Here is a 72089-nt window from a genome sequence, read left to right as displayed (position 1 = left end):
TATGGTGACCGGCTAGTAATGGGCTCCGAGGTACCAAGATGGCCGCCGATGGATATGGCGGAGGTACACAAAGCGGTAACCTGGATACGAAGGCCTATAAAAACTCCGGGAGTACGTAACATAGGACCGCCCCCAGATGACGTCGCACTGCTGAAACGCGAAGAGCGGCATCCAGCGTCATACGTCACTTCCGGTGTGGTGGTTCTGGCCGGTGGAACGCGGAAGCGCCGCGCGGCCGAACACCAGAGACACATTGAGCAAAAGCTGACGGTGAACTTCTCATACTGTGAGTCGCTACACTTTATTCTTTATTGAATTACTGTACTACGCCATGGAAGCCTCTTTTGGTTTTGTACACTGACTCCCTAGATGCGAGCACTACTACTCCGGTGAAACATCCAAACACCGCAGGCATCACAGTAAGGGGAGAAGTAACCAACCCGGCTGAGTGTGGAGGAAGGGAGAGGACTTGGTAAGTGCTTGACCTCCGGTACAAAGCACTTTTTTCTCCCAGCACGCGCCATTAATAGCGCAACTCACTCACCACTTTACTTTACTACCACTGGTTTACCAACCACGGAGGCCAGTCTTCCCCGCAAGGGGATATCACAATAAAAGGTTTTTCAAGTATTATTTAAATTTATTCACCCGATTTTTTTGCACTTGGCACTTTCTCACCGACCACAGGCTGATGGTCGCATTTCTAGTATATACTCAATAAATGGTACAATTCACCTAAACAACATATACTGTGGATTGCACTACTGTATGCACTGTTTGCACACCATATTATCTCATTTATAGCACGCAGCACCTTATATATTGTATAAAAAAGTTTTTTCTTGCACATAATTTGCTTTTATATGATCACAGTGCACTTTCATATTGGGACCACATACACCATTGATTTTGTTGTACAAGGTGGTAGCGCCCCATACCAACACCCCCTGACCCATATAATGGGTTAGTAATGTACCTGGGAGGCGAGTTGTAGATGGCTTTTTAAGTTGTTAGTATATTGAATTGAATTCCTTAGTTGAAGCCAGTGGAAGGATTGGCAGAGAAGGGTAACAGACGCTGAGCAGTTTGTAAAGGTGGATGAGCCTGACAGCAGCTTTCAGCAGCATTTATGGTGGACTAAAGAGGGATAGCCTATTTAAAAGTAATCCAAAGAGGAGGGAGTTGCAGTAGTCAAGAGAGATGACCAGGAAGTAAATAAGAAGCTTTGTGTTGTCATTGGATAGGAAGGGGTGTATCTCAAATATGTTGTGGAGTTTGAGACGGCAAGCTATGGACAGTAGGGAAGCAATAAACTGACCCAGGACGAAGGTGTAGATAGAAAATTGAAGAGGTCCAAGAATCGAAACCTGTGGGGAACTGATGGGGAAATGAAGCAAAGTTGTAGGTGACACTGAAGGTGCAGTGGGATAGGTAGGATGAGAGCCAGTGAAAAAAACAGTCACCAAGACCAAAGGAGTAATGTTTTTTTTAGGAAGAGGGGTGGTCCACTGTGTCAAAGGCAGCAGAGAAGTTTAGGAGGAATAGTGGTCCAGGAAGCATTTTCAGGGATGCTATATTTTGTTCACAGCACACTGGGTAACTCTGCTTGCAATGCGGAAGGATGCCGGACAGGGCTCAGTGCTGCAGCTTGTAGTGACGCCATGTCTCTATACAGGCAGTGATGATGATGATAGATTTGTCAGCTTTACCCCCTCCTCCTCCTACATGCTCTCCTCTGCTGAATTACCCCTAAGTACCCCCTAAGCGCTCAAGAGGCTATTCAATGCTAATTCAAGAGGCTAAAAAGTGCCATGCAGTTCTTCAGTTGGTGTGTCTAGGGGACAAGAACCACACCGGAGCAGAGATTCTTGCAGCTCTGCAGGGGCAGGCCCATAGGTGGTTCATGCCATGCTAGTTGGAGCCAGAAATGGTGATGTGCGGTAATGGAACAAACCACCTGTCCACACTTAGACAGGGAAAGTTGACACATGTGCCATGCCTGGCACATGTCCTCAATTTGGTGGTGCAGGGTTTCCTAAATAGGTACCCAGGGCTGGAAGATCTGCTAAAACAGGCCAAAAGAGTCTGTAGCCATTTCAGGTGGTCATACACAGCCATTGCTCAGTTGGCTGAAATTCAGGGGGAATTACACCTGCCCATAAACCACCTGATTTGTGACATGCCCACCAGGTGGAACTCAACTTTGGCAATGCTGCAGCTGCTGCACATGCAGCAGAGGGCTGTCAACGAGTACCTGTGTGAGTATGGTACAACGACAGCCTAAGGCCGGCTTGGCTCGGCTTTTTTTCCCAAGCTAATGGCTGCAGATAAAGGATGCATACACTGTACATTTGAGGAGGCCACAAGGATGGTAAGCCGTGACAATGCATGTATCAGTGACACAATCCCTGTTGTATTCCTGCTAGAGCAGACTCTGCATGGAATTATGAACAGCGCACTCGAAGCAGAGTAGCAGATGGAAGAGGAGGAGTTCCTTTCCTCTCAAGGCACTGTTTTATGCAGACACCATTCGTTCTACACCATGGAACACATAAGAGGAGAGGGAGAAGGAGGAAGATTCTGGCAGTTGACATACGTCAACCCTCAATAGATGGTTTTCCATCCCCAGAACCCTTGGGAGTAGTGTGTGGCTGGGAGGAGGGAGTTCCAGATACTGTATTCTTGCGGTGCATTGGCTCCCTCATGCTTCAAAGCCTGCGAAAGGACCCAAGAATATGTGGCATACGTTACAGGGGGAAAGTCTCAGAACTCATCCTGTCCCCACATCCCTGTCATGGTTCTTGCCGTGTATTGCAGGCGGTCAGGCGTGGCCGCCGTTGAATGCCTGACATGGGATTTGAACCTGTGTGCTTTGACGTTCTGTCCTGTTGTCCTGCTTCTGAGCCACACTTCAGCTCATATGGATCCAGTCTTGTTAATCTGGTATTGCTTGCAGCACTAGGGGGCTGGACTTCACCTGAGTATACTCTTGTCTCTCATTGTCCACCTGAAGCTAATTGCTCAATTAAGCAAGCTATAAAACACTGCCTCTCGGTTAGAGCAGTGTCAGTTCATTGCTGATATTTGTTCCAGATTGTTCCTATTTGACAGACTTTGTTCCTATGTTCCTGTTTCCTGAGCGTGTGTCCCAGACTGACACCGGCTTCCATCCTTACCTTCGCTCCATGTTGTTCCTGTGACTTTATATTGCTCTAATCGCCTGATCCTTATCCGGACTCGTGTATTCCAATGACTGCAGTTATTCCTGGACTTCCTTTCCCATTGTATTCCTGCCGGTCCTGCTTATTTGAGCACCTTCCCTGCCAAGCCCCCGTGCACAGATTCACAGGCCAGGTGGCTTTCTTACCTGGTCACCTTGGACTGTGGATATCTGTAAGGGTGAGCGTACATCTCTGCGTTACAGACTCCAACAAAGGTAAGCTCCGTGACAATCACAATGGGTGCAGAAGATGAAACCTCTTGAAGACACTTTAAGAGGAGTTTATTTAATGCTTTTCCTGACTCTGGTGGGGTACAGTGTCTTGAAAAACATAGTTTTGAGGCTTCTGTTGGTCAAGAGAGGAGCGGTGGCGAAGGGGGCTGCCTAAGTGATGCATTTCACAATTTTTTTAGTCCTCGCCACCCAGGGCTCTCAGCTTCCACATTTCATCGGCAGCATCTGCTTCATATGGTGGATGACTATCTAGGGGCAAAAACAGAAATGGGGAGCTTTCAAGTTGACGATCCACTGGGTTACTGGGTCATGAGAATAGACCACTGGCCAGAACTTGCCCAGTATGCAATTGAGCTGCTGGGCTGCCCTGAATCCAGCGTGCTTTCCAAATGAGCATTAAGTGCTACTGGAGGTTTTGTTACTGATAATAGTACGTGTCTGTCCACAGGCTCCGCTGACCATCTGACACTTATCAAAATTAATCAGCCCTGGATTACCAGCAGCTATGAAGCCCCTGATGCCGATGTCACTGATTAAGTGTTTTTGGAATGTGGAATCTCTGCAAGACTTCTAGGCTGCCTAGTGTTGTGGGTGTTGATTTCATCTGGAAGAATTGTTTTGGCGTAGGTTTCATGGGCACAATTAACACCCAAAGACCAATTTTTCTGCATCTGTTTGACAGGTGCATATCATTTAAATTTTTGACAGCAAGGCCGATTCTTGCTTTCATCAAGAGTAACTCTATAGGGTTACAGTGTGAAGGTGCCACAGACACCCAAAAAACAATTTTTCTGCACCTGTTTAACAGGTGCGTATCATTTACAGTTTTGACAGCAAGGCCAATACTTGCTTTCACCAAGAGTACCTCTATAGGGTTACAAATAAAATGAGGTAGCCATCCCCTTGAGTACAATGTATCATTCAGTACCATGAGTACATATATTAAAGGAGTTGTAAAGTCAGAAGTTTATCTTAATGCATTCTATGCTCACCAATGCCTCAGACTCTCTCTCTTGATTGGCTGAGACACAGCAGCGGCACCATTGGCTCCAGCTGCTGCCAATCAAACTTAGTTAGCCAACAGGAGAACAAGGGGCGGGGCCAAATGGCAGCTCCATGTTTAAATGGATACAGGGGGCTGCAGCTCGGCTCGAGTGCCCCTATAGCAAGCTGCTTGGTGTGGGGGCACTCAACAGGAGGAAGGGGCCAGAAGCTTCAGCCAAGGACCCGAGAAGAGGAGGATCTGGGCTGTCCTGTGCAAAACCACTGCACAGAGCAGGTAAGTATAACATGTTTGTTATTTTAATAGAAAAAATCACTTTAAGTAAGAGGAATTACATCTGAACAGCCAAGGTAATATGTAAGATCAGAATAATCTGAACAGTCTTTGTAGGGGATATAGTGGGTTAGTGAGTCTGTCACAATGATATTAGTGCATCTGCAGTCCCCAGAAAAAAAGAGAGAAGTACAAAGAACTTATAATTGACCTGTTTAAGTTTCTTAAGATGGGTTACTTATTGAAACACAGCCAATAGAATGAATGAGAGAGATGGCATGAGCTTTTTTTTTTAAAAGCATGACTGCAACTCAATGTTCTGCATCTAATCACACCAAAGCTGATGAGAAGAGATTTGACTGGTAAATAAAGGTCAATATTAGAACAGATAAAACAGCAATTTAACTCTATGTGCAGCAGAGCAAATTGTGATATCCTGCAGTGCAATAAAATGTACTGTATGCCTGCATCATTTTATCGCAACACACACTAACACAGAAAACACATGGAACTGCTGATTGGAAGTTACCACAATGCATAAGTTTTGAGACCAACCTCTGGAGTTTTAGCGCAAGTTGCTTATTTACAGTTTTTCATACATTTAATTTTCAACATTTCCCAAACAGGCAGAATTTAAAAATGTAAAATTATTTGTTATTTATTAACAGTTGTATCTTTTTAGATTTAGTTGGAAATTAAAATATATTATGTTTATGTGCACTAATAATGATTTTGGAACATTTTAAGCAAAAATATCATTTAAATATACATTTACAGAACTATCACTGGACCTACAAAGTCAGTAGCATGATATTTTTATGTCACTCCTCTGCTTTCAGAAAAGGTATGGCTTTGGGGGTCTTTTAAAAACTCTAAAAGTTTTAAGTAAAAAAAACAAAATTAAAAAAAAAAACAATGGTCTGGCAATCTGAGTTTAAAAGTGAAGCACAGGGCCTGGCAGTGAAAGTGTTATTGGATATGTGCAATTTAAAGTAAAGGGCACTTATACTTTTTGTCAATATGCCCTGATCTAACCAATCCCACCCCCTCCAGGTTTAGACCAAACTTTGGCATACCGCTGAACACCCACTATTGTTTTTGTAAAGAAGAATTACTTAAACATGAACACTGTGTGCAGATGTAAATCTTGTCTCAAATTAAATGGAGACATAAGTTACTTTAATGTTTAAGTCATTTTAACAAAAGGTCTCCAAATAGCAAATTTGATAATTAATCTGCACTCTGTTGCCCATATGTATTTTTTTCTCCATGATTTCTAAATTATCTGACAATATCATGTTACCATGCCCTCAATGAAATAGAGTTTGACTAGGCACCTATTTGGTCCAATAAGTGAGAAACGATATGATATTGCTACCCAGCTAAGTGCAACATTACTTTGCCATGTGTATTTTAAAAAGCCTTCATTAAAAATCATCACAGAAAATAACAGTGTACTTATATCAAAGTTTTATTTCCCTTAAAGCAATTCCTGTCAGACTTTGTTTTTAGAACAAAGAACAAAGCCTTTTCTTTTCAAATATTCAAAACATGAGACTTTCATACAAAATATGGGTTTTGAAAATATGGGTTATATTGATGTACTAGTGTATGATATGGACTATAATGGGGGAATATAATGGATTAGACACTACCTTGAGCGGTGTCATATATCCAAGAGCCATCCAGTCTAAAACGGGAGAACCGAAGCCGGTCCAGGGATTGCCTGACCCGGGGCTGAGGCATGGATCACAACCGGCAAACACAAGGGCAACAAGGAGGAAAGGACCAGAAATGAAGTAAAAATGAACCAATGAAAAGGCTCCAAGGATGTAATTCCAGGAAGTGATGGTAAAGGCACTTAGGGAGCATATACAGTCTGAAAATATATTTGTATAAAGAAAAATACATTAAGTCAATCTAAAGAATGATTATACTGAGAAAAACAATCTAAAAAAAAAATGTCTATAAATTATAAAATATATAAAGTCAGACGAATGAGCCCAGAAAAAAGTGCCTATAAGTAACTACCAAAAATCTTACATCCAAAGAGAGTAATAAGTGCATATAGTTAAAGCAATAAACCAAAGAAAAAAGTCTAGGAATGAAACCCCGAGAGTGATGTGTGCAAGAAGAGTGATATAGGTACATATTGGGAGTGTCCATCAAAAAACATGTCCAAAAAGCAAAAATGAGGTGCAATTGGTCCAAGCAGTATGCCATATAAAAAAAAAAAGAAAAGAAAATATAAAGTGCCAGACGTCTTTATGGGTCTTGCTTTGTGCACTGGTCCAAATCATTTGGCAGAGGGAGGATTATGGTGTGGGGTTGTTTTTTAGGGGTTGGGCTTGGCCCCTTAGTTCCACTGAAGGGAACTCTTAAGGCGTCAGCATACCAATACACTTAATTCACAGCTTTACCTTATACTTACTTGAGCCCAATCTCAATGTAGCAGTGTGCCTGAAAGCAGCGGCTCTCTCCGCTATCTCCCTCCTCATAGGCTCAAGACAGCTTGCTATGGGGGCACTCAGCGGGGAGCTAGGAACACTGGCAGGGCACCTAAGAAGAGGCAGATAGGGGCTACTCTGATGAGCAACATTGCTTGTGAAAGCTGGGTAGTTACAAGTACTTTTTACTGAGAGACCAGGGGTCTATTATACCCCTGATCTCTCCTCTACCCTTCAAAGCACCTGATCAAGCTGAGATCAGTTTATTTGGCTGCATCACTAACCAATAACGGCTAGTAAACCAACAACCAAAGCCAGAAGTGACAACATCTTTGTAGCTTTCAGTTTCTTATGACAGAACGTTGAAGGAGAAATAGAAGTTCCTCTCACTCTTCCTTCTGATGGAAGTGGGAGGTGGTGGAGAAGACCCCCCTTCCACACCCCGTGGTTGAGCAGCTGTAGAGCCACCTGTATCTGCAGGAAACCCCATTGCCTGCTCTAAAAAATTATATCAGGATCATAGCTGCAGTATTTTGACACATTCATCACCTGCTGCATCTTTACCAACAAACGACAGCCAGAAGCTGTCATGTTTGTCCAAACTGAATGCCCTAAAGCTGGGTACACACTAGCCGAATGTCGGGAGACATTTCCTGATTTAAAAAAAATGGAAGACATTCAGGCCGTGTGTATGTCAGTCTGTCCGACACAAGCCGGCCGTTTGGTCGGCTTGTGTCAGAGGAGCATGCTGGAAAACCAGCATCCAACCGATTCCTGATCAACGCTCTCAGCCAATGGCAGAGCTCTAAGAGGGACGTTTGTTTGCTTTCTAATATTTTGCCAATCTGTCTATCCTCCTCTTTTTTCCCCTCCTTACAAATACCCGGCTCTATTGTGTCTTTAAGTACCCTAAACACGGACTATGTACTAACCTGAGACAGACTTGTGAATCCATCTTTGGGGCTGTATAACTACCTCAACTGATGTATTATCCATATATTCATGCAAATGTAGAACCAAGGTATATGCTATGACAAACTGCTATTTAAAGGGGAATAATGGGAGTTTATACATACACAAAGAGATAAATTACATTAAAATTTTACCTTGTAGGCTTTTGGGCCCTTTAGGGAGTACTATTACCCCTAAACAAGTGGATTGATGCAGTCCTAAATCCAAATATGTAAGTATCACATATCAAACATTTTGTTTCATTGAATGTCAATGAAAGCATTTACTATATGCCGCCCTTGAAATCCTCATAGCAGATTTGTGTGTCCCCACATCTGGCAAATGAGCCATACTGCGGCTGTGCTTGAGTTACCGCTTGACCTCGTGAGCATTGTGATCTCGACATTCCATTGCAAGTTAGTGTTTTTTGGAAAAAAAATGATGTAAATTTACATATAACAATGAACTTTGATATATGAATGTCCTTATTTGAATAGATTGTTTAATGACTTGCCGACTTGCCGCAGTACATATACTGCGGTAAGTCAGCTCTAATGCGCAAAACGACATACCATTACCTAATTTCGCGCATAATGTAATCAGGGTTCAAACAACACATGTGAGATATTGCCGTTATCATTAGAACGAGAGCAATAATCTAGCCCTAGACCTCCTTTGTAACTCTAAACTTGTAACCTGTATACATTTTTAAGCGTCGCCTATGGAGATTTTTAAGTACCAAAATTTGTCGCCATTCCATGAGTGTGCGCAATTTTGAAGCATGACATGTTAGGCGTAACATTATCTTTCACATTATAGAAAGATATTGGGCTAACTTTACTGTTTTCTTATTTTTTTTTTATTCATAAAAGTGTATTTTTTCCAAAAAAATTGCATTTGTAAGCAAATACGGTGTGACAAGTATTGCAACAATCTCCATGTTATTCTCTAGGGTCTCTGCTTAAAAAAATATATAATATTTAGGGGTGCTAAGTAATTTTCTAGCTAAAAATACTAATTATAACTTGAAAACAACAACTGTCAGAAATAGGCCTGGTCCTTAATTGGTTAAGAATAACATATTGTCTACAAATGCATATTTTGTTTTTTATAAGTGGCACATGACTTTTTTTGTTATACAGATAGATATTTGTTGCAAGTTCCACATTATCAAATAGGGCTGGGCTACAGGTCAAATTAGAATGTTTCTGAACTATAGAGCATGTTTCATGACTGTAACACGCTTGCTGAATGATAATGTTAGAAGTTACTGCTATTTCTTGCAAGTTATGCATATATCTTCGGGTAATGTGTGTGTAAAAAGTCAACATAACAGAGTGTACTGTATAGCTCAGTTATTCACTTTGCTAAAAAAGTAAAAATAAAAAAAAATTGGTTCTTACACAAGGATTTTAGGTAAAATGTTTAACAGCAGGTTGATTCTCAAGCCAATTTGGCCAGTTGATTTTGCTTCTACATCTACAAGCTCTGACCAATGCCAGTCTGAAACATTTTTGCTTATTTTGCTGACCATAAAAACATGCATACACATTAATAATTTAGGTTTTCTCTTTTAAGTGAACACTCTCTTAAAATGAAAAAAAAATGCTGTCTTACGTCCAGGCCACTTTTTGCGATTCGGCACTGTGCAAATTTAATTGACAATTGCGCGGTCGTGCGACATCGTACCCAAACGAAATTTACATCCTTTTTTTCCCACAAACAGAGCTTTGTTTTGGTGGTATTTGATCACCTCTGCGCTTTTTACTTTTTGCGCTAAAAAACAAAAAAAGAGCGTAGATTTTGAAAAAATAACAATATTTTTCAAATTTTTTTAATATGAAATTCCCCCCCAAAAAAATTTAAAAATCAACATTTTTTAAAAATTTTTGGCCAATTTGTTTTCTGCTACCTATGTTTGGTAAAAAAATCACAATAAGCGTATTTTGATTGGTTTGCGCAAAAGTTATTGCGTTTACTAACTAAGGGAAAGATTTCTGTCAATTTTGGTGTTTTTTTTTTTTTTTTAACGAGTAATGGTGGCGATCTGCAATTTTTTTTTTTTTGCGGGACTGCGACATTGCGGTGGACAGATCGGACCCTTGACTGACATTTTTGACACTTTTGGGGGTACCAGTGACATTACTACAGTAATCAGTGCTATATATATGCACTGTTACTGAAAAAATGACACTGGCAGGGAAGGGGTTAATTTTATTGGAGAGGGAGGGGTTAATTTATGCCTGGTGCTTACTGACGGGTGTGGGGGGAGGTGACTGAGTGACACAGGGACAGATCGCAGGTTCAGCTATGCTGCACCCTGCAATCCGACCCTGTCTGTCACTTAGGAGATCCGCACGCTTTGTTTACACAAGCGGGCAGATCTCCAATCTCGATTCCCCCAACGATCGGGGAAGAGCAGCGGCGATCGCTGCCGCTCCTCCTCTGGCCCGACTCCCGCTGTAACTGAATACAGCGGGAGCAAGGGGACTAGTCTACGTCGCTGGATGGGAACAAGCCACTGTGCCGCAGTAGAGGCACAGTGAGCGGGGGGTAAAGTGGTTAACACAGGTTTGGTGAACATGACTGAAGTTCAGGGCCAAAATGTTGAACCTCACCGAAGTTAATAGAAGCTGACTCCAAGAAATCAGTAGTGACTATTTTCTTAGTAGGCAAGGGCTTGCCAAACAAATTGGAAGCTGTGTAGCAACTGGGGGACATGTACCAATGAAAATAAAAATGTAAATATATCTTTGATTGGAGAGAGGATATTTTTGGGCAGCTTAAAGATCAACATTGAAAATACAGAAATCCTTCAAATTAAATGCTTCGATGATGCTTTAAAACTGTATTTGGTTTCAGATAATTTTATGATTCTCAGTGGCCCTGTATTGTGGCATAAAATAAATTGCATATGTAATAATTTTGTGTAGTGTTGAGCGAACACGGACTGTATTATTCGTGTTCGTACCGAATAATTGGATTTTTTTTACCCGAACACGGACACGGACACTTTACTGTATGTTCGGGTAAAAATCCGTGTTCGGTCGTTTTATTTCCGGGTTTTGCATGCTTTGGCGCTCTTTTCATGGCGGGCTTTCAACAGCCAATCAACAATCGTTTAACTGGTGTGCCTTAAGCCATCCCAGCCATGCCTGCAAATGTCTTAGTAGCTGTGATTGGCCGTCTGAAGCATGTGACCAAGTCTTTATAAGTTCGAGGCAGCCGCCGCAGCAGCGTCATTCTGCTGCTTAGCTAAGGGACAGAGCACACATCAATGTGCTGGCTGCTGATTAGGGAAAGATAGGCAGGAAAAAACCATTTGTGTCCGGATAGAATTGAGGGACAGGTCGGAGTGTTTAGGCAGGGCGAGTTGTAGGCATTTTAGGGATAGAGTCTGCTGAATTATAGGGTCAGTGTCTTCTACAAACTACAATCGATATTGCTGTGTGGGGGGTGGGGTGAATCTGCACTCAATCCTGATCTACGATCTCTTCTCAATCCTGTTAGGGACAGAGTCTGCTGAATTTTAGGGAAACTGTGTTCTACAAACTACAATCGATATTGCTGTGTGGTGTGGGATTGGAGATAGGCAGGTGTCAGTGATCCACATCCATTTTTCTGTGTGTGAGCTGCAGTGAACACAATCTTTTTGGGCTGCAGTGAACACAATCTTTTTGGGCTGCAGTGAACACAATCTTTTTGGGCTGCAGTGAACACAATCTTTTTGGGCTGCAGTGAACACAATCTTTTTGGGGTGCAGTGAACAAAATCTTTTTGGGGTGCAGTGAACACAATCCTTTTTGGTGTGCAGTGAACACAATCTTTGTGGGGTGCAGTGAACAAAATCCTTTGTGGGGTGCAGTGAACACAATCTTTTTGGGGTGCAGTGAACAAAATCCTTTTTGGGGTGCAGTGAACAACATCCTTTTTGGGGTGCAGTGAACACAATCTTTTTGGGGTGCAGTGAACAAAATCCTTTGTGGGGTGCAGTGAACACAATCTTTTTGGGGTGCAGTGAACACAATCTTTTTGGGGTGGAGTGAACAACATCCTTTTTGGGGTGCAGTGAACAACATCCTTTTTGGGGTGCAGTGAACAACATCCTTTTTGGGGTGCAGTGAACACAATCTTTTTGGGGTGCAGTGAACACAATCTTTGTGGGGTACAGTGAACAGAATCTTTGTGGGGTGCAGTGAACACAATCTTTGGGGGGTACAGTGAACACAATCTTTTTGGGGTGCAGTGAACACAATCTTTGTGGGGTGCAGTGAACACAATCTTTTTGGGGTGGAGTGAACAAAATCATTTTTGGGGTGCAGTGAACAACATCCTTTTTGGGGTGCAGTGATAAAAATCCTTTTTGGGGTGCAGTGAACACAATCTTTTTGGGGTGCAGTGAACAAAATCCTTTGTGGGGTGCAGTGAACAGAATCTTTGTGGGGTGCAGTGAACACAATCTTTGGGGGGGTACAGTGAACACAATCTTTTTGGGGTGCAGTGAACACAATCTTTGTGGGGTACAGTGAACAGAACCTTTGTGGGGTGCAGTGAACACAATCTTTGGGGGGTACAGTGAACACAATCTTTTTGGGGTGCAGTGAACACAATCTTTGGGGGGTACAGTGAACACAATCTTTTTGGGGTGCAGTGAACACAATCTTTGTGGGGTGCAGTGAACACAATCTTTGGGGGGGTACAGTGAACACAATCTTTTTGGGGTGCAGTGAACAACATCCTTTTAGGGTGCAGTGAACACAATCTTTGTGGGGTGCAGTGAACAACATCCTTTTAGGGTGCAGTGAACACAATCTTTGTGGGGTACAGTGAACAGAATCTTTGTGGGGTGCAGTGAACACAATCTTTGGGGGGTACAGTGAACACAATCTTTGTGAGGTGCAGTGAACACAATCTTTGTGGGGTGCAGTGAACACAATCATTGTGGGGTGCAGTGAACTCAATCTTTGTGGGGTACAGTGAACACAATCTCATACTTCTGAAGATTTGAGGGTGCTGCCTGTTCCATACTCCCCCTACTCCTCATCTAGCCTTTTAGGGGTACAAACAATAGTAATTGGGGCCTAGTGTGGTTGTGTACGTGTGATATACATACACTTTTTTTGGATCATATTTTCTATTCCGCTATTTAATCAAAAACCTTTGGGGATCAGTTAAATTGGGGGATAGTCTGTGTTGGTACGTGTGAGAGAGATCCACCTTTCCAAGTTGTTGGGGTTCATCTCATACTTCTGAAGGTTTGAGGGTGCTGCCTGTTCCATACTCCCCCTACTCCTAGCCTTTTAGGGGTACAAACAATAGTAATTGGGGCCTAGTGTGGTTGTGTACGTGTGATATACATACACTTTTTTTGGATCATATTTTCTATTCCGCTATTTAATCAAAAACCTTTGGGGATCAGTTAAATTGGGGGATAGTCTGTGTTGGTACGTGTGAGAGAGATCCACCTTTCCAAGTTGTTGGGGTTCATCTCATACTTCTGAAGGTTTGAGGGTGCTGCCTGTTCCATACCCCCCCTACTCCTCATCTAGCCTTTTAGGGGTACAAACAATAGTAATTGGGGCCTAGTGTGGTTGTGTACGTGTGATATACATACACTTTTTTTGGATCATATTTTCTATTCCGCTATTTAATCAAAAACCTTTGGGGATCAGTTAAATTGGGGGATAGTCTGTGTTGGTACGTGTGAGAGAGATCCACCTTTCCAAGTTGTTGGGGTTCATCTCATACTTCTGAAGGTTTGAGGGTGCTGCCTGTTCCATACTCCCCCTACTCCTCATCTAGCCTTTTAGGGGTACAAACAATAGTAATTGGGGCCCAGTGTGGTTGTGTACGTGTGATATACATACACTTTTTTTGGATCATATTTTCTATTCCGCTATTTAATCAAAAACCTTTGGGGATCAGTTAAATTGGGGGATAGTCTGTGTTGGTACGTGTGAGAGAGATCCACCTTTCCAAGTTGTTGGGGTTCATCTCATACTTCTGAAGGTTTGAGGGTGCTGCCTGTTCCATACTCCCCCTACTCCTCATCTAGCCTTTTAGGGGTACAAACAATAGTAATTGGGGCCCAGTGTGGTTGTGTACGTGTGATATACATACACTTTTTTTGGATCATATTTTCTATTCCGCTATTTAATCAAAAACCTTTGGGGATCAGTTAAATTGGGGGATAGTCTGTGTTGGTACGTGTGAGAGAGATCCACCTTTCCAAGTTGTTGGGGTTCATCTCATACTTCTGAAGGTTTGAGGGTGCTGCCTGTTCCATACCCCCCCTACTCCTCATCTAGCCTTTTAGGGGTACAAACAATAGTAATTGGGGCCTAGTGTGGTTGTGTACGTGTGATATACATACACTTTTTTTGGATCATATTTTCTATTCCGCTATTTAATCAAAAACCTTTGGGGATCAGTTAAATTGGGGGATAGTCTGTGTTGGTACGTGTGAGAGAGATCCACCTTTCCAAGTTGTTGGGGTTCATCTCATACTTCTGAAGGTTTGAGGGTGCTGCCTGTTCCATACCCCCCCTACTCCTCATCTAGCCTTTTAGGGGTACAAACAATAGTAATTGGGGCCTAGTGCGGTTGTGTACGTGTGATATACATACACTTTTTTTGGATCATATTTTCTATTCCGCTATTTAATCAAAAACCTTTGGGGATCAGTTAAATTGGGGGATAGTCTGTGTTGGTACGTGTGAGAGAGATCCACCTTTCCAAGTTGTTGGGGTTCATCTCATACTTCTGAAGGTTTGAGGGTGCTGCCTGTTCCATACTCCCCCTACTCCTCATCTAGCCTTTTAGGGGTACAAACAATAGTAATTGGGGCCCAGTGTGGTTGTGTACGTGTGATATACATACACTTTTTTTGGATCATATTTTCTATTCCACTATTTAATCAAAAACCTTTGGGGATCAGTTAAATTGGGGGATAGTCTGTGTTGGTACGTGTGAGAGAGATCCACCTTTCCAAGTTGTTGGGGTTCATCTCATACTTCTGAAGGTTTGAGGGTGCTGCCTGTTCCATACTCCCCCTACTCCTCATCTAGCCTTTTAGGGGTACAAACAATAGTAATTGGGGCCTAGTGTGGTTGTGTACGTGTGATATACATACACTTTTTTTGGATCATATTTTCTATTCCGCTATTTAATCAAAAACCTTTGGGGATCAGTTAAATTGGGGGATAGTCTGTGTTGGTACGTGTGAGAGAGATCCACCTTTCCAAGTTGTTGGGGTTCATCTCATACTTCTGAAGGTTTGAGGGTGCTGCCTGTTCCATACTCCCCCTACTCCTCATCTAGCCTTTTAGGGGTACAAACAATAGTAATTGGGGCCTAGTGTGGTTGTGTACGTGTGATATACATACACTTTTTTTGGATCATATTTTCTATTCCGCTATTTAATCAAAAACCTTTGGGGATCAGTTAAATTGGGGGATAGTCTGTGTTGGTACGTGTGAGAGAGATCCACCTTTCCAAGTTGTTGGGGTTCATCTCATACTTCTGAAGGTTTGAGGGTGCTGCCTGTTCCATACCCCCCCTACTCCTCATCTAGCCTTTTAGGGGTACAAACAATAGTAATTGGGGCCTAGTGTGGTTGTGTACGTGTGATATACATACACTTTTTTTGGATCATATTTTCTATTCCGCTATTTAATCAAAAACCTTTGGGGATCAGTTAAATTGGGGGATAGTCTGTGTTGGTACGTGTGAGAGAGATCCACCTTTCCAAGTTTTTGGGGTTCATCTCATACTTCTGAAGATTTGAGGGTGCTGCCTGTTCCATACTCCTCCTCCTACTGCTCAACCATCCTTTTAGGGGTACAAACAATAGTAGTTGGGGCCTAGTGTGGTGGTGTACGTGCGAGATACATACACTTTCTTTTTGATCATATTTTCTATTCCGCTATTCAATTAAAACCTTTGGGGATCAATTCAATTGCGAGATAGTCTGTGTCGGTACGTGTGAGATCCACCTTTCCAAGTTGTTGGGGTTCATCTCATACTTCTGAAGATTTGAGGGTGCTGCCTGTTCCATACTCCTGCTCCTACTGCTCAACCATCCTTTTAGGGGTACAAACAATAGTAATTGGGGCCTAGTGTGGTTGTGTACGTGCGAGATACATACACTTTTTTTGATCATATTTCCTATTCCGCTATTCAATAAAAACCTTTGAGGATCAATTGAATTGCGGGATAGTCTGTGTCGGTACGTGTGAGATCCACCTTTCCAAGTTTTTGGGGTTCATCTCATACTTCTGAAGATTTGAGGGTGCTGTCTGTTCCATACTCCTCCTACTCCTCATCCATCCTTTTAGGGGTAGAAACAATAGTAATTGGGGCCTAGTGTGGTTTTGTACGTGCGAGATACATACACTTTTTTGGATCATATTTCCTATTCCGCTATTCAATAAAAACCTTTCTAGGGCAAGATCTTAAATTACAGAAATATGAGGAGACCGTCAAATAAGGGCCGTGGCCTGGGTCGTGGTGCTGCTGGTAGAGCTCCTGTTGCAAGGAGAGGACGTGGTCGATCTGTGCCAGCTACACGCACAAGTGAAACACCTTCCTCAAGTGTGAGTAGGCGACAGAACCTGCATCAGTATTTGGTAGGGCATCAAACGCCCCTAGAAGTGATGAGGCCAGAACAAGTTGAGGCGATAGTAGATTGGTTTGCTGCTGACAGTGCCTCCAGTTCCTTCACATTGTCTCCCACCCAGTCTACTGCAGAAAGGTCAGAGTTGGCACCTGCAGCCAATGTCCAACCGTCTTTCACCTCACCCCCTTGCAAATCAGGCCAGCAGTCTGAGCCCCAAGCCATACAGCAGTCTCTTCTTTTTGAGGACTCTGTCAGCAGGGTTTCCCAGGGCCATCCACCTAGCCCTGCCCCAGAAGTGGAAGAGATTGAGTGCAGCGATGCCCAACCACTTATTTCTCAAGATGAGTACATGCAAGGATCATCGCAGCACGTCTCCGATGATGACGAAACGCAGGTGCCAACTGCTGCGGCGTTCAGCATTGTGGAGACCGACAAGGAGGGCAGGGGTGAAGACTGGGTGGAAGATGATGTGGAGGACGATGAGGTCCTCGACCCCACATGGAATGAACGTCATGCAGGTGACCTGAGTAGTTTGGAGGAAGAGGCGGTGGTCGCACAGAGCCACCAGCACAGCAGAAGAGGGAGCAGGGTGCAGAAGCGGAGCGGCCGTGCCCTAGACACTACGCCCCCTACTGCCCAACGCAGCAAGGGAACGAGCGCACCAAAGTCAGCTCAAAGGAGTTCTCTAGCGTGGAAGTTCTTTAGAAAATGTGCTGATGACAGGACACGAGTGGTTTGCACCCTGTGCAATCAGAGCTTGAAGCGAGGCATAAACCTTCTCAACCTGAGCACAACCTGCATGATCAGGCATCTAAGTGCAAAGCACGAGCTGCAGTGGAGTACACACCTTCAAAACCAAGAAACGTCTCTGGCTCATCCTGCTTCCTCTTCTGCTGCAGTCTCGGCCGCTCCAGCCACATCTGTAGTGATACCGGCACCTGCCACCCCGCAAACAGACGATCTGTCAGCAACACCACCACCTGGGTCACCAACAACCATCTCCACAATGTCCCGTGGAAGCGTTCAGCTTTCCATCTCCCAAACACTTGAGAGGAAGAGGAAGTACCCCCCTACCCACCCGCGATCCCTGGCCCTGAATGCCAGCATTTCAAAATTATTGGCCTTTGAAATGCTGTCATTCCGTCTGGTGGAGACGCACAGTTTTAAAAACCTTATGTCGGTGGCTGTCCCACAGTACGTCGTGCCCAGCCGCCACTACTTTTCCAGGCAAGCCATCCCTTCCCTGCACAACCAAGTGGGGGAAAATATCAGGTGTGCACTGCGCAACGCCATCTGTGCCAAGGTCCACCTAACTACGGATACGTGGACCAGTAAGCACGGTCAGGGGCGTTATATCTCCCTAACGGCACACTGGGTAAATGCAGTGGCGGATGGGCCTGAGGCGGATAGCAATTTGGCGCATGTCCTTCCACCACCGAGGATTGCAGGGCGCTTCAGTTTGCCTCCTGTTCCTAACTCCTCCTACTCCGCTTCCTCATCCTCTACCGCCTCCTCATCCGGACAGCGTAACACCTTCACCACCAACTTCAGCACGGCCAGGGGTAAACGACAGCAGGCAGTTTTACAACTTGCCTGTTTGGGGGACAAACCACACACCGCGCAGGAGTTGTGGAGGAGCATGGAACAGCAGACAAATGAGTGGTTGCTGCCAGCGAGCCTCAAGCCCGGCCTGGTGGTGTGCGATAACGGGCGAAATCTCATAGCAGCTCTGGGCCTAGCCGGTTTGACGCACATCCCTTGCCTGGCGCATGTGCTGAATTTGGTGGTGCAGAGGTTCCTTAAAAACTACCCCGATATGTCAGAGCTGCTGCAGAAAGTGCGGGCCGTTTGTGCGCACTTTCGGCGTTCTCACCCTGCTGCTGCTCGCCTGGCAGCGCTGCAGCGTAACTTCGGCCTTCCCGCTCACCGCCTCATATGTGACGTGCCCACAAGGTGGAACTCCACCTTGCACATGCTGGAAAGACTGTGCGAGCAGCAGCAGGCCATAGTGGAGTTTCAGCTGCAGCACGCACACGTGAGTCGCTCTGCGGAACAGCACCACTTCACCACCAATAACTGGGCCTCCATGCGAGACCTGTGTGCCTTGTTGCGCTGTTTTGAGTACTCCACCAACATGGCCAGTGGCAATGACGCCGTTCTCAGCTTAACTATCCCACTTCTATGCCTCCTTGAAAAAACAATTCGGGCGATGATGGAAGAGGATGTGGCACAGGATGAGGAGGAGGAGGAGGATGAAGAGGTAACATTTCCAAGGCTTTCAGGGCAGTCATTCGCAAGGGGCTCCGAGGGTGGGTTCCTGCACACGCAAACGCCAGGGACGCAATTGTCCAGCAGGGGCACAGTTCTGGAGGATGAGGAGGATGAGGAGGAGGAGGAGCTGGAGGAGGAGATGGAACCATGTTCACAGCAGGGTGGCACCCAGGCCAGCTCATGGCCATCACTGGTGCGTGGCTGGGGGGATACAGAGGACACGGACGATACACCTCCCACAGAGGACAGCCTTTCGTTGCCTCTGGGCAGCCTGGCACACATGAGCGATTACATGCTGCAGTGTCTCCACAACGACCGCCGAGTTGCCCACATTCTAACTTGTGCTGATTACTGGGTGGCCACGCTGCTGGATCCCCGTTACAAGGACAACGTACCGTCCTTAATTCACTCACTGGAGCGCGATCGCAAGATGCGCGAGTACAAGCACACGCTGGTAGACGCCATGCTGCTGGCATTCCCATCTGACAGCGGGGCCACAGTGGAAGCACAAGGCAGAGGAGGAGGAGGTCGCCAACGCAACCAGGGCACCGCCAGCACCTCAGAAGGCAGGGTTAGCATGGCCGAAATGTGGAAAAGCTTTGTCAGCACGCCACAACAAACAGCAGCACCAGCAGCTCATATGGAACGTCTTAGCAGGAGGCAGCATTTTACCAACATGGTGGAGCAGTATGTGTGCACACGCCTACATGTAGTGAATGACGGGTCTGCCCCCTTCAACTTCTGGGTCTCCAAATTGGGCACATGGCCTGAGCTTGCCCTTTACGCCTTGGAGGTGCTGGCGTGCCCTGCAGCCAGTGTATTATCTGAACGGGTATTTAGCACGGCTGGGGGCGTTATAACAGACAAGCGCAGCCGCCTGTCCAGAGACAATGTGGACAAGCTCACGTTCATTAAAATGAACCAGGCATGGATCCCACGGGACTTTTCCGTACCTTATGCAGAATAGCAATGGATACCGACCTTACCCACCCATTGTTCCATTTTTGCTCTTTCTCACTCTTTTGGGGTGTACCCTCATTTAAAATTTTTGAAAAGAAGCAGTGTTGGCTACCTCGTCCTCCTCCTCAGGGCCAGATTAATGTAGGGGCTATTGGAGCTGCAGCTCCAGGCCCCTACCTTTTATATAGGCCCCGGGTTGGCCATATTCACTGTTACCGCTCTTCTGTCACTTGTAAACACAGAAGTCTGGCTTCTATGCTCGCTTCCCCAGGCAGCACCCTCAGAACCTCCCCACACAGCGTGAAGGCCGGACAAGGAGGGACAGTTGGCGATGCATGGATGTGTTTATGGGCTTCAGAGACAGCATCCCATGTTGAATTAGGCATGCATGGCTGCACCCTTCCTCCTCTGGGTGCATGGCAAGGCACGGCCCTTAAGGCCCTTCAAAATCCTCAGCACCAAGCCCATGATGCTGTTAATCCGGCCCTGGTCCTCCTCCACCGCCGCTTCCACCTACACCGCCCATAGGTGTGCGCAGCCTATTGCATTAAGGTGTGCACCCCAAAGTTGAAATACACATGCATGTGTTTGCCAGCAGGGAGAGTAATGTATCGGGGCCATGTACCTGTAGGCAAGGAGAAATAGAGCAGAGCAGGTCCCAGGGAGATCTTTCCCATCTCCTCACTGGCAATGCTATGTGCCCTAGGTGATTAGGGTGTGCCCAGGCACACCCAGCACACCCTGTGCGCACGCCTATGTCACCGCCACATCCACCACCACCTCAACCTCCCTCCTACTCCATATGGGCCTCGTCCTTCAGAGATGAAGAAGAACATTGTTTTATTTTTCTGTTTTTTTTTGTTGTTTTAAGTTATTTCCCTATCCACATTTGTTTGCAGAGCACTTGCCATGCTCTTAATTACGTTTTGCTGCCATTTGCAGCACTCTAGCCCTTTCCTTTGGTGTTTTAGAGCCATTTTAGTGCCTTAAAGTTCGGGTCCCCATTGACTTCAATGGGGTTCGGTGTCCGGGAAAAGTTCGGTAAAAGTCCGGGACACGGACCCGGACTTTTTTTTAAAGTTCGGCCGAACCCGTCGAACACGGACATCTAGGTGTCCGCTCAACCCTAATTTTGTGTATTTTGCATTATTTTTTGGCCTACATACAGCAGCAGCAATGTATTATCATTGCTTTCGAAAGGAAAAAGGATGTATTAGGTAGTTCAAAGATAAAGGTGTAGTAGTGATAGACCATACTTGAGCACTGGAAGTAGCAGAGACAAGCTAAAATCTATTACAGGGTTTACACTTAAGAAAAAAAAAAAAAAAAAAAAAACTACAGCGAATGCTTTAAATGTCATAAAAATTGCCAATCAGTTTCAAAACAAATCACATAGAATAGCTTGCCATCTTTTCAGTACAGCACTGTATTGTGCATGAAGTTTAACAAAATGTCAACCAAAGTACGCCAAAACCTTTAAAACTGTAAACCCATACTCTAGAGAGGAAAAAGTTGTTAAGGCCAACCAAAATACAATACATAGTTACATAGTTTGTCAGGTTGAAAAAAGACACAAGTCCATCCGGTTCAACCAAAAAAAAAAAAACAGTATTGAAAACCCAACCATACAATCCCATATACACAATACTATACCCGCTGTTGATCCAGAGGAAGGCGTGCAGTGCCAAGTTTAAGAGACTACAGCCAGACATATGTCACAGTAGCTGGGGAATATGTAAGCGGTTTGACTGAGGCCTAGATTGCCACATAAGAGGGAGAGATAACCCAATTTTTATTTTGAAGAAAAATATTTCAAAGACATCAGCCATAAATATTATATAGACTCACTGCACATTATACAAGCATTATTATCCACTATGTTAGAGGAAGATATGAGCCGTATTTTATTCTGAAAAAACAAATCAGTTTATTATGTTCCAGTCAAGAGCCATAAATATTTCAAGGACATGCTGCATGCAAGTGTTTTTCCTGAGCTACACTGGAAGGCAGAGAGACTTTGCAGGTGTTATACAATATTTAGCTAAATTAGAGAAAACCTTTCCAGAGCCATGGGAAAGAAAAACAAAACAAATTTTTTGAGCACTGTGTACTCCTTTTTAGCTAAGATGCTATCTAGGTCAGAGGGAGAGCGCATGGAGATTTAATCTTGATTAAACAATTGTTTAAACAGTGTGGGTTATTTTTTTAGTGAATACCAAAAATGAGTATTAAGTCCCGGTTCACACTACCGCGACTTGTCAGACGACTTGGCCGCCTGACAAGTCGCGGTCCATTCAGTGCTATGGGAACCGTTCTAATAGGAGCGACTCAAGTCGCTCCGATTTAGAAAATAGTTCCTGCACTACTTTTGACAGAAGTCGGAGCGACTTGCATTGACTTCCATTATGTAAAGTCCGTGCAAGTCGCGGTGCACGGCGACTTCACTAGTCACCCCCAAAGTCGGAACGCCATAGTGTGAACCGAAACTTACTGTATTTGTAGCAGATAGTACTTTTTTGATAGTTTATTATTTCAGAGAAAGAGAGCAGGTAGATTTCATGCCCAAAAAATATAAAAGTTATTGTCTACTTTCAATGATTGAAGAGCAAATACTGTACAATTTTCTTGCACACCTTTAAAGTATATTTTAAATAGGGCACAATTTCTATGGTAGAGAGAAAGCACTTAGAAACAGGAAATAAATGCATGTATTTTTTAGACACACGTTAAGTTTGAATTACTGAAGGCAAATATACTGTGCACTAACTGAAGCATAGTAAACTGTGTTGTTTACTATGGTTCAGTTTGTTAATGAATGGGAAGCCGCTCAACACAGAGCATTTCCCATTCATTCAGCTGAATATGTGTCCTCAATTCCTTTTTCTGTCTCAAAAGTGAGACATCAGGGGTTTGTTTAAACCCCTAAAATTTCACCAAAGCCCCCAAAGGGCTCTTTAAAAAAATTGTAAAAAAAAAAGGATAAAAATGATCATTGTAAAAAATAATAAAAAATAAAATAATAAAAATAAAAAGCTACTGGCACTGTTCACTGCCCTACTGACACTGTCCGCTGCCCTACTGACACCAACCTCTCCCCTACTTACTGTCCACTGCTTTTCTGACACCAACTTCTCCCCTACTGACACTGTCCTACTGACAGCAAACTCTCCCTTACTGACACCGTTCACTGCCCTACTGACACCAACCTCTCCCCAACTTAACTGTCCACTCCCCTACTGACACCAACCTCTCTCATACTGACACCGTCCACTGATACAGCCCACTGCCCTAATGATATCAAGCTCTCCCTTACTGACACCATCCACTGCCCTACTGACACCGTCCACTGCTCTAGTGACTGACACAATCCACTGCCTTACTAATGGCAACCTCTGCCCTACTTGACACAGTCCATTGCTCTACTGACACCATCCAAAGCCCTACTAACACCAATTTCTTCCTTACTGACACTGTCCACTGCCTTACTGACACCAACCTCTCCCCTACTGACACTGTCCACTGCCCTGCTAACACCAGCCTCTCCCCTACTGACACCAAACTCTCCCTTACTGACACTGTCCACTGCCCTACTGCCACCAACCTCTCTCCTACTGATACTGTCTACTACCCTACTGACACCAACCTCTCCCCTACTGAGACCAAACTCTCCCTTACTGACACCGTCTATTGCTCTGTTGACACTGTCCACTGCTCTACTGATACTGGCCCCTGTCCTCCTGACATCAACTTCTGCTCTACTGATACCGCCCACTGATGTACTGACACTGTGCTCTACTGACACCGTCCATTGCTCTACTGACACCATCCACTGATCTACTGCCACCGTCCACTGCTCTACTGACACCACCCACTGCTCTACTGATACCATCCACTGCCCCACTGACACCAATCTCTCCCCCTACTGACACCAAGTTCTGCCCTACTGACACTGTCCAGTGCCGTACAGACACTGTCAACACACTATCCACTGCCCTACTGACATTGTCCACACACCTTGTCATGTCCCTTATAACCATGTACCTTTAAGCCCCTCCATCTTTTAATGCAATTTGGCCACATCCTCTGTTCACTGTGGGGCACTACACACACCATATTGCTGCTCTCCTAGGAGCACCCAAAAGTGTCCCAGGTCTTTTACAATTCTATAACGTATACTACAAAAAAAATAAAAATTGACTTGTGCCACTAAAGTGTTCAGAATTGACTTGAATAAAAGGGGACAACCCTAACCTTTATGGGGAAATTTAAAATCTTTATGTAGAGATTTCAAGCCTTGCCCCCACGGCCAAATGGGAGGGGCACAGCCGGGAAGGAAGAAGAACACAGAGAAGCAGGCCTTAATAAAGATCGCTTCTTGGCTCACCTCTTCTTCCACTACAGAAGTAAGGCTTTAAATTCCCATTACCAAAATTTGTATTATTATTGCCATCCATGGCTTATCTACGCTATTATTACACTTCCCTCTCTGAGCAGGGGGCTTGAAGTGATTGGATAGAGAACATCCCGGGGGGGGGGGATAAGTCTTTGCCTTGGGTGAAAAAATGTCTAACTTTGCCAATGACTGCAAGTGCACTTCAAGTTAATTTGCTGTAGATCTGAGTGGAAGCTCTGAAATGGCTGGAAGCTCTGCTGATTTCTATTATCCAATTATGTACAAGCAAAAATGCAGTTTTTTATTTTTCTTGAATGTGATTGAGTATTCTTTGCACAGTGAAGCTTTACCTCATTTACTAAGCTCGTTAACAAATGCACTTGCAGTGCACAGTATATTTTTCTTTAGTAAATCAACCCCATTACATCTGAAAATGAAAAATAGTGTCTTAAATAATAAACTGACTAGGTCAAAATGTAACAGTTTAGCAATTTCTGAGTTACTCAGCAGACATATTGCATCGATAGATAAAAAGAAATGTGTCTTGATTCAGTGACTGAAGAGGGAAAAAATGAATAGTGTAGCACCCCAGTTATTAAACTTTTTTAGACAGCCACAATGTCTTTGGGATTTAGCAGAGATATTGCATCTGGAAAGAAAAAAGTTATGTGTATTTGTTTTTGCTGTTGTAAGAAAAATACTTTACAGATTTGTAGCATACCTTTTAAGTCTTTATTAGATAGGCTGCTATCTCTGAGAAAGAGAGTAAGCACAAAAATATATATTTTTTAGGGGACTACAGATAGAAAAATGTTACAGGCTTCCACCACAGAACCTAAAACTTAATGAACATGCTGAAATTTCTGAGAAGCTTGGGATTGTGGGGATTATGTGTATGAAATAAAGAAAAAATAGTGTCTTTATTCATAGACAAGGAGGGAACATTTTTACAGTTCTCACCACTTATTTTAAGCACTTGTGAACAGGCCACAATTTCTTATGGATTGAGCAGACATATTGCATCTGAGATGATAAAAAATAATGTCTATTTGAGTCCCTGGCAATGGCTCAATGGGAAAACACCCTACAAATACAGATTCCCCCTCTTCTCTGGCATCGAGTGATTTTCAATCCTTCTTCTATATTCTCCAAAAACACCTCCCACTGGGAAACACTAATGACAATTTTGTACTCTTGGTATTACACCCCTGTAAAGCTAGCCCTCGTGTTTCCAACTCAATCCCAGAAATGTTTGAGAAACTGTTTTATAGACGGTCACTTTTTTCACATCTGGTGGGAATGTCCATCCATTACCTCATTCTAGAGGAGCGCTTCAACCCTTTTACAAGATGTTACCAATGTGTCCAATGCACTTACCCCACAAATCGCTTTCTTCGGACTAGGCCTTTCAAATTGGCCCTCAAAATTTCATTCCATAATCACACGCGTACTGATAGCTGCCCGACTTTCCATTGCCTGGCTATGGAAACAAACACATCCTCCCACCTTAGGTATGACCATTAACATCCTCAATGAACACCTGGGTATGGAATATCTCTTTGCCAAAACTCATTTGAAAATTGACAAATTTCAGAACCAATGGCAGTACTGGCTTCTGGATCCCAGAGCTGATTGTCACCCTTAAACTACTTTTCCATGACATAATATAACAAAGGTCCCCCTTTTGGGACTAATCAACTTATAACTCCCCCTGGAACAAATAGAGCCATTCAGGAAAATGCTCCTTATACCACATCATTCTGATTTACATCCTTTAGCATTACTCTGCTTCCCCTCCACTCCCCCCCCCCTCCCTATTATTCCCTAAGATACCCCCTATGCGTACACTATTCTAAATTGCTGACTATTCCCTCATATAGTCGATATCTACATGTTCACCACACATGCTCTTCCTTTGTTTCTACATGTATGTTTTATTATAACACATGTTGCAGTATGAAGTGGGCCTTCCCCCCTTCATTTACCTTTCTCTTCCTCTGTCAAGTGTTCAACTTTTACTCATATTACTCAATAAAGATTATTGAAAGCAAAAAAAAAAACGTCCATTTGTTTAAAATTTAAAAGAAAAATGTTGCACAAATATGAAGCACACCTTTGAAGCCTTTTTTGGATAGGCCACAATTTCTAAGGGAGAGAGCAAGCACATTACACGTCGAATTAAAAAATTAGCGTCTTGTTTTGGAGAATAAAGATTGGAAAACATTAAAGATTTGCACCACTGAATGAGCAGGTATATTGCATATGAAAATGTAAAAAAATAAATATTTGTGCTAAATTGAAAATAGAAAACATAAATTACTTTTTTGTCCAAAGCTTTGACACCTTTGAGACAGCAACAGCATGCCACCAAAAGATGACCAGAAAAACAAGGATGTTGACAAGACTGCCCAGGATAACGATGACCCAGTCAATAAGTCCAGAGGCAAGGCTAAAAAGAAGAAGTGCTCAAAAGGAAAAGGGAGGGACAAGCTGAACAACCTAGTGTCTTTGAGAAGGTGATTTATGAAGAGCTGTGTAAAAAATTTCTCAGCTACATGCTCATTACTCCAGCCGTGGTGTCTGAGAGGCAGAAGATCAGAGGCTTATTGGCCAGGACTGCCCTCGTGGAACTGCTCAACAAAGGTCTGTTAACAAGTTGGTGTCAAAGCACAGAGCCCGAGTAATCTATACCAGAAACACAAAGGGTAGTAATGCACTTGTGGGAGCTGAGGAATCATAGGGCATAACATATACATAGAAAGCAGGTAAATAAAATGATAATAACCGGTAAAATGAAATAAGATACAATAAAAATGCAATTAAAATAAATATAAATAAACCCTGGATGGTTTAAGGAGTCAATAGTACACTGTAAAAAGTCAGTAATCCACATTAGGGCTAAGGCATCTCCTCAGAGTGAAGCCAGCTCACAGGTCCATATGAAATAAAGAGAGAAATCGGAGAGCGCCTCTGAGTGTAGTATTTAATAATCCAAAGTACATAGCTCATTTAAAACTCACATTAAAGTAGGAGGAAGAAGGTGAAGCTCTTCGTGGATGAGACTGCTACAGCAGCGTGGAGAAGATCGGCAATAGAGTTTTGTAATGGATCTTCTATCTCCGTACAGCATGGTGTCTTCAGCAGGGAGATAGGTTGCTTCCGGCCCTTAGCTGTGCGGTCCACTGGTGGAGGCGCAGCGCCGGCTTGCATATGACATCACCACAGAGCCAGGGAACACAACGCCTTTCTGAGCACACGCGAGGCTCTTACAGAGCATGCACGATCCTTTATCAAGTGTGTCAATGGAAGAATCCAAGTTTTCTTTGTACAGTAACAGAAATAAATCTGTATAAAACAAATGTGAACAATGACTTCATGACTTTTTTGGATAGGCCACAATTTTTGAGGGTTAGAGAAATAGGGAAAATGGGAAAAGGTTAGAGAATGGCACCACCGATTTCAAGCATATATGGACAGGCTGGAAATTGAGCGATTGAGCATGAATATTGCATCAAGTGTACATTTGAAAATATAAACATTGAACAGAATTTCACTGCACTTTTAAAAACCTTCATTAGAATAGGCCACAATTTCTGAGGGAATCAGTACACAGGTTGCAATCCGCAAGCAAACCTTTTTGCATGGTAGACAATTTTGGAGACTGGGAGTTGGCATATTTTGGCAAAAAATACAAAATAAAATTCTATTATTCTTTAAGCACTTCAATGCTGGGCACTTTTACCCCCTCCCTGCCCAGGCCAATTTTTCCGCTTTCAGCGCTATCACACTTTGAATGACTATTGCGCGGTCATGCAACACTGTACCCAAACAACATTTTTATAATTTTTTTAAGACAGATAGTGCTTACTTTTAGTGGTATTTAATTACCACTGGGTTTTTCATTTTTGCTAAACAAATGAAAAAAAGGCCGCATTTTTTTTAAAAAACGTTTTTTTTAGTTTCGGTTATACAATTTTGTAAATTAGTAATTTTTCTTATTCACTGATGTGCGCTGATGAGGCTGCACTGAGGGGTACTGATGAGGCGGCACTTATGGACATGGATTGGGTGGCACTGATGGACACTGATGAGGTGGCACTGATGGGCACTGATAAGGAGGAACTGACGAGGCTGCACTAAAAGGTGGCACAGATGGACACTGATAGGTGGCACTGACAGTAACTGATAGGCAGCAATGATAGGCATCGCTGATAGGCACTGACTGTCAGCACTGATGGGCACTGATTGGCACTGTTTGGCAGTACTGATGGGCACTGTTGGGACTGCACTGAAAATCAGGGCACTGATGATCAGTGCCCTGATTATCAGTGTAGATGCCCCCTGTGTGGATTTGCTGGTTATTGGCTGTCCTCTCCTCATGTGCTGTCAGCATGAGGAGAGGACTGCCGATAGCCAGCAAATCCTGTTTACACTGTAATCAACTGTGATTGGACACAGCTGATCATTAGTAAAGAGTTGCTGTGATTGACTCTTTACCATGATATGTGATCAGCTGTATCCCAAGGACACAGCAATCACAGGCACCTGCGAAAACACGCTGCATGTTCGATCATGTTGTAGCTGTCATTCAGCCATAGTGTGGTCATGAAGAGGTTAAAGAGCAGGTATAAAAAAGAATTATGAGTTATGTCAGTGTACTCAAATAGGCTCAAAAATGTGATACAAAAAACATAATATAGGCTTGCACAAAAGTCCAAAATTGTTCAAACTGAAGAGGATGAAGCAGAAACATAAATGTTGTCCATTTTTAATGATGTTGTATCATAATGAAATGCAAACATTATTGTCCAGCACAGTAAGTTACCCAGCCCAAAAATATGTAAAAAAGTGTTTATCTTTGGGAAACAGCTATCTAAGTTAGGTTTTGCGTTTTCTTTGGGCCAGCATACGGTAAAGCAACACAAATATGCTGCAAAGCACAGGATGTTACCTAAAACACCATATGCAACACAATATTGGTGACGAGCACAGGTATTACCGGGTGAAAAAGGTCAAATACTTTGCAACTGCTGCAAAAAATTTGGGTGTGCCAAATTAAAAGTGCTATTGCAACGAACAACAGCAATGGGCCCAATATAGGATGGTAATGGTGGCAGACATACAGTGGTGGTAGTAGATGTTAACAGTGGCAGGCCAGGAGTGGTAGAAGGGAATGCTAATGGTGGCCAGGCGTGCTCGTGGGGGCAGGAGATGGCAATGATGGCAGGAGGTGGGATGAATTCCAGGCCTGCAGCAATGAAAAAAGTCATCTGCAACATCTGCAGCAAGGGCCTTGGTAATCGTTGCTGATCCAGGGCTGATCCATTTTAACAAATGTCAGTTGGTCAACTGTGTCTAGGGACAGAATGTCTCTTTTGTCTGTCATAAAGTCCCCCATAGCATTACATGTGTGTTCAGAGAAGACACTGGCTGCAAGGAAGTCCAGTCGCCAACTCTGTATTAATCTCCCTAAAACACATGGTAGCCTATGAGCTCCAGATATGATCAACAACTATTATGCTACCCATCTAAGAGCTGTGGTCTCCTGTTCCAGTTTACACACTACCAACCGCTGGTCAGAGATTGAAAGAGGCTCCCTATATCCTGTACATCCATGCTCTCTGATTTGGTCTTCACCTCTCCATACCGATGCTGTACTGAAGCGTATGTGTATTGCTCCTTTGCTGTTCACCTTAAACATTTGGAGGAAGTGTAGTCAAAGATACTCTCTCTCCTCATCATGTCCCCCCAGCTAATATACCATTCAATCCAATTTTGCCAGACAGTTTATCCTTATGGCGCATATCCTCCTGGCTACATCCCCCTCTTTTCCAACTTCGAAATCTGGTTCACCCTGTATCACGCAGGGTTTTTTCTTTTGTGGACCTCCATGAAGAATACAATATACCCAAAGCTACGTTTTATTTTCATATGCAAGCCAAACATTCCTTCCAGTCACTATCCCCATCCCTTACATTAAACAGGCCCTCCACTTTTGACTATATATGCGCTCAAGGCCCATACCATCGCAGTCTGATTTTCTCCATATACAAAATCCTTCAGAAGGCTGGTCCTCTCTCGGAAGATACCCAGCCCTATATGAGAAAATGGGCACATATTCTTCAGAAGCCTATTTCCCTACAGACTTGGAATAAGATTTGGACGTCTGCTTTTTAATCATTCAGATGTGTGGTGCAGAGAGAGACTACCTTGAAAATACTTATGTTCTGGTATAAAACCCCAGAGATGTTCCATCTCCAAAACCCCTTGCTCCTAGCTTTATGCTGGTGATGTTGTCTTGTGTGGGTTCACATTTCCATATTTTTTGGCAATGTACACATCTGAAACCTTTTTGGATGGAGGTTATGTTATTGCTTGAACAACTGTTTAACCTGTCCTTTCCATTGGATCCTATTCACTACTTATTGGGTCTTCCCTTCTCTGGTGTCGCAAAGTCGATAAAATGCCTGATAGCATACAGGTATATATTATAAGCGCCCTGAAGAACAATCCCTCTTAGTGGCTGTCCAACATACCACCTTTTAAATCTCAACTCTTGCTTATTATTGCTGAAATCCGGAGAATGGGATTCCTTACTGCTAAGGCCTCTGATACTCTCCCATATTTTAACAAATGCTGGGAGATTTGGGACCATTCTATCTATGGTGAGACCCTACACCCCCCCCCCCCACACACACACACACACTTTGCGCCCTCTTCTGAACCTCGAACCTCTAATATCTAGTTTTATGTTTTATTTTTTGTTCTGTCAATTCATTCCTTCATGTATTCTGTATTCTTTGGTGTGTCCAAACATGTCTAACTCGCGTAATCCTGAAGCTTCAAACATAATCTGTGTTATGCTATGCACAAGCACTGTTTATTTTCTGAACCTTTGTTACCTTAAAGCTCTTTCTTTAAATGGCTTTTGTCATAATGTTTTGTTTTGTATAAAAATCTTCAATAAATACACAATTATAAAAAAATAAAAAATACAAAAAAGGGGAATGACTAAAAAAGGTCTGCTGATCAGCATCCAATCAGCACTCAATGGCTGAGAGCACTGATGGTTTGTTCTGGGGGTGTCAGAACACAATTGCTCAGCGAGGGGGATTGCTGTACTAACATCAGATTGTTAGTATAGGATCTCCTCCTGAGCTCTTCCGTTTGTCTCTGTTTTGCCCGCTGAGTTGAACAATAAAAAAAACTGATAGTATGCACTAGGCTTAATGCAGTGTGTCCTAAACCTGGCCTGTACATATCTGATGGTAATAGCAAAACAAGCTGGGCCACATATTAACTAGCTTTGAAGTTACAGTAAGAAACCTAACACTTCCATGCATACAAATAAAAAACTTTTTGTGAAACAGAAATCAAAAGTAACAGAATTAAATTTGAAAAAGGCTTTAAAAGAAAAAAAGACCAGACATGCACATGCACACAGGAATCACATTACCACAGTACAGAGTGGGTGACATACTCTGATCTGTGAATGTGTGGCTCAATGTACATTGCCGCTGACAGGTAGTAGGAAGCTTTTATGGCAGTAGAGACTGATTGACTGCTGTCATACAGGAAAGTTGGAAAACTTTTGTCAACCAGTGCCTGCAGCTGCTGATCAGTATATTCTGAAAGTAGAGGTGTCCCCACTCTCAGAATACAATAGCCCAGTGGGGAAATTTCCTCTATCCACCCTGTTTGTGTAGATGGGGAAATCATTTGTTTTTTGTTTGTTTTTTTTTTCTTTTTTTTTCTTTTTCTTTTTTTTTGGGGGGGGGGGTTGGTTTGGCACGCTGGCTGAACAAAGAAAATGAGTAATCTATGGGAGCTTTAATACTAATCTCCTCTAATGCTATCTAAATCATTCTATCCAAACTAATAGACCGCTGTCTTTTATCTTGCAAGATCTTTGTGATTGGGATTTGTCAATCTATTGCCTAGGGCAGGGACACTGTTGGGTTATACCAATTATATGATATAATAATTGTGACAATGTTAAAGTGTTTAATCACCTGCCTATTTCTCTTGTGTCCATTGCCTTCAATTTAATGTTCAAAGCATAGTTTCACAACAGAGGAATTTTGCATTTACTAATTGAATCTCAAATGGCTTGGACAGCAGGGTCTGGTTTCAGAAATCCCATTTGATAAACTTTTAATTTTTCTTTATTTTCAAATGATTGTATTTAAGTTGACAATAAATTATCCAAGTCCCTACTATTGTAAAATTCAATTATCATTGTGTTAATGTTGGATTCAAAGTGTCCCCAAATCCATCTCTTGTTTAAATTACTATTCTGAAATGAGTATAGAAAGCTGTAAAACAAGCTGTTCTACTTAATTTAAATTGAATTCTTTGTTTAATGGGCTGAAGCTCCAGTGGTAACATTTCACTCTCTGTGGATTTAATTAATTTGCATTTATTATTATGATTTACATAATTATTTAGGAGATCTTGCTATATATAGAATGATGTAAGAGACTATACTGTATATAAATGAACATGGTAATTCATTTTAAACCATGAACCTAATTAAAACCAAATTATTTTAAATCAAAGAAAGTTTTTAATATTGTATCATCTTTATGTCTAGATGTGTTGTACTTTCCCTGACAGTTATTAAAGCCCAACATTCAAAGAGGAGAGCAGCCATCGACAACGGATCCCATAGAGTGACTCGAATATGTATGTCTTTATACATATCCGAGTCATTCTATGGGATCCGTTGTCTATTGATGGCCGCTCTCTTCTTTGGATGATTAGCTGTACTTACCAGATGTCTTGGCGTGTTTGACCATTATAATTTATGGTCCTGCTTATCTGGTAAGAGGCATGTTTTAGAGGGTGTTGCTGGTGACGGACCCCTGTATCTATCTACACTGCACAGTGCACTTTCTGGATGGATTGATTTATCTCACTTATGGATTATTCACTAGTGTTGAGCGAACACGGACTGTATTATTCGTGTTCGTACCGAATAATTGGATTTTTTGTACCCGAACACGGACACGGACACTTTACTGTATGTTCGGGTAAAAATCCGTGTTCGGTCGTTTTATTTCCGGGTTTTGCATGCTTTGGCGCTCTTTTCATGGCGGGCTTTCAACAGCCAATCAACAATCGTTTAACTGGTGTGCCTTAAGCCATCCCAGCCATGCCTGCAAATGTCTCAGTAGCTGTGATTGGCCGTCTGAAGCATGTGACCAAGTCTTTATAAGTTCGAGGCAGCCGCAGCGGCGTCATTATGCTGCTTAGATTCAGGGACAGAGCACACATCAACGTGCTGGCTGCTGATTAGGGAAAGATAGGCAGGAAAAAACCATTTGTGTCCGGATAGAATTGAGGGACAGGTCGGAGTGTTTAGGCAGGGCGAGTTGTAGGCATTTTAGGGATAGAGTCTGCTGAATTATAGGGTCAGTGTCTTCTACAAACTACAATCGATATTGCTGTGTGGGGGGTGGGGTGAATCTGCACTCAATCCTGATCTACGATCTCTTCTCAATCCTGTTAGGGACAGAGTCTGCTGAATTTTAGGGAAACTGTGTTCTACAAACTACAATCGATATTGCTGTGTGGTGTGGGATTGGAGATAGGCAGGTGTCAGTGATCCACATCCATTTTTCTGTGTGTGAGCTGCAGTGAACACAATCTTTTTGGGCTGCAGTGAACACAATCTTTTTGGGCTGCAGTGAACACAATCTTTTTGGGCTGCAGTGAACACAATCTTTTTGGGCTGCAGTGAACACAATCTTTTTGGGCTGCAGTGAACACAATCTTTTTGGGGTGCAGTGAACAAAATCTTTTTGGGGTGCAGTGAACACAATCCTTTTTGGTGTGCAGTGAACACAATCTTTGTGGGGTGCAGTGAACAAAATCCTTTGTGGGGTGCAGTGAACACAATCTTTTTGGGGTGCAGTGAACAAAATCCTTTTTGGGGTGCAGTGAACAACATCCTTTTTGGGGTGCAGTGAACACAATCTTTTTGGGGTGCAGTGAACAAAATCCTTTGTGGGGTGCAGTGAACACAATCTTTTTGGGGTGGAGTGAACAACATCCTTTTTGGGGTGCAGTGAACAAAATCCTTTTTGGGGTGCAGTGAACAAAATCATTTTTGGGGTGCAGTGAACACAATCTTTTTGGGGTGCAGTGAACACAATCTTTGTGGGGTGCAGTGAACACAATCTTTTTGGGGTGGAGTGAACAACATCCTTTTTGGGGTGCAGTGAACAACATCCTTTTTGGGGTGCAGTGAACACAATCTTTTTGGGGTGCAGTGAACACAATCTTTGTGGGGTACAGTGAACAGAATCTTTGTGGGGTGCAGTGAACACAATCTTTGGGGGGTACAGTGAACACAATCTTTGTGAGGTGCAGTGAACACAATCTTTGTGGGGTGCAGTGAACACAATCATTGTGGGGTGCAGTGAACTCAATCTTTGTGGGGTACAGTGAACACAATCTCATACTTCTGAAGGTTTGAGGGTGCTGCCTGTTCCATACTCCCCCTACTCCTCATCTAGCCTTTTAGGGGTACAAACAATAGTAATTGGGGCCTAGTGTGGTTGTGTACGTGTGATATACATACACTTTTTTGGGATCATATTTTCTATTCCGCTATTTAATCAAAAACCTTTGGGGATCAGTTAAATTGGGGGATAGTCTGTGTTGGTACGTGTGAGAGAGATCCACCTTTCCAAGTTGTTGGGGTTCATCTCATACTTCTGAAGGTTTGAGGGTGCTGCCTGTTCCATACTCCCCCTACTCCTAGCCTTTTAGGGGTACAAACAATAGTAATTGGGGCCTAGTGTGGTTGTGTACGTGTGATATACATACACTTTTTTGGGATCATATTTTCTATTCCGCTATTTAATCAAAAACCTTTGGGGATCAGTTAAATTGGGGGATAGTCTGTGTTGGTACGTGTGAGAGAGATCCACCTTTCCAAGTTGTTGGGGTTCATCTCATACTTCTGAAGGTTTGAGGGTGCTGCCTGTTCCATACTCCCCCTACTCCTAGCCTTTTAGGGGTACAAACAATAGTAATTGGGGCCTAGTGTGGTTGTGTACGTGTGATATACATACACTTTTTTTGGATCATATTTTCTATTCCGCTATTTAATCAAAAACCTTTGGGGATCAGTTAAATTGGGGGATAGTCTGTGTCGGTACGTGTGAGAGAGATCCACCTTTCCAAGTTGTTGGGGTTCATCTCATACTTCTGAAGGTTTGAGGGTGCTGCCTGTTCCATACCCCCCCTACTCCTCATCTAGCCTTTTAGGGGTACAAACAATAGTAATTGGGGCCTAGTGTGGTTGTGTACGTGTGATATACATACACTTTTTTTGGATCATATTTTCTATTCCGCTATTTAATCAAAAACCTTTGGGGATCAGTTAAATTGGGGGATAGTCTGTGTCGGTACGTGTGAGAGAGATCCACCTTTCCAAGTTGTTGGGGTTCATCTCATACTTCTGAAGGTTTGAGGGTGCTGCCTGTTCCATACCCCCCCTACTCCTCATCTAGCCTTTTAGGGGTACAAACAATAGTAATTGGGGCCTAGTGTGGTTGTGTACGTGCGAGATACATACACTTTTTTTGATCATATTTCCTATTCCGCTATTCAATAAAAACCTTTGAGGATCAATTGAATTGCGGGATAGTCTGTGTCGGTACGTGTGAGAGAGATCCACCTTTCCAAGTTGTTGGGGTTCATCTCATACTTCTGAAGGTTTGAGGGTGCTGCCTGTTCCATACTCCCCCTACTCCTCATCTAGCCTTTTAGGGGTACAAACAATAGTAATTGGGGCCCAGTGTGGTTGTGTACGTGTGATATACATACACTTTTTTTGGATCATATTTTCTATTCCGCTATTTAATTTAACTGGGCCTCCATGCGAGACCTGTGTGCCTTGTTGCGCTGTTTTGAGTACTCCACCAACATGGCCAGTGGCAATGACGCCGTTCTCAGCTTAACTATCCCACTTCTATGCCTCCTTGAAAAAACAATTCGGGCGATGATGGAAGAGGATGTGGCACAGGATGAGGAGGAGGAGGAGGATGAAGAGGTAACATTTCCAAGGCTTTCAGGGCAGTCATTCGCAAGGGGCTCCGAGGGTGGGTTCCTGCACACGCAAACGCCAGGGACGCAATTGTCCAGCAGGGGCACAGTTCTGGAGGATGAGGAGGATGAGGAGGAGGAGGAGCTGGAGGAGGAGATGGAACCATGTTCACAGCAGGGTGGCACCCAGGCCAGCTCATGGCCATCACTGGTGCGTGGCTGGGGGGATACAGAGGACACGGACGATACACCTCCCACAGAGGACAGCCTTTCGTTGCCTCTGGGCAGCCTGGCACACATGAGCGATTACATGCTGCAGTGTCTCCACAACGACCGCCGAGTTGCCCACATTCTAACTTGTGCTGATTACTGGGTGGCCACGCTGCTGGATCCCCGTTACAAGGACAACGTACCGTCCTTAATTCACTCACTGGAGCGCGATCGCAAGATGCGCGAGTACAAGCGCACGCTGGTAGACGCCATGCTGCTGGCATTCCCATCTGACAGCGGGGCCACAGTGGAAGCACAAGGCAGAGGAGGAGGAGGAGGAGGTCGCCAACGCAACCAGGGCACTGCCAGCACCTCAGAAGGCAGGGTTAGCATGGCCGAAATGTGGAAAAGCTTTGTCAGCACGCCACAACAAACAGCAGCACCAGCAGCTCAGATGGAACGTCTTAGCAGGAGGCAGCATTTTACCAACATGGTGGAGCAGTATGTGTGCACACGCCTACATGTAGTGAATGACGGGTCTGCCCCCTTCAACTTCTGGGTCTCCAAATTGGGCACATGGCTTGAGCTTGCCCTTTACGCCTTGGAGGTGCTGGCGTGCCCTGCAGCCAGTGTATTATCTGAACGGGTATTTAGCACGGCTGGGGGCGTTATAACAGACAAGCGCAGCCGCCTGTCCAGAGACAATGTGGACAAGCTCACGTTCATTAAAATGAACCAGGCATGGATCCCACGGGACTTTTCCGTACCTTATGCAGAATAGCAATGGATACCGACCTTACCCACCCATTGTTCCATTTTTGCTCTTTCTCACTCTTTTGGGGTGTACCCTCATTTAAAATTTTTGAAAAGAAGCAGTGTTGGCTACCTCGTCCTCCTCCTCAGGGCCAGATTAATGTAGGGGCTATTGGAGCTGCAGCTCCAGGCCCCTACCTTTTATATAGGCCCCGGGTTGGCCATATTCACTGTTACCGCTCTTCTGTCACTTGTAAACACAGAAGTCTGGCTTCTATGCTCGCTTCCCCAGGCAGCACCCTCAGAACCTCCCCACACAGCGTGAAGGCCGGACAAGGAGGGACAGTTGGCGATGCATGGATGTGTTTATGGGCTTCAGAGACAGCATCCCATGTTGAATTAGGCATGCATGGCTGCACCCTTCCTCCTCTGGGTGCATGGCAAGGCACGGCCCTTAAGGCCCTTCAAAATCCTCAGCACCAAGCCCATGATGCTGTTAATCCGGCCCTGGTCCTCCTCCACCGCCGCTTCCACCTACACCGCCCATAGGTATGCGCAGCCTATTGCATTAAGGTGTGCACCCCAAAGTTGAAATACACATGCATGTGTTTGCCAGCAGGGAGAGTAATGTATCGGGGCCATGTACCTGTAGGCAAGGAGAAATAGAGCAGAGCAGGTCCCAGGGAGATCTTTCCCATCTCCTCACTGGCAATGCTATGTGCCCTAGGTGATTAGGGTGTGCCCAGGCACACCCAGCACACCCTGTGCGCACGCCTATGTCACCGCCACATCCACCACCACCTCAACCTCCCTCCCTCTCCATATGGGCCTCGTCCTTCAGAGATGAAGAAGAACATTGTTTTATTTTTCTGTTTTTTTTTTGTTGTTTTAAGTTATTTCCCTATCCACATTTGTTTGCAGAGCACTTGCCATGCTCTTAATTACGTTTTGCTGCCATTTGCAGCACTCTAGCCCTTTCCTTTGGTGTTTTAGAGCCATTTTAGTGCCTTAAAGTTCGGGTCCCCATTGACTTCAATGGGGTTCGGTGTCCGGGAAAAGTTCGGTAAAAGTCCGGGACACGGACCCGGACTTTTTTTTAAAGTTCGGCCGAACCCGTCGAACACGGACATCTAGGTGTTCGCTCAACCCTATTATTCACCATTTATGGACTTGTTATGTTAATTTGTGGTTGATTGCTGGTTATTTTTTTTAGGAGACAGGACAAAAAGGTTTTATTTTTGAATAAGAAAAATCTACATTAAGTGCAAAAAAAGCAGAAGATATAGAGGATATATATTTTTTTAGATTTTCAATTATCATAACGTGGGGGGGGGGGGATTAACAAAAACAAAAAAAAGCTCTGAAAATTTGCAATTACTATTTCAGAGACAAGCCTCATGATTTGGCAAATGTCTGGAGTGAAATATGAAGGTGTGTTCTGACCTGCGACAGCACAGCAGTCCCGAAATCTCTCCTCTGAATGAGCTGCGAGGGAGGCCACCCTGTAGAGACTGCTGAGAGAAAATACCTCTGGCAGTCTTGTAAGTAAAAACGGTTGCGCTCTTGCTAATGGACCTGTCAAGGAGCAGGAAGATGAGCCCGCTGCCAATAATACATGCACCAGGCTGTGTATTTTGAGTTTGATCCTTGGCCGAGTTTATAAAAAAAAAAAAAAAAATCACTGATGGGGGTTGTGGGGGGAAGCAGCAAGAGCTGATAATGCACTCGAGAGGAGCCCCTTCAATATGACTGAAGGTTCCAGCTGTGGGCACTTACTGAAAACCACTTTAATGACCTTCTCTGTAAAGACTGCAATAAAGAAAAAAACAAAAAATAAAGCAATATTAAAAAATAAAAAAAGGAAGATTACAGATTGAGACAAGCCCATTTTTTCTCTCTCAAAATAACAATAAAAATATTCAGTCCCATCCTGTGGGGGAATTTGGAATGAAGGTAAATGCTGTGTACATTTTCCCCCTGAGGTTTGACAGACATTCACTGATTTCCTTTACTCTGCACCTAAATGCAAGCCCCCTCCCTCGGCCCTTTAATTCCCCGCCCCTGAGGGGCAGCAATGCAGAGATCCAGGAGCAAAAATGAGGGAGTCACATCCGCCGTCCAGACACGGTTAATAAAAGTTCTTTAGGAATTCCTCGGCTACGATATGAGCTCTGGCATTGACTGACAGCTTCATTTCGCTGATCTCCTTGTCGATCTCCTCCATAAAATGAATGACAAAGTCGACCAGCTTGTGTTTGTACATTTGCTCCGTGTGGAAGTTTGTGATCAGGAAGCTGATGTCATATCCCTCTAGAGGTTTTCTACGCAGGATGAAGAAGTTTTCTGCCCTCATCATCATGAAACGCATGAATTTATGGCATAAAATCTTTTCAATTTCATCAGCCTGTTTCACAGCGATGCTGTTGGCAAACAGAGTTAATGGATCCCTCAATCAGAACTTTCTCCTTTTCATTTCTGCTTATGACCACCAGCTGTAAGAGCAGTTCTTTACTACTCCTTACTTCCACTTCTGGCTTGTAATGTCTCTCCACCACCTGTGAAGAGAAGTTTCTCTGTAAGGTGCCTCGGACTGTGTTGAGATATGGGCGCAGTGTGGCAGACATCTCTCTGGTAGCTCCTAATAGCGGAAGTGACAGCTCCGCGCACGCGCTGATTGCTGGTTATATATTGACTATATGGTTTGCTATGCACATCTACACATTTGCACTGTATTGCACTTTCTTGGTATTCATGTCCTGCCAATTTATATGATATGACCCTTGAGAACGTCAGCTGCACGCTGACGAAATGCGTCTGATCACATTATGTTACGTGCTACGTAATTTCCGGGCTCCGGGTGGAACGCAAGTGCCGAAACGCGGAAGCAGCGTTCCCCGAGACTTCGGCTGTTTGTTACTATCGTCTATCTGATTCTACTACACTGTAAGTGTTATTCTTTTAATAAACTGCTTTAACTTGACATACTTCACCATGGAGTCTTTCTCTGTTTGTGTGATGCATATGAGTCTAGCATCCTGATACAAAGATTCTAAGGAGGACGGTTCATCCCTGGCTGGAAGCATTCAGTGGATATCCACTTTAACCCTGTCCTACAAAGGCTCTTACTGACCGCCTATAACTTGAGGGTCTACCATCTCTGGTAAGAGGTTTGACTCACCGGGTGGTCTGTGTGTATGGTGGAGGTGTCTATATCGTAAGAAGTCCAGATCAGGATCCCTCTGATATTCCAATCTTTGGATAGTGCTTATTGGACTGCTTTGTGGCCCATTAAACATTGCTGTTGGGACTATCATTTGCACAGATATTTTGCACAGTTATTTTGCAATTTTGCACTAATTTAATACTGTATTGGTGTATCACTGTATATATTTTTTATTTCTATTTTTTATCTGATTTGTTGGAACCCACCTATTGTGGCCTAACAATTGTTCACTTTATTTGTATACAGTTTTATGGTGGCACTTAGAGATAATTTCATTATTCATGCACTGGTAATTCAATAATTTACCATCAGCAATTTCATTGCTATATATTTATGTGAATTTTAATTTATTGGAGAGCGCGGCTATTATATACCATTATATAATTTTATTCAATTTATATGATGTTACCTGAGGAAACTTTTTTACTCTATTTGCCTTTTTTTTGCACAAATTTTGAGCGCTGCTTATAATTATTTACATTGTGTTTTAGCTGGTATAACAGTTTAATGAGTGGCTGACAAATATTAGTATTTATTTTATTTTGTTTATGGTATATGACTGAGAGTGGGTCCCCCCCCCCCTTTATTTTTGCATTACATAGGGTAGTTTGCATGTAAATGCAACCTACCTAGAAAAACCCATTCTACCAGACTGACACCTGCCCAATGACAGCATTTTGATATTTGCATACCTTTTCCCAAGATCCAGCCCATTGCTTGCATAAGGGTTAAAGACTCTGGAGAGGAGATCTGAGGCAGGGTGCTGTGATGTTTTCAGGAAGGTAAAATTATAGTAGTAAGGATTTGGTTTTGAGAGTACTAAAGGATTAGAACCTCTGTTGGGTTTTTGTTGCTGTTTGTGTCCCCACTGAGTAGATTCCCTATCTCAATTTGCTCTAGGGACTAATATCACAGGGACTGAAACTGAGAAAATTTCAAAGTTTGAGTTGTCAGTAGAACAGTGGGAAATTTCCCAATGGGAACACATGTTCCAGAGACAGCTAAGTGTTCCCTTTAATTTGGACAGATCTCCTTTCATTTCTTGCTGTGTTTCAATATTGGAAATGAAAGGGAAATCTCCATAATGGAACAGATACATAAAAAAAAAAAAACAGGAGTTGTTATACTGTTCTAAATTCTACAAAGAAATAAAAACAAAGTTTTGGCTTTAGATAAACTTAATTTTTTTCCACTTAGCCATATCCCTGTAGCTAACGTTAAAAACAAAAATGTAATATTTTGCAGGTTAGATGTGGTGGCTGCATTCGTTTCCTTTTTTTTTCAGGCTAGCAACCTGTATAATAAGTACAGCAAATGCCTACAGATTTAGCCAGAAATGCACTGTCCTTATCATGCCTAGAGAGATAAAAATACTGCAAAAACAATGTTATCTCTTTTTTGTAAACTAATAATTACATCAATCCACCATTTATTGGGAGATGAACAAAGGAGGAGTGTTCATATCTAGTTTACAGCTGATAATGAGATTGGGCAGCACAGTACAGACAGGGTTAATTATGGCAAACACCATTCCCCAGCGCTTTCATAAATAAAAAGAACTAGGTTGGATATTTCAGAGCTGTAGTTATCAGAATAGAGCATCTAAAATGGTACGTAGCATTTTTTTTTTTTTAAATATATTTTAAGTTATGCTATGTGAATGAGAACATGTAATGAATATAAAGTAGGCATTATTCCAACTTGTCTACAAAAGTGGACATACATTTTAAGCATAGCCTCAACTTACTTTCCAATTCCAATTTAATCCTAATTAGTTAAACTGGCATTCTTAGCTCTAATACCAATGCTGAAGTATACCTGGTCCAAAGCAATAGTGCCAAAAAGTAGTAATTCAAAGAAAAAAGTCAATATAGACCTTCTATGGACAAAGTTGGCCAGTACAGCAGATAAGAGCTACAAAATATTTGAACAGGGTTTCTATGTCTTCCCTGTCCATGTGAGGGACTCTTCCCGACTCTCTAGTTTGCTTGTACAACTTTATTGCATTTCAGTAGGTAAATTATTTCAATTCAAATTTGACCATACAGCGTACTCATTAGTGTGGTAAAAATACAAGATTGCAAATCTCCTCAGAGGCAGGTATCGACGTTCGGTGTTTTCCATAAAGCTCTGTGGAATAGTAGTGATGCTATATAGTTATGAAGAATAAATTAAAACTGTATTGTGTTTGCAACAAGCCATGTGCTCCAAATTTTAATAATTAAATTTATACACAAATTTGAAAATGATTCCTCTAGTGATCATCAGCATATCAGGAATTTAGATCAATAATTCTTGAAAAATCAAAGCTGTCAAAGGGCTTGGGGGGTTGTGATCTGTCTTTAGAAGAGAGAAGACGTACATTGCTGTATATCTATTTCAGACTCCCTTAAACAAACAAGGTTAACAATGATAACCTTACCTTCTCATTATGAGTGAGAAGAAAAAAAAAACTCTCCGCAGCCACAAGGGTCAAAAATAAGAAACCATTTCCTTTTTTTTAAATATTCTGATCCCCGCGCTATGTAGTGTGTGGAGTGCATTTACGAGACTGCTGCTGGGATGTAAGGTGTATATTCCTCTCAGGTATTTTCATGTGTTTACCCAGCGCTGTCTAACCATGATGTGCTTAAAGCGGAGTTCCACCCTGAAAATCTTTTTTTCACTGTCCGCTTGCTCAAAATTACCTGTAAAACAATTGGATAATTATTTTTTTTTATTCACTTACCTTGTTTTTAAAGAAAATATACTTACCTTACTTCCTCCCTCTGTGGACACGACCACGGCCGTCACTTCCTGCTTGCATTGACTCCTGGGAGCTGAACGTCATCGCTCCCAGGAGTCAATGCGCCTGCACTGGCCCCGCTCATCAGTTTCCAGCGCAGGCGCGTCATTCCCTGCTAAACAGCTTCTGGGCATGCCCAGAAGCTGTGCAGGGATGACGCGCCTGCACCGGAACTGATGAGCGGGGCCGGTGCCGGGCATTCTGGGACCGAAGAGGACGCGCTGGCTTCAGCTGCCCACACCTGAGATGGCAGCGCTGGACAAGAAATTTGTATTTCTTCTAAAAGGTAAGTGAACCTGCGGACAGTTCAGAGGCTATCATTGCTGAAATGCACTAGCCCTGACTGTCCCGGGGGTATTTTTATCAAATTTTTTTTTCAGGCCGGAACTCTGCTTTAAAATGTATCTCTATTCATTATTTGTGCAGAAACATCATATTTAAATCACAACACATAATACATTTAAAAAATTAAAGTGCAATCAGTGCAAAAAATGTGCATGAACAATAAGTCCTTTAACTACTTAAGGACTGGAAGGTTTTACTTCCTTACAGCTTCCAGTAAATCTTTATTGAATATCAAATATATGTTATTTGAGCATTAACCACTTAAGAATGAAGAGAGATAACACTGCTCAGGCTACTTAAAGTTCAAGGTGGGTGCTGAACCTCGGCTCGCCACCAGTAGAAGCATGAAAGAAGAAAATGGTCGCACACCACCACGGAATCCAATAAAGAGAAGCTCTTTATTCACGTAAGTGGAACAAGGTACAGCAGGGTAGGACAGTAGACCCGTTTCACATGACTGCTAGTGAACAAGCACGTAGCAGTCGTGTGAAACGCGTCTACTGTCCTACCCTGCTGTACCATGTACCAATCATGTGCATAAAGAACTTTTTTTCATTGGATTCTGTGGTGGTGTGCGACCATTTTCTTCAATTAACTACCTAAGGACCGGAAGGTTTTACCCCCTTGATGACCAGGCCATTTTTAGCGATACGGCACTGCGTCATTTTAATAGACAGATGCGTGTTCCTTCGATGCTGTATCCTAAAAAAAATGATGTATTTTTTCTTCCCACAAATAGAGCTTTCTTTTGGTGGTATTTGATTACTTGTGCGATTTTTGTTTTTTGCACTATAAACAAAAAAAGAGCGACAATTCTGAAAAAAAAACAATATTTTTTAACTTTTTAACTTTCTGCTATATAACATTACCCCCCCCCCCCCCCATAAAAAAATTATCATCATTTTAGGCCAATTTGTATTTGCCTACATATTTTTGGTAAAAAAAAAATCCCAATAGGCATATTTTGATTGGTTTGCGCAAAAGTTGATTGGTTTGCGCAAAAGTTAAAATAGTTATTTTACTAGTAATGGTGGCAATCTGCGATTTTTAGAGAGACTGCGAAATTGTGGCAGACAGATCGGATCCCTAACTGACATTTTTGATACTTTTGGTGAGACCAGTGACATTACTACAGTAATCAGTGCTAAAATTATGCCCCCCCCCCCCATGCTCACTCCCGAGGAGCGACGTATGCATACGGCGATTCATGCGGCCGAGCCAGCCTGCCGCAGTATATCTGTGGCGGGCAGTCAGCAAGTGGTTAAAGTGTTGGTTATCTTATTCTTCCAGTGCCAGTATGTTCCAACAAGTGCCGTTATGCTCACCGACTAGTGACTAGTGACGGGTTAAACGCCTGTGTTTAAATAATAATTCTCTAGTGGCAAAAAATGTTTTTTTCTTCCTTTTGTGACTCCGGCAGGTAGGTCAAACAACCTCTTAGGAGTGTAGAGAGATAGAATCAGGAGAAATCCATAGTGTAATTCCATTTTTATTGTTAAAAAAAAACATATAAAAGCCAATTGCACACTTACAAAACTCTCCTCTTGCATGTGAGCATGTAATGAGGCCATCCTGGAATTCAAAAGTCGTGGTTTGCATTCCAAAGAGCAGACATGACATAACTAAAAGTATCCACCTGCTTAATGCATTTCGCTCTACCCAGGAAGCGTCCTCACTTTTTATTCACACAACCTTCAAAGTGAACAAAATCTGCACATATAGGTACCTATGACATCATAGAAAGTGGCCATTTTGTTTTCTGCCCCTTGTTTGTGGGAGGGCAGACCTTAGTGCTGCACGTCATTTCCCCTTCTCACTTTCTCACTACTGAGCACCAAGAAATTACACATCCCAGCATGTATTAGGATGCTAGTTTTCTGGTAAGGTGGGACTTGGACTTGTCTTTGGATGATACCTGTGTGAGTAATTTGTCCTCTGTCACCACCCACAACACCCACCGCTGTTGTTACATTACAAGTATTACAAGCAGCTTACATTATATTACCAGTAGCACTTGCAATGACTGCACACTGGCTCTGTATCTCCCTCAATAATGACTAGGGATGATCGAATGGTTCGGGTCGACCATCGGTTCGACTCGAACATTGACTGTTCGAAATTCGGCCAAATTCCGAACTTTTTGCGGTAAAAGTTCGGAATTCGGCACCAGAACCGCCCAAAATGCAATGGGACAGGAACTGGGCTTTAAAAGCCCATGATTGGATCAGAAACGTGAGTAAAAGCCAATTGAGGGGGCAGGACGATGCTAGGAATGTGATTGGAGTGACTAGGGGGTGCAGAGGCCAATCAGTAGTGAATACGCCCCCCAGTATATAACATAGCCCCGCCAAATCTATAGCACTGTAATACAGGGGCTGTGGAAGAGAGTGGGAGCAGTTCTGTTACTCCTGCTGCAAAAGTGTAATTTAGCAATTATTAGTGTGAGGAAAGGGATATGCAGTGTAGTTAGGGTACTATATACCACTATAGTTAGATTCAATAATCTAGTTCTGTAGGGAAAGTGTTAAGTGTCAGGGTGACCGCCAGAGAAAAAAGATAATTTTTCTTAGAATTTTTAGTAGAGCAGGGATGGGGCTCCGCTCCTTTCACACCTGGGCGTTTTTGTTTCAGGCGTTTATTGGGCTTTTTTGTGGACATCTTTGGAGGCAGGCATGACATCTGAACTTCTGTGTAGGGCTATATATACACACACACACATATATGTATATATACACATACAAACATATAGGTGAGAAAGGAGCGGAACCCCATCCCTGCGCTAATGAAATGATTTGCAGGGATGGGGTTCCGCTCCTTTCACATGTATATGTGTGTATGTGTGTATATACCCCTATACAGAAGTTCAGATGTCATGCCTGCCTCCAAAGACGCCCAAAAAATGCCCAATAAACGCCTGAAACAAAAACGCCCATGTGTGAAAGGAGCGGAACCCCATCCCTGTGCTAATAAAAATTCTAAGAAATATTATCTTTTTTTTCTGGTTCTGGACATGCTACACAGCTGAAACTTCACAGGTACACTTTATAGACCCCCAGACACTAAATCCAAAGAAATCTCTTTTTTTTTTTTTCAATAATTTTTTCAATAATTGTCTCTCTATCAAAAACAAAAGTTTTTAAGAACTTTTTTTTCTGTGTGATCAATAGTCCCTGGGGCATGACCCAGAACTCTAGGCACTTTTTAGGGGCATTTATTGGGTGTTAGGGCTTCAAAATGGTGTTTTTTGATTCCATATATATATGTATATATATATATATATATATATATATATATATATATATATACACACATATATTTATATATATATATATACTCCTATACAGAAGTTCAGATGTCATGCATGCCTCCAAAGACGCCCAAAAAATGCCCAATAAACGCCTGAAACAAAAACGCCCAGGTGTGAAAGGAGCGTAGCCCCATCCCTGCGCTATTGAAATTCTAAGAAAAATTATCTTTTTATTCTGGTTCCGGACATGCTACAGAGCTGAAACTTCACAGGTACACTTTTTAGACCCCCCCCCCCCCCAGACACTAAATACAAAGAAATCTCTTTTTTTTTTTCAATAATTTTTTCAATAATTGGCTCTCTATCAAAAATGACAATTTTTAAGAACTTTTTTTGTGTGATTAATAGTCCCTGGGGCACGACCCAGAACCCTAGGCACTTTTTAGGGGCATTTATTGGGTTTTAGGGCTTCAAAGTGGTGTTTTTTGATTACCGAAGTTCGGGTCCCATTGATTTCAATGGGGTTCTTGAATCCGGACCCGAACTTTCGGGAAGTTCGGTTGTTCTGGCCGAACCAAACTTTTCAAAAGTTCAATCATCCCTAATAATGACATGCTGGTGTCGAAAAAGCTAGATGAACGGGTGGGGTAGGTGGAGCTGGTGAACATTCAGCGTAAAGGGAGTAGGATGGAAAAAAATTAAATCACCATCACTCAGTGGGGTTGATTTACTAAAATCTGGCGCAGCTGTGTATAGAAACCAATCATCTTCCAGGCTTTAGGCCCCTTTCACACATGCTGTCCGTTTGTCCATTTTTCATCCATCCGTTGACAGATGAAAAACGGACATCAATGTATCTCTATGTAGAAACGGATGACAACGGATCCGTCAATGTCCGTTTTTTTGAACGGATGAATGCCCTATTTTTCATCCGTCAAAAAAACGGATCAGACGAAAAACGGATGACAACGGATGAAAAACGGATGACAACGGATGAAAATGGATGACAACGGATGAAAAACGGAGGAAAAAAGGATGACAACAGATGAAAAACAGATGACAACTGACAAAAAACGGATGAAAAATGGATGAAAAACGGATGGAAAACTGAGACATTTTGACGTGACTGAACTGATGAACTGAACGGACCGTATGTGTGAAAGGGGCCTTAGGCCCCTTTCACACAGGCGGACCGTTTAGATCCGCCTGTCAGTTTTTTTGGCTGATCTGAACGGTCCCTCCATGCATCCCTATGGGGCATCAGATGTCAGCGGAGACATGGATGGATGGAAACCCTATTTTCCATCCGTCCAGCAGATGGGATCGGATGGGATCGGATGAGAACAGACTGACGGTCCGTTCCCATCCGATTCCCCCATAGAGATGTATGGGGCTCTGACAGCTGTGTCTCCGCACACAGCACGGAGAACAGCTGTCATTCTCCTGCTCAGCGGGGGATCAGCGGTTCGATCCGAAGCTGAGATAAACGGAGTCCGCCGATGGAGTGGAGTGTGTGAAAGAGCCCTTAATGTCAAAGTTTAATTGAACAAGCTGAAGTTAGAAGCTGATTGGCTACAATGCACAGCTGCACCAGATATTGCACTTCCCACTGTTCCTTTACAATTTGACAAGATAATATCTGCCAAAGAGCCTCTGGAGGTACACAGAGGCATTAAGGGGGACCGGTCACCCTGATGGTGAGAGGAGAGCATCTAATGTCCAGTCTCCTGCACAGGAAATCCAAATATAAATTTCTTCTGAGCAGTGACGTTCATCACTGATCTGGTGGATGCTTCTATAAGATAAATGGACTAAGCATTTTGTTCTGTGCCTTACACATTTGGGAGGATAGACTTTGCCTGAAATGGGGCTTTAAGCCTTAACACAAACCAACACGTAGCTTCAGTTAGAAATGTTTGCTGACATTTTTTACAGCATATTTTCTTTGTGCGCAAGTAGCAAGATGAATGTTGCAGCACTCAAAATAAAAAACATCAGGGGTACAGTATATCAATGCCTGAATAGAAAAACATCTGCTCAGCAGGTATTCTGTTCTTCCAGTGTGCAATTAAAAGTATTATTTTAAATTTGGAAAATGTTCCATAATAGTTTTTATTAGGGTCCTTTATATGAATCATACTGAGGTTTTCTAAACCCACCCTTTGTCAATTCCATATATATATATATATATATATATATATATATATATATATATATATATGCAAGCTAGCTCCTATCCTGACATAAATTTTACATTCTGTTTTTTGCCCGTTCTTCATAATACAGCCTTCTATTAATAACTGTGATACATGTGAACTAAGGAAGGATTAAATTAGGTCTCAGTTAACAGTGGCTCTCCATTTTCTGTTCTACTATAAAACTTGTTAAGTGTGAAGCCAAGTTCAAAGGCAATGCTATTTGCAACACTTGTGAGTGCAGGTTGATACATTGTGTGCATAAATGAATTCAAACAAAAGAAGTATTTTCATTTTCCAACCAAGTGAAGCTGTTCAAAAGACTTTTCTTTAAAGAGGTTGTAAACTCATACACACTTTTTTTTTTTTGTTCGACCTGAAAGAGAAACACATAATGAGCTAGTATGCATTGCATACTAGCTCATTATGCAATACTTACCTTAGAACGAGCCCCCGCCGTGCAGTCCGCTTACCTGTATGACGGGCGACATGTCCAGTTGCCCGCCTTCTGGGATCGCGGCATCCGGCCATCTCATTGGCCGGAGCCGCGGTGACGTCACTCCTGCGCATGTGCGTGGGAGCCGATGGTCACATCACTGGGCTCTGAAGGAACGGCACCAGCGGCCGTTCCTTCAGAGCGCATGCACCAGTGATGTCACTGGCTGCATGAAAGGTAAATATCTCCTAAACGGTGCATGATTAGGAGATATTTACAGTACCTATAGGTAAGCCTTATCATAGGCTTACCTATAGGTAAAAGTATCAGAGGAGGGTTTACATCAGATTACATTTCTATCTGTTTTATACACTGTATACATTCGTTTTGCTGTATCAATGAAGAAAACCTTGAAAATCAGCACAAACCTAGGTCTTAATATGTGAGTAGTACTGAAAATTACATATCTCATTTACCTATATTAAAAGAACTCAAGTATATCTTGCATTAAAGTGTTTGTAAAGGCTAAATGTTTTTTTTTTTTTTTTTATCTTAATGCATGTGCAGCAGCCCCCCTCAGCCCCCCTAATACTTACCTGAAGTCCATCTAGATTCAGCAATGTTGCATGAGAAACTGGGCTGTCTGGGACTCCCCTCCTCATTGGCTGAGACAGCAGCACGGCACCATTGGCTCCCGCTGCTGTCAATCAAAATCAGTGAGCCAATGAGGAGAGAGAGAGGGGGTGAGACAAGGGAGGGAGCTGTGACTTGGCTCGAATGCCCCATAGCAAGCATTGCTTACTTTTGGGGTACTCAACAAGAGGGAGGGACCAGGAGCACCGAACAGGGACCCGAGAAGAGGAGGATATGGGCTGCTCTGTGCAAATCCACTGCACAGAGCAGGTAAGTATAACATGTTTGTTATTTTTAACGAAAAAAAATAATTAAACTTTAGTATCACTTTAATGGTACATAGTAAAATTATACTAAATAATTACACAGCATAGGATAATATATTTTTCCAAGAGGAGAAAAAAAATTGCATCACAATCTTAGATTTAAGGGGTATGTACACCCTTTAGGCTCCGTTCACATGTAGTACAAGAGCTTCTTTGGAGCGTATTGCGTCCCGCGATTTTGTTTGCGCGATGTTGCCGCGATTCGGCAGGCAGAAATCGCGGCAACATCGCTCGGCGTTTGGGGGGATATTGCAAATCAACGGGCAACGCAAGGCGTCCCACGATTTGCAATAATCTCCGGATCGCGGGCAGAACCGCGGCGGTTCTGCCCGCGATCCAAACGCTGACATGTGAATGCAGCCTAAAAGTGATTGTAAAGTCTTGTAAAAAAATAAAAATAAATAACAAGCATGTTATACTTATCTCCTCTGTGTAGTTGGTTTTGCACAGAGCAGCCCAGATCCTTCTCTTCTCGGGTCCCTCGCTCCTGCTCCTGGCCCCTTCCTTCTATCGGGTGCCCCCACAGCAAGCAGCTTGCTAGGGGGGGCACCCAAACTGAGCTTCAGCTCCATGTGTCCATTCAGACTCGCAGCTGCCATTCGGGCCCGGCCCCTCTCTCTCCTGATTGGCTCACTCACTTTAATTGACAGTTGGTCTGTTTGAGAGCTTGGTGTAAACCTTATACTTTGATATAATTTCACAGATTACAGATTTTATATGGTTGGACAGCAAAATAGATTTGGATGGTTTTACTAAATGATTAATGAAGATTACATTAGGGTAATATTTATTTCCATCATCAGCAGATGTTAAGGGAATTTGATTGGCCTAGCAGTTTTCATAGGTGCAATATAATTTTGAATAAAACATGAAAGAAACCTGTTAACCCAAACAACTATGTAGTTTCTTCTCAATTCCACAATGGTAATGCAGCAAATTAGTATTAAAAAGACCAGTTTATTTATATCTTAGAAACTACTGAAACTTTCACATATTTATAAATGAATATTGTTAGAACAAGCATTACTGCATGAACTCGTTTTTTTAAATGTATGTTAAAAGCTAAGTTTCCACTTTTGTGACCCCAAAGTGCGGCTTTAATGCAACTTTGAGTGCAGCTTTGATCCAACTTTACACTCTTTGAATCAAAGTTGCATCAAAAGTCGCATCAAATTAGTGCAGGCGCCTTTTTAACGTTGCTTATTTTCAAAGTTGCATAGATTTAAATCAATGGGCTGTGACTTATCATGCGACTTTATGGGCCCAAAGTCGCATGATAAGTCGCACTAGTGGAAATCTAGCCTTATTGCCTTTTAATAACTAACAGAAAATCAGGTATTGCATTTGGAATATCCTATCCCTGTTTTTCTTATCTATCTTTTCCTGGCTGTCTGTGATCAATTGGAAGCATGTTGAATCGAAAAAGCATACTGAGTGCATCCTTCCTTGAGAGCCCTTGTATGTACAGATAGCATTAAATTCAAAGTGATGTTTGCACAACAATTTAAAAGCAGAGTTTAGGGGTTTTTTTAGCACAGAAAATTGACATTGGCCTTGAAAATGAAAATGAACAAATTTTATCACCGATAGAGGTAAAAAGCAAGACTGCCAGACGGTGCACTGTACACTAGGTATTCACTGAAACATTGCAATATTTATTTTGTTCACTGAAACATTGAATTTTTTTCAAAAGTATATTTGCATTATAATATGTTTGCATCTGTCCTTTATACTAACCACTTGCAGCTAAGTGGGTGGGAGGCTGTTTTAAAATGGCCTCTCCTCCTGGGTGCCCTGACGAGCCCTCTAGGTTCAGAATGGGAAGGCTATCACAATTTAAGCAGAAAAATCACTTGACATGTGTAAACGCATGTAAATGTGTCTAAACGAATGTTAACTCTATAGGTGTTTGCAAGCATCAAATGCTTTTTCTGACAAAATGTTGCTTGTATGTGATCTATCCGTACATGAATCCCTTCACCTGCTGATCCTTCTCTATATAATATGATTGCTGTAAACCCACACGTGCCAATAAACAAATAAAAATAAGTGCAATATGGATTATTGAGCTGCTGCTGTTACAAAAACCAATGGTTCAAACTATGAGTAAAAAACCCTTTGTGCGATAAACAACACTAACGCTTCAAAAATGGGCAACTCATATCAGAACATAGATTAAACATATACTGGTAGTGACAAAAAATTTGTCAAAACTATAAACATATAAAATTAAATATATTGACATAAAATACAAGCGCAAAAAAAAAAAAAAAAGAAGAGAAGAGAAATAGAGTGACCTCTATAGATCCAGCGCACTCAGAATTTGAAAAAAAAAGTCCAGTGAAAAACAGTCCAAATGATGGTATATATCAATCCTTCAGAGATTCCCACCAGGAGCAGTGCAAACTTCCTGCCACTGAAGTCAAATGGGTTGTGAGCAGTGTTGGGGTAGTTACTCAAAAAATGTAACTAGTTACTAGTTACTTCTGTAAATTGTAACGAGATTACTTTACTAGTTACTGCATTTGAAAAGTAACTTCCCTACCTATTACTTTACTTTCCTCTTTCTTAATTGACCGTGTAGAAGAAGATACATGACACTCTTTCTGCATAGAGTTTATTGTATAAACACAGGCTTTGGGAAACATGAGAACAAAACCTGAAAAAACAGAATAAAACATAAAGTGCAACAAAAAGTCATAAACTTCATCCCTCTCTATTCTTCAAAATAACGATTGTATCGCACGGCTTGGGTAACGCAGGAAAGCGCGTTCCAATAGCCTAGTAAAGTAGTCTAGTTACCTTCTATAGCCTAGTAAAGTAGTGTAGTTACCTTCTATAGCCAAGTAAAGTAGTGTAGTTACCAATATTAGTATTGTAACTAGTTACTTTACTTAGTTACCAAAAAAAGTAATGTAGTTACTGTAATCAGTTACTTTGTAACTAGTTACCCCCAACACTGGTCATGAGCATATATCCTAGTAAAAAAAAGAAGATGTTAATAGAAATTCCCACTCACCAGATGGTGTTGATCCTTCTTACCATATGACAATGGGATCAAATAAAACTTTTGATGGTTTCCGTAAACAGGATGCCGGCTTCAGGGTGTCCTCCAAATCACCTTCCTGAATCTGTGGTCATGCTACTGTAGGTCCCCAGTTGTCTCTGTTCTGGACTGTATTGTGGGAAGATCCTTCCTTGTGTGCCCACGTCACTGCCTGGTTATGTAGACACTTTTCATTGGCTGTCCATCAACAGGGTCCTCTCCTCTCTGATCCTCACACATATGCTCTCACCTCTCGGTGTATAACCTGTTAATATAATGTGAACTAGGGGACCATTACCAAGCTCCATGTTCCAACCCCCTCAATACCATCACATTTCTTTATTTCCAAACAATTGTTTGCAAAAATAAAATACTGCCAAAATAAAGTCAATGGGGTTGATTTACTAAAGGCAAATAGTCTTTGCACTGGAAGTGCACTTGCAGTGCACAGACTGTTTGCCTTTAGTAAATCAACTCCACTGTATCAAAGCCCTCAAAACTGAAAAATGGCCTGGACAGGAATGGAGTTTAACATGCTGGTCCTTAAAGTGGATCTTCACTCCATCTGAGAACCACAAACCAAAAACTATTTGCAATTCATTTTTAATATTCAAAGCAAATTCCCCCATTTATCCATATCTCTATGCTTTTTTTTGTTGAGAAATCACTTTGAAAAACAACCCATTAACATTTCTGGCCGTGGCTATCTTGAGTAAGGGCAGATGATTCATGTAGCACTTACTGTCAGGAATCCATCTGCCTTTAGCTCAAGTATGCATGCAGGAGAGTGTGCTTAGCTGAGAAAACATGAAGACTCCTGGGATGCATGACATCACTTGCCTGGGTAAGATACCAGAAAGTAACTGAAGAAATCAGGCCGATCGGCCTGAGGAAGGAGCGCATGCTCCGACAACGCGTCACCGGCGCCAGTACGTATCCCGGAAGTGACGTCAGAGCGGCCAGCGCTGTGTCCCCAGTAGACGGGAAGTATCAATCCTCCACTCGTTACAGCCCGATGCTTTGAGACCGCTTGTGCCATCCTGAATTTGGACACTGGGATTACCATTTCCTTTACTACTGATATGCTGTTTTTATATCATCGTTTGTGAGTACCTTTCTATTTGGTCTATTAAACGTTTATCCAGATATACTGCACTTAGTGTGGCGCCTGTGTTTACAACAACTGACTGTCCTTCTCTCTGAGCGGGGAGCAATCGCGTGTGCCCGGCGGCAATCGGAGCCACTGGAACCGTGCATCGGAGTCCTCGCAGCCAAGTGGGGGTGGGAGCGTGCTGCCGAATGCGCGCGCTCGTATCTTAGCTGCAGGCACGTGACCGACGTACAGCTACGGCAGTTCGCGCAGGAGGGGATGCCTGCTGCAGTAAATCTGTGCCGGGTGGTCCAGAAGAGGCTAAACAGCTACATTTAACAAGATCACAATAATGAACAGAACAAAGCACAATTACACAATAAATAATGACCAAATAGTCAGCTGACAGTTGTGGTTCGTCTCATTTTTTTAAGTTTGACACTAAATCAGCATAATCCATGGTAATATCCTTTAAATATTGCAAGAATATTTTTTCCAGGCACCCACCGAAGAGTTAGAGAAGAGAAAACATACAGTAAAACATTGCTGGTTCATATAATAATATATTTTTCTTCAGGCTAAAATTATCCATATAATAAAAGGTACACTGTATTTTACATCTACATAGAGGCCCTTATAAATGCTTAAAAAAAGTTTTTTTCCTTTCTCTACCTTCTCTTAAAATGGAAATGCTGTAACACCTGCTACACTTCACTGAATAACATCATTAGAGTGATTTTCTTATTTGCCTGCAGAATATTCACTCATTTATTGAAGGTGGTTCAAAGTCCTACAAAATGCAGTTTCTCATGGTACATTAGGTCTCAGTTTGCGTTTTGGCATAGGGCTTTCATCTCCAAAAAGAAATGAGAAGAAAGTGTGAACAAGCATATCTCTGTCTCTAAGGCTACATTCACACCTGAGCGTAGCGTTTTCGCGCGTTTTTACCGCAATTTTTACCGCGATTTTACCGCGATTTTTACCGCAATTTACAGGCGTTTTTACAGGCGTTTTTTGTGCAGGCGTTTTTAGATTGAATAGAAACCAATGGAAAACGCCTGTAATCTGCCCAAAAAGAAGCTCATGTACTTTTTTGAGCGTTGGGTGTTTTGCTCACAGCGTCAAAACGCTCAGATCTGAACAGGGGCCATTGAAATGAATAGGATTTGTCTTGTTGGGCGTTTTGAGAGCTGATCCTAGAGCAGAAAAACTCCCCAAAAACGCCCCAAAACGCCTAGATGTGAACGGAGCCTAACCTATCCCTGATGTTTAACTTGACCCGAAGGCCTGCTGCTCCTAAGCTGATGTTTTTGGAGATTTTGGCTTTTTTTTTTCCTTAGCTCCTGAACACACCACAATCCATGCACACATACCAGATGATTTACTAAAGGTCACTGTGCACTATCCAATCATGTGCAAGCAAAAAATGCATTTTTTTTCCTTGCACGTGATTGTGTACTCTTTGCAAAGTGAAGCTTTATCTCATTTCCTAAGCTCTGAAGCAACTGCCCTTTGCAAAGTAACTTGAAGTGTGTATGAGCGCTGCTCCTGTGACAAATGTGTGTTTCCTGATACTATACTGCTGCTGATATGAGGCTGAATAGTCCCTTTGATAAACAGTATGAGTATAAGCGCTGCTCTAGATAACAAAAAAAGTGCTATGTGCAAATTTAGCAAAATTAGCAGTGCATAATATTCAACAAAGGTGCATAATGAGCAATGCAAAATAAATATAAATGTCCTCTAGTCATCAACCAATAAATAGTCCTTTTTAAATAAAATGCTAATACCATAAATCAGGTTGATCAACAAATAAGTCCTTTAATAAAGTGCCCATGCTTAGTGTTGAGCGAACACGGACTGTATTATTCGTGTTCGTACCGAATAATTGGATTTTTTTTACCCGAACACGGACACGGACACTTTACTGTATGTTCGGGTAAAAATCCGTGTTCGGTCGTTTTATTTCCGGGTTTTGCATGCTTTGGCGCTCTTTTCATGGCGGGCTTTCAACAGCCAATCAACAATCGTTTAACTGGTGTGCCTTAAGCCATCCCAGCCATGCCTGCAAATGTCTTAGTAGCTGTGATTGGCCGTCTGAAGCATGTGACCAAGTCTTTATAAGTTCGAGGCAGCCGCCGCAGCAGCGTCATTCTGCTGCTTAGCTAAGGGACAGAGCACACATCAATGTGCTGGCTGCTGATTAGGGAAAGATAGGCAGGAAAAAACCATTTGTGTCCGGATAGAATTGAGGGACAGGTCGGAGTGTTTAGGCAGGGCGAGTTGTAGGCATTTTAGGGATAGAGTCTGCTGAATTATAGGGTCAGTGTCTTCTACAAACTACAATCGATATTGCTGTGTGGGGGGTGGGGTGAATCTGCACTCAATCCTGATCTACGATCTCTTCTCAATCCTGTTAGGGACAGAGTCTGCTGAATTTTAGGGAAACTGTGTTCTACAAACTACAATCGATATTGCTGTGTGGTGTGGGATTGGAGATAGGCAGGTGTCAGTGATCCACATCCATTTTTCTGTGTGTGAGCTGCAGTGAACACAATCTTTTTGGGCTGCAGTGAACACAATCTTTTTGGGCTGCAGTGAACACAATCTTTTTGGGCTGCAGTGAACACAATCTTTTTGGGCTGCAGTGAACACAATCTTTTTGGGGTGCAGTGAACAAAATCTTTTTGGGGTGCAGTGAACACAATCCTTTTTGGTGTGCAGTGAACACAATCTTTGTGGGGTGCAGTGAACAAAATCCTTTGTGGGGTGCAGTGAACACAATCTTTTTGGGGTGCAGTGAACAAAATCCTTTTTGGGGTGCAGTGAACACAATCTTTTTGGGGTGCAGTGAACAAAATCCTTTGTGGGGTGCAGTGAACACAATCTTTTTGGGGTGCAGTGAACACAATCTTTTTGGGGTGGAGTGAACAACATCCTTTTTGGGGTGCAGTGAACAAAATCCTTTTTGGGGTGCAGTGAACAAAATCATTTTTGGGGTGCAGTAAACACAATCTTTTTGGGGTGCAGTGAACACAATCTTTTTGGGGTGCAGTGAACACAATCTTTTTGGGGTGGAGTGAACAACATCCTTTTTGGGGTGCAGTGAACAACATCCTTTTTGGGGTGCAGTGAACACAATCTTTTTGGGGTGCAGTGAACACAATCTTTGTGGGGTACAGTGAACAGAATCTTTGTGGGGTGCAGTGAACACAATCTTTGGGGGGTACAGTGAACACAATCTTTTTGGGGTGCAGTGAACACAATCTTTGTGGGGTGCAGTGAACACAATCTTTTTGGGGTGGAGTGAACAAAATCATTTTTGGGGTGCAGTGAACAACATCCTTTTTGGGGTGCAGTGATCAAAATCCTTTTTGGGGTGCAGTGAACACAATCTTTTTGGGGTGCAGTGAACAAAATCCTTTGTGGGGTGCAGTGAACAGAATCTTTGTGGGGTGCAGTGAACACAATCTTTGGGGGGGTACAGTGAACACAATCTTTTTGGGGTGCAGTGAACACAATCTTTGTGGGGTACAGTGAACAGAATCTTTGTGGGGTGCAGTGAACACAATCTTTGGGGGGTACAGTGAACACAATCTTTTTGGGGTGCAGTGAACACAATCTTTGGGGGGTACAGTGAACACAATCTTTTTGGGGTGCAGTGAACACAATCTTTGTGGGGTGCAGTGAACAAAATCCTTTGTGGGGTGCAGTGAACACAATCTTTTTGGGGTGCAGTGAACAAAATCCTTTTTGGGGTGCAGTGAACAACATCCTTTTTGGGGTGCAGTGAACACAATCTTTTTGGGGTGCAGTGAACAAAATCCTTTGTGGGGTGCAGTGAACACAATCTTTTTGGGGTGCAGTGAACACAATCTTTTTGGGGTGGAGTGAACAACATCCTTTTTGGGGTGCAGTGAACAAAATCCTTTTTGGGGTGCAGTGAACAAAATCATTTTTGGGGTGCAGTGAACACAATCTTTTTGGGGTGCAGGGAACACAATCTTTGTGGGGTGCAGTGAACACAATCTTTTTGGGGTGGAGTGAACAACATCCTTTTTGGGGTGCAGTGAACAACATCCTTTTTGGGGTGCAGTGAACACAATCTTTTTGGGGTGCAGTGAACACAATCTTTGTGGGGTACAGTGAACACAATCTTTGTGGGGCGCAGTGAACACAATCTTTGGGGGGTACAGTGAACACAATCTTTTTGGGGTGCAGTGAACACAATCTTTGTGGGGTGCAGTGAACACAATCTTTTTGGGGTGCAGTGAACAAAATCATTTTTGGGGTGCAGTGAACAACATCCTTTTTGGGGTGCAGTGATCAAAATCCTTTTTGGGGTGCAGTGAACACAATCTTTTTGGGGTGCAGTGAACAAAATCCTTTGTGGGGTGCAGTGAACAGAATCTTTGTGGGGTGCAGTGAACACAATCTTTGGGGGGGTACAGTGAACACAATCTTTTTGGGGTGCAGTGAACACAATCTTTGTGGGGTACAGTGAACAGAATCTTTGTGGGGTGCAGTGAACACAATCTTTGGGGGGTACAGTGAACACAATCTTTTTGGGGTGCAGTGAACACAATCTTTGGGGGGTACAGTGAACACAATCTTTTTGGGGTGCAGTGAACACAATCTTTGTGGGGTGCAGTGAACACAATCTTTGGGGGGGTACAGTGAACACAATCTTTTTGGGGTGCAGTGAACAACATCCTTTTAGGGTGCAGTGAACACAATCTTTGTGGGGTGCAGTGAACAACATCCTTTTAGGGTGCAGTGAACACAATCTTTGTGGGGTACAGTGAACAGAATCTTTGTGGGGTGCAGTGAACACAATCTTTGGGGGGTACAGTGAACACAATCTTTGTGAGGTGCAGTGAACACAATCTTTGTGGGGTGCAGTGAACACAATCATTGTGGGGTGCAGTGAACTCAATCTTTGTGGGGTACAGTGAACACAATCTCATACTTCTGAAGATTTGAGGGTGCTGCCTGTTCCATACTCCCCCTACTCCTAGCCTTTTAGGGGTACAAACAATAGTAATTGGGGCCTAGTGTGGTTGTGTACGTGTGATATACATACACTTTTTTTGGATCATATTTTCTATTCCGCTATTTAATCAAAAACCTTTGGGGATCAGTTAAATTGGGGGATAGTCTGTGTTGGTACGTGTGAGAGAGATCCACCTTTCCAAGTTGTTGGGGTTCATCTCATACTTCTGAAGGTTTGAGGGTGCTGCCTGTTCCATACCCCCCCTACTCCTCATCTAGCCTTTTAGGGGTACAAACAATAGTAATTGGGGCCTAGTGTGGTTGTGTACGTGTGATATACATACACTTTTTTTGGATCATATTTTCTATTCCGCTATTTAATCAAAAACCTTTGGGGATCAGTTAAATTGGGGGATAGTCTGTGTTGGTACGTGTGAGAGAGATCCACCTTTCCAAGTTGTTGGGGTTCATCTCATACTTCTGAAGGTTTGAGGGTGCTGCCTGTTCCATACCCCCCCTACTCCTCATCTAGCCTTTTAGGGGTACAAACAATAGTAATTGGGGCCTAGTGTGGTTGTGTACGTGTGATATACATACACTTTTTTTGGATCATATTTTCTATTCCGCTATTTAATCAAAAACCTTTGGGGATCAGTTAAATTGGGGGATAGTCTGTGTTGGTACGTGTGAGAGAGATCCACCTTTCCAAGTTGTTGGGGTTCATCTCATACTTCTGAAGGTTTGAGGGTGCTGCCTGTTCCATACCCCCCCTACTCCTCATCTAGCCTTTTAGGGGTACAAACAATAGTAATTGGGGCCTAGTGTGGTTGTGTACGTGTGATATACATACACTTTTTTTGGATCATATTTTCTATTCCGCTATTTAATCAAAAACCTTTGGGGATCAGTTAAATTGGGGGATAGTCTGTGTTGGTACGTGTGAGAGAGATCCACCTTTCCAAGTTTTTGGGGTTCATCTCATACTTCTGAAGATTTGAGGGTGCTGCCTGTTCCATACCCCCCCTACTCCTCATCTAGCCTTTTAGGGGTACAAACAATAGTAATTGGGGCCTAGTGTGGTTGTGTACGTGTGATATACATACACTTTTTTTGGATCATATTTTCTATTCCGCTATTTAATCAAAAACCTTTGGGGATCAGTTAAATTGGGGGATAGTCTGTGTTGGTACGTGTGAGAGAGATCCACCTTTCCAAGTTGTTGGGGTTCATCTCATACTTCTGAAGGTTTGAGGGTGCTGCCTGTTCCATACTCCCCCTACTCCTAGCCTTTTAGGGGTACAAACAATAGTAATTGGGGCCTAGTGTGGTTGTGTACGTGTGATATACATACACTTTTTTTGGATCATATTTTCTATTCCGCTATTTAATCAAAAACCTTTGGGGATCAGTTAAATTGGGGGATAGTCTGTGTTGGTACGTGTGAGAGAGATCCACCTTTCCAAGTTGTTGGGGTTCATCTCATACTTCTGAAGGTTTGAGGGTGCTGCCTGTTCCATACCCCCCCTACTCCTCATCTAGCCTTTTAGGGGTACAAACAATAGTAATTGGGGCCTAGTGTGGTTGTGTACGTGTGATATACATACACTTTTTTTGGATCATATTTTCTATTCCGCTATTTAATCAAAAACCTTTGGGGATCAGTTAAATTGGGGGATAGTCTGTGTTGGTACGTGTGAGAGAGATCCACCTTTCCAAGTTGTTGGGGTTCATCTCATACTTCTGAAGGTTTGAGGGTGCTGCCTGTTCCATACCCCCCCTACTCCTCATCTAGCCTTTTAGGGGTACAAACAATAGTAATTGGGGCCTAGTGTGGTTGTGTACGTGTGATATACATACACTTTTTTTGGATCATATTTTCTATTCCGCTATTTAATCAAAAACCTTTGGGGATCAGTTAAATTGGGGGATAGTCTGTGTTGGTACGTGTGAGAGAGATCCACCTTTCCAAGTTTTTGGGGTTCATCTCATACTTCTGAAGATTTGAGGGTGCTGCCTGTTCCATACCCCCCCTACTCCTCATCTAGCCTTTTAGGGGTACAAACAATAGTAATTGGGGCCTAGTGTGGTTGTGTACGTGTGATATACATACACTTTTTTTGGATCATATTTTCTATTCCGCTATTTAATCAAAAACCTTTGGGGATCAGTTAAATTGGGGGATAGTCTGTGTTGGTACGTGTGAGAGAGATCCACCTTTCCAAGTTGTTGGGGTTCATCTCATACTTCTGAAGGTTTGAGGGTGCTGCCTGTTCCATACTCCCCCTACTCCTAGCCTTTTAGGGGTACAAACAATAGTAATTGGGGCCTAGTGTGGTTGTGTACGTGTGATATACATACACTTTTTTTGGATCATATTTTCTATTCCGCTATTTAATCAAAAACCTTTGGGGATCAGTTAAATTGGGGGATAGTCTGTGTTGGTACGTGTGAGAGAGATCCACCTTTCCAAGTTGTTGGGGTTCATCTCATACTTCTGAAGGTTTGAGGGTGCTGCCTGTTCCATACCCCCCCTACTCCTCATCTAGCCTTTTAGGGGTACAAACAATAGTAATTGGGGCCTAGTGTGGTTGTGTACGTGTGATATACATACACTTTTTTTGGATCATATTTTCTATTCCGCTATTTAATCAAAAACCTTTGGGGATCAGTTAAATTGGGGGATAGTCTGTGTTGGTACGTGTGAGAGAGATCCACCTTTCCAAGTTGTTGGGGTTCATCTCATACTTCTGAAGGTTTGAGGGTGCTGCCTGTTCCATACCCCCCCTACTCCTCATCTAGCCTTTTAGGGGTACAAACAATAGTAATTGGGGCCTAGTGTGGTTGTGTACGTGTGATATACATACACTTTTTTTGGATCATATTTTCTATTCCGCTATTTAATCAAAAACCTTTGGGGATCAGTTAAATTGGGGGATAGTCTGTGTTGGTACGTGTGAGAGAGATCCACCTTTCCAAGTTGTTGGGGTTCATCTCATACTTCTGAAGGTTTGAGGGTGCTGCCTGTTCCATACCCCCCCTACTCCTCATCTAGCCTTTTAGGGGTACAAACAATAGTAATTGGGGCCTAGTGTGGTTGTGTACGTGTGATATACATACACTTTTTTTGGATCATATTTTCTATTCCGCTATTTAATCAAAAACCTTTGGGGATCAGTTAAATTGGGGGATAGTCTGTGTTGGTACGTGTGAGAGAGATCCACCTTTCCAAGTTTTTGGGGTTCATCTCATACTTCTGAAGATTTGAGGGTGCTGCCTGTTCCATACCCCCCCTACTCCTCATCTAGCCTTTTAGGGGTACAAACAATAGTAATTGGGGCCTAGTGTGGTTGTGTACGTGTGATATACATACACTTTTTTTGGATCATATTTTCTATTCCGCTATTTAATCAAAAACCTTTGGGGATCAGTTAAATTGGGGGATAGTCTGTGTTGGTACGTGTGAGAGAGATCCACCTTTCCAAGTTTTTGGGGTTCATCTCATACTTCTGAAGATTTGAGGGTGCTGCCTGTTCCATACCCCCCCTACTCCTCATCTAGCCTTTTAGGGGTACAAACAATAGTAATTGGGGCCTAGTGTGGTTGTGTACGTGTGATATACATACACTTTTTTTGGATCATATTTTCTATTCCGCTATTTAATCAAAAACCTTTGGGGATCAGTTAAATTGGGGGATAGTCTGTGTTGGTACGTGTGAGAGAGATCCACCTTTCCAAGTTGTTGGGGTTCATCTCATACTTCTGAAGGTTTGAGGGTGCTGCCTGTTCCATACTCCCCCTACTCCTAGCCTTTTAGGGGTACAAACAATAGTAATTGGGGCCTAGTGTGGTTGTGTACGTGTGATATACATACACTTTTTTTGGATCATATTTTCTATTCCGCTATTTAATCAAAAACCTTTGGGGATCAGTTAAATTTGGGGATAGTCTGTGTTGGTACGTGTGAGAGAGATCCACCTTTCCAAGTTGTTGGGGTTCATCTCATACTTCTGAAGGTTTGAGGGTGCTGCCTGTTCCATACCCCCCCTACTCCTCATCTAGCCTTTTAGGGGTACAAACAATAGTAATTGGGGCCTAGTGTGGTTGTGTACGTGTGATATACATACACTTTTTTTGGATCATATTTTCTATTCCGCTATTTAATCAAAAACCTTTGGGGATCAGTTAAATTGGGGGATAGTCTGTGTTGGTACGTGTGAGAGAGATCCACCTTTCCAAGTTTTTGGGGTTCATCTCATACTTCTGAAGATTTGAGGGTGCTGCCTGTTCCATACCCCCCCTACTCCTCATCTAGCCTTTTAGGGGTACAAACAATAGTAATTGGGGCCTAGTGTGGTTGTGTACGTGTGATATACATACACTTTTTTTGGATCATATTTTCTATTCCGCTATTTAATCAAAAACCTTTGGGGATCAGTTAAATTGGGGGATAGTCTGTGTTGGTACGTGTGAGAGAGATCCACCTTTCCAAGTTTTTGGGGTTCATCTCATACTTCTGAAGATTTGAGGGTGCTGCCTGTTCCATACCCCCCCTACTCCTCATCTAGCCTTTTAGGGGTACAAACAATAGTAATTGGGGCCTAGTGTGGTTGTGTACGTGTGATATACATACACTTTTTTTGGATCATATTTTCTATTCCGCTATTTAATCAAAAACCTTTGGGGATCAGTTAAATTGGGGGATAGTCTGTGTTGGTACGTGTGAGAGAGATCCACCTTTCCAAGTTGTTGGGGTTCATCTCATACTTCTGAAGGTTTGAGGGTGCTGCCTGTTCCATACTCCCCCTACTCCTAGCCTTTTAGGGGTACAAACAATAGTAATTGGGGCCTAGTGTGGTTGTGTACGTGTGATATACATACACTTTTTTTGGATCATATTTTCTATTCCGCTATTTAATCAAAAACCTTTGGGGATCAGTTAAATTGGGGGATAGTCTGTGTTGGTACGTGTGAGAGAGATCCACCTTTCCAAGTTGTTGGGGTTCATCTCATACTTCTGAAGGTTTGAGGGTGCTGCCTGTTCCATACCCCCCCTACTCCTCATCTAGCCTTTTAGGGGTACAAACAATAGTAATTGGGGCCTAGTGTGGTTGTGTACGTGTGATATACATACACTTTTTTTGGATCATATTTTCTATTCCGCTATTTAATCAAAAACCTTTGGGGATCAGTTAAATTGGGGGATAGTCTGTGTTGGTACGTGTGAGAGAGATCCACCTTTCCAAGTTGTTGGGGTTCATCTCATACTTCTGAAGGTTTGAGGGTGCTGCCTGTTCCATACCCCCCCTACTCCTCATCTAGCCTTTTAGGGGTACAAACAATAGTAATTGGGGCCTAGTGTGGTTGTGTACGTGTGATATACATATACTTTTTTTGGATCATATTTTCTATTCCGCTATTTAATCAAAAACCTTTGGGGATCAGTTAAATTGGGGGATAGTCTGTGTTGGTACGTGTGAGAGAGATCCACCTTTCCAAGTTGTTGGGGTTCATCTCATACTTCTGAAGGTTTGAGGGTGCTGCCTGTTCCATACCCCCCCTACTCCTCATCTAGCCTTTTAGGGGTACAAACAATAGTAATTGGGGCCTAGTGTGGTTGTGTACGTGTGATATACATACACTTTTTTTGGATCATATTTTCTATTCCGCTATTTAATCAAAAACCTTTGGGGATCAGTTAAATTGGGGGATAGTCTGTGTTGGTACGTGTGAGAGAGATCCACCTTTCCAAGTTTTTGGGGTTCATCTCATACTTCTGAAGATTTGAGGGTGCTGCCTGTTCCATACCCCCCCTACTCCTCATCTAGCCTTTTAGGGGTACAAACAATAGTAATTGGGGCCTAGTGTGGTTGTGTACGTGTGATATACATACACTTTTTTTGGATCATATTTTCTATTCCGCTATTTAATCAAAAACCTTTGGGGATCAGTTAAATTGGGGGATAGTCTGTGTTGGTACGTGTGAGAGAGATCCACCTTTCCAAGTTTTTGGGGTTCATCTCATACTTCTGAAGATTTGAGGGTGCTGCCTGTTCCATACCCCCCCTACTCCTCATCTAGCCTTTTAGGGGTACAAACAATAGTAATTGGGGCCTAGTGTGGTTGTGTACGTGTGATATACATACACTTTTTTTGGATCATATTTTCTATTCCGCTATTTAATCAAAAACCTTTGGGGATCAGTTAAATTGGGGGATAGTCTGTGTTGGTACGTGTGAGAGAGATCCACCTTTCCAAGTTGTTGGGGTTCATCTCATACTTCTGAAGGTTTGAGGGTGCTGCCTGTTCCATACTCCCCCTACTCCTAGCCTTTTAGGGGTACAAACAATAGTAATTGGGGCCTAGTGTGGTTGTGTACGTGTGATATACATACACTTTTTTTGGATCATATTTTCTATTCCGCTATTTAATCAAAAACCTTTGGGGATCAGTTAAATTTGGGGATAGTCTGTGTTGGTACGTGTGAGAGAGATCCACCTTTCCAAGTTGTTGGGGTTCATCTCATACTTCTGAAGGTTTGAGGGTGCTGCCTGTTCCATACCCCCCCTACTCCTCATCTAGCCTTTTAGGGGTACAAACAATAGTAATTGGGGCCTAGTGTGGTTGTGTACGTGTGATATACATACACTTTTTTTGGATCATATTTTCTATTCCGCTATTTAATCAAAAACCTTTGGGGATCAGTTAAATTGGGGGATAGTCTGTGTTGGTACGTGTGAGAGAGATCCACCTTTCCAAGTTTTTGGGGTTCATCTCATACTTCTGAAGATTTGAGGGTGCTGCCTGTTCCATACCCCCCCTACTCCTCATCTAGCCTTTTAGGGGTACAAACAATAGTAATTGGGGCCTAGTGTGGTTGTGTACGTGTGATATACATACACTTTTTTTGGATCATATTTTCTATTCCGCTATTTAATCAAAAACCTTTGGGGATCAGTTAAATTGGGGGATAGTCTGTGTTGGTACGTGTGAGAGAGATCCACCTTTCCAAGTTGTTGGGGTTCATCTCATACTTCTGAAGGTTTGAGGGTGCTGCCTGTTCCATACTCCCCCTACTCCTAGCCTTTTAGGGGTACAAACAATAGTAATTGGGGCCTAGTGTGGTTGTGTACGTGTGATATACATACACTTTTTTTGGATCATATTTTCTATTCCGCTATTTAATCAAAAACCTTTGGGGATCAGTTAAATTGGGGGATAGTCTGTGTTGGTACGTGTGAGAGAGATCCACCTTTCCAAGTTGTTGGGGTTCATCTCATACTTCTGAAGGTTTGAGGGTGCTGCCTGTTCCATACTCCCCCTACTCCTCATCTAGCCTTTTAGGGGTACAAACAATAGTAATTGGGGCCCAGTGTGGTTGTGTACGTGTGATATACATACACTTTTTTTGGATCATATTTTCTATTCCGCTATTTCATTTAACTGGGCCTCCATGCGAGACCTGTGTGCCTTGTTGCGCTGTTTTGAGTACTCCACCAACATGGCCAGTGGCAATGACGCCGTTCTCAGCTTAACTATCCCACTTCTATGCCTCCTTGAAAAAACAATTCGGGCGATGATGGAAGAGGATGTGGCACAGGATGAGGAGGAGGAGGAGGATGAAGAGGTAACATTTCCAAGGCTTTCAGGGCAGTCATTCGCAAGGGGCTCCGAGGGTGGGTTCCTGCACACGCAAACGCCAGGGACGCAATTGTCCAGCAGGGGCACAGTTCTGGAGGATGAGGAGGATGAGGAGGAGGAGGAGCTGGAGGAGGAGATGGAACCATGTTCACAGCAGGGTGGCACCCAGGCCAGCTCATGGCCATCACTGGTGCGTGGCTGGGGGGATACAGAGGACACGGACGATACACCTCCCACAGAGGACAGCCTTTCGTTGCCTCTGGGCAGCCTGGCACACATGAGCGATTACATGCTGCAGTGTCTCCACAACGACCGCCGAGTTGCCCACATTCTAACTTGTGCTGATTACTGGGTGGCCACGCTGCTGGATCCCCGTTACAAGGACAACGTACCGTCCTTAATTCACTCACTGGAGCGCGATCGCAAGATGCGCGAGTACAAGCGCACGCTGGTAGACGCCATGCTGCTGGCATTCCCATCTGACAGCGGGGCCACAGTGGAAGCACAAGGCAGAGGAGGAGGAGGAGGAGGTCGCCAACGCAACCAGGGCACCGCCAGCACCTCAGAAGGCAGGGTTAGCATGGCCGAAATGTGGAAAAGCTTTGTCAGCACGCCACAACAAACAGCAGCACCAGCAGCTCAGATGGAACGTCTTAGCAGGAGGCAGCATTTTACCAACATGGTGGAGCAGTATGTGTGCACACGCCTACATGTAGTGAATGACGGGTCTGCCCCCTTCAACTTCTGGGTCTCCAAATTGGGCACATGGCCTGAGCTTGCCCTTTACGCCTTGGAGGTGCTGGCGTGCCCTGCAGCCAGTGTATTATCTGAACGGGTATTTAGCACGGCTGGGGGCGTTATAACAGACAAGCGCAGCCGCCTGTCCAGAGACAATGTGGACAAGCTCACGTTCATTAAAATGAACCAGGCATGGATCCCACGGGACTTTTCCGTACCTTATGCAGAATAGCAATGGATACCGACCTTACCCACCCATTGTTCCATTTTTGCTCTTTCTCACTCTTTTGGGGTGTACCCTCATTTAAAATTTTTGAAAAGAAGCAGTGTTGGCTACCTCGTCCTCCTCCTCAGGGCCAGATTAATGTAGGGGCTATTGGAGCTGCAGCTCCAGGCCCCTACCTTTTATATAGGCCCCGGGTTGGCCATATTCACTGTTACCGCTCTTCTGTCACTTGTAAACACAGAAGTCTGGCTTCTATGCTCGCTTCCCCAGGCAGCACCCTCAGAACCTCCCCACACAGCGTGAAGGCCGGACAAGGAGGGACAGTTGGCGATGCATGGATGTGTTTATGGGCTTCAGAGACAGCATCCCATGTTGAATTAGGCATGCATTGCTGCACCCTTCCTCCTCTGGGTGCATGGCAAGGCACGGCCCTTAAGGCCCTTCAAAATCCTCAGCACCAAGCCCATGATGCTGTTAATCCGGCCCTGGTCCTCCTCCACCGCCGCTTCCACCTACACCGCCCATAGGTGTGCGCAGCCTATTGCATTAAGGTGTGCACCCCAAAGTTGAAATACACATGCATGTGTTTGCCAGCAGGGAGAGTAATGTATCGGGGCCATGTACCTGTAGGCAAGGAGAAATAGAGCAGAGCAGGTCCCAGGGAGATCTTTCCCATCTCCTCACTGGCAATGCTATGTGCCCTAGGTGATTAGGGTGTGCCCAGGCACACCCAGCACACCCTGTGCGCACGCCTATGTCACCGCCACATCCACCACCACCTCAACCTCCCTCCTACTCCATATGGGCCTCGTCCTTCAGAGATGAAGAAGAACATTGTTTTATTTTTCTGTTTTTTTTTGTTGTTTTAAGTTATTTCCCTATCCACATTTGTTTGCAGAGCACTTGCCATGCTCTTAATTACGTTTTGCTGCCATTTGCAGCACTCTAGCCCTTTCCTTTGGTGTTTTAGAGCCATTTTAGTGCCTTAAAGTTCGGGTCCCCATTGACTTCAATGGGGTTCGGTGTCCGGGAAAAGTTCGGTAAAAGTCCGGGACACGGACCCGGACTTTTTTTTAAAGTTCGGCCGAACCCGTCGAACACGGACATCTAGGTGTCCGCTCAACCCTACCCATGCTGTAAATCAAATGATGTGCAGATCACTCCGTGCTCCCCTCCCAAACAGATGGGGAAATGGTGCATAAATTGTATTCTTTGCCGTTATGCCTTTGGATGGAAGGTCCTCCCAGTGGCAATTTCCCAATGTGGATATATAGTCAAAAAGAGAACTCCATAGCGTAAAATTGTAATGATTTATTAAATAGGCAATAAAATATTACACTTACATTGGTACAGTGCAATGTGCTTATAGTGGCATGCGTTCCATTCGCAAACGGATATGACGTCCAGTGCGTTCCAACAAGCGGATGTGATGTAGGACGCTAGATTACGGCTTGACGCGTTTCGCCCCCTCCTCCTGGGCGTCATCTGAAGCAAAATTAATAGTCTGTTTGCCTTTAGCAAATCAACTCCTTAGGCTTTTAGAGGAGTTTAGGAGCAGCAGAGTTTAGAGGCAGTCAAAGCTGCTTCTTCTGAATGCAAAAGAAGCGTGTTCAAGAGAAAAGCTTTTAGGCATAAAAATGCCGGCCTAATCAGTAGGCGCATTTACCACTTCAGCGTTTATTCATTTCATTGGCCAGAATGAATTAAAATTCTGGTCAATTAAATAAATAAATGCCCAAACACTGCTAAAGTTGCCTAAACTGGTTTGAAAAAATGCAGCTTAGGTAAGATTATAATGCTGATTTTATCCTGTCAGGTGACCAGTGCACATGAGGCTGCAAATTTAAAGGGTAACTCCATTTTTTTGGCGAAAAAAAATAGAAAAATTATATATATATATATATATATATATATATATATATATATATATATATATGTCATCCAATTGCAGCACAAGTCATATTGTAATTGAATGTTATTAAAAATGACCTTTCATTTTCAATGCAGGGCTATCATTTTTTGTAATATGCAACGTAATATGGCTACCTGGAGGTGTTCTGTACACAGAATGTGTACGTCCCCTCAAACATGTCATTTCCAGTGGCGGCCCCTCCATACGGGGCACAGGTGCGGCGCCCCACCTAATCTATGTGCCCGGGCCCCAACTTACATGCAGGGCGCCAGGTGCATGGATTTCAATGGGGTTTTTTCAAGCACATAATTGGAGCTTGAATCTCTAATTGGCTTTAAAAAAGGGTGGGCTTGGGACGCAGAGCACTGCGTCATGAGCCCACCCACTTCTGTGACAATAACTCCTCCTGGCCAATCAGGAAGCTAGTCCTGTGACCCAATTGGCCAGGGAATCTTAGGGTTCCCAGCCAATCGGGTCTCAGGACCCACTTCCTGTTCGGCTGGGAGGAGAAGCAGCCCCGGAGTGAGGAGCAGCAGAAGTACCATCTGCCTCCAAAGGTAGGGAGGCCTATGATCGCCTCCTTCCTGTCCATCTCCCATTTTATGGTCAGATACTCCCAATAGGAAATCATGTCTAAAGGGATGCAGACCCTGCAATTTTCCTAATTAGAGCCCTGCAGGTGTAGCAGCTGGTTGATAATTATGAAACCACTCCCATTAGACTCACTCAGGACATGGTCACAGACAAACACACAGGGATTTCTTCAGAATAACAAAAGGTAGGAATCTGCAACAAAGTTTGTAAAAATCCCTGCAATGCACATAGATCACCCAGAGGGGTATGTTTTTTTCTCAACAAAAGTGGAGTTACTCTTTAATGTTTAGTTAAACAGAGAAGTGTTATTCGCCATGATTCCTTCACGTAAATCATATATATCATGGCACTGTAATTTGTTTTTGTTTGTTTAAATCCTCTAAGTACCTTATTCCCTCTTCTTTGGCATCTGCTGGGAAAGAACTTTTGGAGGGGCATCTTTTACTCTACTTTGCAGATGCTCTCTACAGCATGAGTCTGGGTCTGGCCAGCCCTGATTGGTTTTGTGCCAGTCACATGAATAAAAAAAAAACCCTGTTTCAGAAGAGATACTCAAATTAAATTATAAATATCAAATAACTGTTTTACGGCTTTTAGTAAATCTTTATTGGATATCAAATGTATATTATTTGAGCATTAACCACTTAAGGACCGGAAGGTTTTACCCCCTTAATGACCAGGCCATTTTTTGCGATACAGCACTGCGCTATTTTAACTAACAATTACTCAGTTGTGCGACGCTAAACCCAAATAAAATTGATGTCCTTTTTTTCCCACAAATAGAGCTTTCTTTTGGTGGTATTTAATCACCTCTGCGATTTTTATTTTTTTGCGCTATAAACAAAAAAAGAGCGACAATTCTGAAAAAAAAATGATATATTTTTTACTTTCTGCTATAAAACATTCCCAATTTTAAAAAAATTTAAAATCTATTTTTTTTCATCATTTTAGGCCAATATGTGTTCTGCTACATATATTTGGTAAAAAAAATTCCAATGAGTGTATAATGATTGGTTTGCGCAAAAGTTATCGCGTCTACAAACTAGGGAAAAGATTTATGTCATATTTATTTATTTTTCTTTCTAGTAATGGCGACAATTAGCGATTTTTAGTGGGACTGCGACATTGCGGAGTACAGATCAGACCCCTAACATTTTTGACACTTTTGAGGGGGACCAGTGACATTACTACAGTAATCAGTGCTAAAAATATGCACTGATACTGTATTAATGACACTGGCAGGGAAGGGGTTAACACCAGGGGCGATCAAAGGG

The 72089-nt window shown here is 43.0% G+C and overlaps 1 protein-coding gene and 1 pseudogene across 2 annotated transcripts; one reads left to right on the top strand and one right to left on the bottom strand.

The window, feature by feature from the left end:
- The first annotated feature begins 26718 nt into the window (after positions 1–26718).
- On the top strand, positions 26719–27109 carry LOC309568397 (small ribosomal subunit protein eS25-like; annotated as a pseudogene). The gene has a single exon. The product of its transcript is annotated as a small ribosomal subunit protein eS25-like (transcript).
- Positions 27110–38920: 11811 nt separating this feature from the next.
- On the bottom strand, positions 38921–40013 carry ARPC4 (actin related protein 2/3 complex subunit 4; the record flags this gene model as incomplete). The annotated part of the gene is given in 2 exon segments (XM_082273914.1): positions 38921–39817; positions 39819–40013. Coding segments are annotated over 2 exon segments (495 nt in total). The 3' UTR covers positions 38921–39517.
- Between the last annotated feature and the right edge of the window lie 32076 nt (positions 40014–72089).

This window comes from Pelophylax lessonae (assembly GCF_965119305.1).
Source record: "Pelophylax lessonae genome assembly, chromosome: 12".
Lineage (NCBI taxonomy): Eukaryota > Metazoa > Chordata > Amphibia > Anura > Ranidae > Pelophylax > Pelophylax lessonae.
Note: the sequence above shows the minus strand (reverse complement) of the source record. Positions and strands in the feature narration are given on the sequence as shown.